This window comes from Humulus lupulus, chromosome 4, assembly GCF_963169125.1.
Source record: "Humulus lupulus chromosome 4, drHumLupu1.1, whole genome shotgun sequence".
In the NCBI taxonomy this organism is placed as follows: domain Eukaryota; kingdom Viridiplantae; phylum Streptophyta; class Magnoliopsida; order Rosales; family Cannabaceae; genus Humulus; species Humulus lupulus.
This window is the reverse complement of record NC_084796.1, coordinates 184,261,121-184,333,209: the sequence shown is the minus strand read 5'-3', so window position 1 is coordinate 184,333,209 and position 72,089 is coordinate 184,261,121. Positions and strand designations below refer to the sequence as shown.

Sequence of the window (72,089 nt, the reverse complement as noted above, 5' to 3'; positions counted from 1 at the left end):
CCTGGACATAAACACAACCCTCCTCTAGTGCGTGGACCGTTTGGTGGTACGCTTTGAACACAGCTACCCCAAAGGCACCATCATAGTTGACAACACTCTCCATTTTAGGTCCACCATTTTTTAGGAGTATGGGAAAAACCCTAGGACTTGGCCTTCCCTTTGTCAGGTTGTATATGCCCCTGGTTTTAGGCAGTGCGCAGATGAGTCCAGCCCTGAGGAAGGACCTGAACCCCTTAGGAACCAGGAGGTCATAATTTTAGATTCTCCCCCACCTCCATTAATCCAAGAGTTAAAGGTTGTGCCCAGCCCGATTGATAACCCTGAGCTGATTATAATAGATTCCTCCCCTAGCCCGAAGGGTAGGGTTCTTGATATTTCTCTTGTTTTTATAATACTTTGAATAATTTTTTCTTGAATCTGAATCCTCTATTCGCTCTATTTCAGGTGAAGAGATGGAGCTGCCAGAAGCCCCAAATTTGAGGGGTGTTTTTAAGGTTGGTGGGACTAGAGCTAGTTCTGTGGTGAAGAGGCCCAAGGTGACAAAGAAAACAGCTCCGAGGACTAGGGGTACCACCGAGTCTCCAGCTAAAGAAAAAGGTGTTAGCTCCACTCGGGAGCAACCACAAAAGAAACTTCCCCCAGCTCTAGTTACAATAGTCACGGTTCAACAAGCTCCTCCTCCTCCTCATCCTCGATACGTACCTCCCTCAAATCCTTAAGTGATCTAAGGCACGACTCCCAATGTCTAGATCCTGGTAAAGCCACTCGACCTGGACAAGATCCCCAAGGCTTTTTGGGGTATTGTGTAGAGACGGCAAATCACATGGTCGGTCACGCCTACAGAGCCAACGCCAGAGACTTAAGGGCTATAGAGGAGCGCATATCTGAGGACGTCCTCGAATTTTCCATGGGGATGAACATCACTGTGAGTCCTTTACACTCTCCTAACTTTTTCTTTCTCTTTATTTTTTTTATAAACTATTATTGACATGCTTCATTCTTTTGCAGTCTGTCCTAGCTCAATTTTGAGGAACTGCTCGTGTTAAAGCTAGGGACTAGGAGCTCAGATTTTCCTTGAGCACTGCTAAAGTGGGCGAACAGACAGCCAAAGCGTCCCTGTTTTCTTCCCAGGAGGGCGAGTGGTCTGCAAAATCCGCCCTGTCTGCCTCCAAAGATTAGGTCGTGGAGGTGTCATCACGTGGACCAATGTAACGACCCAAACTCGCTAATAAGGCTTAAGGGCCTTGATTAGTGTGCCAGGAGGGTACTACTGGAATAATTGTGATTTAATGAGTAATTATATGTTTAATAATGCTTATGTGATAATTGAATATATTATGTGGTAATATGATATGTGTTATATGTGTAAGAACCACATTATTATGTGGACAGGTTCGTTGAGCACGACTAGAGACGATTCTAGGGCCAGGTAGTGGGAAAAGTCACAATGAGGGTTTAAGATATGACTTTGGAGAAGTTGGGGATACTTTTAGATAGCGGATAGTGATTTGGGTTATCAGGACATGAAAATAAATAAATGGAGAGATATTTGAGGTTAGGATGTCTAGGCAGGAATATTGGGGGATTTTACCATTTTGGCCTCGGGGACGGTTCCGGCACCCCGAGCCTTGGGATTGACTTAATAGATAAGTTAGACTTAAGGAAGCCTTTAGAAAAAACACAAACCGACTAAGCTTTTTGTCCCAGCTCATCTACACGTTTAAGGGAAAACCAAAGGAAGAAAAACACAGAAAACTAAAGGGGAAACTAGCTGGAAATTCTGGGATTTGTATTGAGGAATTGAAGGTCTAGCTCAGGGATTTATAAAGCATCAAAACAGGGTTAAGGTAAGCTCTTAACTTTCTTCTCTGTGGTTAGAATTCTGGACTTTGATTAAGTGGTGAAACAAGTGTAGTCTTGGTGTTTAGGGCAGAATTAAAGAAGGGAACTTGGGGACTTAGCTTGGCTACAGCTTGGTGAAGTGATTCTACAACAAAAGTGAGTTCTAACTCCAAGTTTAGAGGTTCTAGATTGTGTTTGAGTGGCTGGTTTGGGTGTTTGTAGCACTTGGGTTTCAGAAGTGGAAAGGAGGAGATTAGAGTGTGTTAGACTGTGTTTTCTTAGGAATTATGTTGCTTAGATCATGTTAAAGAAGTTGGGAGTTAATTGGTTAAGAGTTGGGAAGTTTGGGGATGGTTTAAGGTAAGGTTTTGATCTTTGAAATGGTGTAAAATCTGGGTTCGCAGGGGAGGGTCGCGACTCTATTCTAGAGCGCCGCAGCCCTAGCATGCAAAGAAGACAAGGAGGTTCGGCCAAGGGGGCGCGCCGCGGCGCCCAAGGCAAGGGTCGCGGCGCGTGTGTGGTTCAGTGAGGGAGTAGGCTCTATTTTGGGGAAGGGCCACAGCTAGGCTTTGAGGGCCGCAGCCCTTGGTTGCATACTTGGGATTTTGAGGGTTTTAAGCATGGGGGAGTGGTCTTGGGTGCTCGGGTTTGGTTTCACCATCGAGCTTGGTGGAATTTGATATCTTGGGAGTTAGTTCTATAACTAGAACCTATATTTGAGTATTTATGAAACCTTATATTGTTGTTGTGGTTAGGTAATAAAGGCTTAGGCTCGGGAACGAATCGTGCTTGACGGGCGTTGCTCGTAATCCTATAACCGCACAGACTAAAGGTAAGAAAACTGCACCTGGTTGAATATATGTGACGGGACTAAGGGCTCCCTATTGTAAAAGCTTGAAAAGATGGTATTATGCCATGCAAGCCATTTAGTGAACCAACGGCCTAAGGGTGCCAAGGGTCTCACTAGCGCATAGGGCGCGGCTCGGCCACTGGTAGCCGAGGATAGCTTATTATGCACTGAGCTTCGTTTAAGCGGGCCAGATTCAGTGGGTTAAACAGAGGGTGCGGCCTAAGTCGTCGACCCTGAGTATTATGTGATGTGAATATTATGTGTGATAGAATATACCTTGTATTGGATTGTATATGCTGATTATCTGTTGTGGATTATCTGATGGGTATACATGCTTACTGAGCTATTCGTCTGTTATTATTGTTTGAGTTATCTGTGATGTTTTCTTGCTGGGCCTTGGCTCACGGGTGCTACGTGGTGCAGGTAAAGGCAAGGGCAAGTTAGATCAGCCCTGATTGGAGAGCTCGGCGAGCAGAATGTACATAGCCAGGTGCTCGGCCACCATGATTGAGGTCTAGGCAAGGACATGGAACCTAAAGACTGTCCGTTTTGCTTAGTATGGCGAGTGGATACTCATGTACTTTTGGGAGTCTGTAAATCTATTTTAACTTAATTTTGTATGGGATCCCTTGTTTACTACAGTTTAAATATATGAAATGAGTCTTTTGAGACCAAAACCTTTTTAACCATAGATCTTACATGTTTAGTGACACGTTTTCAAATAATGACTTGATTAGCAAGTCCTGCACCTTTATAAGTACACAGTGTAACGGTCTTGGCTATCCAGGGCGTTACAACCAACTTCTGGCCAAAAATGAAAAACTCAAGAAAAAGCTGATCGAGGTCGAGGCCAAGGCCAAAGAGGATGCTACGGAGTCATCAACTCAAATGGAAGAGATGCTTTACCATTGCTGGGCTTTCAACTAAGACGAGAACTTCTCTTTTATGCAGCCCGAGCTGTGGGACCCATTTCTTGCTAGGTTCAAGATTTGGTTCTCACAGGAACCATCGGAGACCGCAGAAGCCTCTGGAGTTCTTTAGGGAGATGGCGAGGAGGTGACTTCTCTCAAGCGAGCTGACGAACCTCAATGATTTTTTATTCTCACTTTTATTTATTTTAGCTTTTGTAATTAAGTCCCTTGGGACCAAAAAAATTTCCTTCGGCCTTAGGTCGAGGTTTTTCCTCCTCAAGATGACAATATATTTTTGAATATACATCTAACTTGTGTTCTACTTATATTTCCTTTGGTCTATAATTTTCTCATGTTTATGAATCCTTAGATTCTTGTACATTTGAAATCTTAGGGTTTGACTTTTAGATCGAGATATATTTTATTGATATTTTAGTTGTATCCAAGATTTTGCTCGCTTATTTGCGCCATACCTGTTAAGAATCAAGCCTCGGACCTAGTTATGTCCAGGGTTTTTTTTTAATAAGCTTAATAGCATTGTACCTATTAGGAATCAGGCCTCGAACCTGGTTATATCCAGGGTTTTAATGAGCTTAATAGCATTGTATCTGTTAGGAATCAGGCCTCGGGCCTGATTATATCCAGGGTTTTAGTGATTTTTCAAACATAGTTCGTGTTTGGTTTTTTGAAAAATCGAGCTTTAAAAAGTCATTGAATAATCAATTTCTCCAAACTCGAAGTTTTTAATCCTTATCCAACTAAGTTGAACACTCTTAAAAACTATCCTCGGTTATGTGCCCCCCAACCAACTAGAACATATAAATGTTCTTGGCTGCTATTGCAAAGTGAGCTCGTGTTAACAAAATGGTAAAATTGTTTATTAAATAATCCAACTGTTATTAAACTGAAGTGGTTTTATAAATGAGCCTTACATAAACAATCACTCTAAAAACATCAAAGACAACAAAACCATTGATAATACTTTTTTAAGTGTAGGGCATTCCAAGTCCATGGGACTATTTCCCTACTTAGTCGAGCTAGCTTGAAACTACCTTTGCGCAAGACCTCTATGATTTGATACGGTCCTTCTCAATTCGGCCATAACACACCGTCTTTGGGATCTTTATTTTCCAAAAATACCTTTCGGAGAACCAGATCGCCTAATCCGAGTCTACGTCCCTTAACCTTTGAATTGAAATAATGAGTGATCTTCTGCTGATAATGGGCGAGTTGTAATTACAATTCCTTTTGTTTTTCTTTTATCAGATTGAGGGATGCACTAAGTAGCTTGTGGTTATGATCTTGATCAAATGTGTTTTTTCTGTGAGTCGTTACTATTTCCTCAATTGGTAGCATAGCCTCGGTTCCAAAGGTTAGGGAAAAAGGGGTATGTCCCGTGGAGGTTCTATGTGAGGTCCGATAGGCCCAGAGTACTTGTGGGAGCTACTCGGGCCACAATCCCTTGGCCACATATAGTCTTTTCTTCAAGCTTGCCTCAAGGTCTTATTTACAGCCTTGACCTTCCCATTGGCTACTGGGTATGCTACCGACGATAAACTCTTGGTTATGCCATATTTTTTCACAAAATTCTGTGAAGAGATCACTATCGAACTGAGTTGCGTTGTCTGACACGATCTTTTTAGGGAGCCCTAATCGACATATGATATTCTTCACAACAAAATCCAGGACTCTCTTCAAGGTGGGTTGCCAAAGGTTGAGCCTCTACCCACTTCATGAAATAATCGATTGCGACTACTACATAATGAACTCCTCCTTTTCCCCTTGGCAGGTGTTTAAGGCCCAAAATGTGACTACCACTAAGCGGTGGTTGTAGTAAGATCGGGCAGTCGATCCACAAGGAGGTAACCTAAAATCAAAAGATTAGTAGAAAATAACACAAAAAGTTGGTAACAAGAAGTAAATAAAATTGTAAATGGAAAGAGGTTTGAGATTTTGGTATTGTATTTTTGATAAAGTGATGAAATGAGATAAGTGAAATAAAGGTAAGATGTAATCAAGAGTTTGAGAAAATGAAAGGTTTCAAGAATCATCCATATGCTTGTTTAGTTACTTGGTTACTTGATTTAAAAAAATACACAATTAAATAGTTCACATCCCAACATTTACTTGGAAAATCTAACATTAAAGTCCATATTCTTTTCTAACAGATGTTGGCTTCATTTCTCCAAGAATGAGTTGTGAGTATACAGAATAGGGCATGAGATTGACACTCGCGCCAAGATCAAGTAAGGCTTGGCTGACTTCATGGGTTCCAATTTGGCAAGAAATGGTGGGACAACTGGGATCTTTGTATTTTGGTGGTTCCTTTTGTTCAATCACCGCACTCACTTGCTCGGTCAAGAAGGCAGTCTTCTTAACATGGTGCTTCCGTTTTGCAGTGCAAAGATCCTTGATGATTTTGGCATAAGCGGGCACTTGTTTAAGGATGTGAAGCAGAGGAAGATTAATCTTCACTTGTGTCAAGTGCTCAAGGAGTTCAGCTCGATTATCAGGAAGATTCCCAACAGGTTTCAAAGCCTGGGGAAATGGTATCTTTGGAGTGGCATTGAGTGGTGGATTTTCTAAAATGACTTTTGGAATACTGGGAGAGTTGGATTTTATGGGTGGGTCTGGCAAAGTTTTACCGCTTCTTGTCGTGATGGCATTCACTTCCTTGATGTTTTGATCATTTGAATTTGAAGATTGGGCCATGTGTTGGCCTTGCACATTGAATTTCGGTTGGGAAGGAAGTTTTCCTTTTTCCGGAATGGCCAAGGATTCAGTCAATTTTGAGAATTGACATTTCATTTCCTTGATTTCTTCCATCATTTGGCGATTCAGTTTGGATTGTTCCTCCATGAATGCATGAAGAGTATTCTCGAGAGAATTTCATTGTGGATGAGCATTGTATTGAGGTGCAGAATACGCCTTTGATGGTTGAACTTGTTGCTCATTTCTCCATTGGCCTCCAGACGATTGAGCTTGGTTGGAATCTCTCCAACTAAAATTTGGGTGGTTTCTCCAACCAGGGTTGTGCGTATGGGAGAATGGCTTGTTATATTCCCCTAAGGCATTGCATTGCTCCTCATAAACCCCCCTCATTTCATTCAAAGCTAAGCAGTCCTTTGCTAAGTGCTCCGTCCCCCCACAAACAAAGCAAGGTTCTTGTGGTTCTGCTTGAGCGATCATGTGCGATTTTTGGCTATTCTTCGTCATTAAGACCTCAAACTTCTTTTTCAAAGCTTTAAGTTGGGCCTTAACACTATCCTCTTCTCGAAGTTCATAAATCCCAGATGGTTTGTGTCAATTGGTGCCGTCAGTAGCACTTGGACCAGTCCAGGTGTGAGACTTTTTCGCAGTTTCTTCAAGATATTCAAGAGCATCGTCTGGCTCTTTTTCTAGGAATTCACCATTGCATAGCATTTCTACAAACTGGCGCTCACGACTCGTGAGGCCTTCATAGAAGTAACTGACCAAACGCCAGTTCTCATAGCCATGGTGCGGGCACTGATTCAACTGTTCTTTGAATCTTTCCCAGACTTGATAGAACGTTTCATTGTCTTTTTGGGAAAATGTGGAAATCTGTCGTTTGAGACTGTTGGTCTTATGGCTAGGGAAGTGTTTCAAAAAGAACGATTTGGTCATCTCCTCCCATGTTCCAATCGACCTAGGTCTCAAAGAGTATAACCAGCTTTTGGCTTTGTCCTTCGAGGAGAAAGGGAAGAACTTCAGTCGCACAGCATCGGCATTTTTGGCTCGATTATAGAACGTGGCTACTACCTCCTCGAATTCTCTGATATGCACGTATGGGCTTTCGTTTTCCATTCCATGAAATGTGGGGAAGAGTTGAATCATGCCAGGTTTAAAGTCTAATGCGGGCATATTAGGAGGAAAGATAATGCATGAAGGCATGGAAGTGCGAGTAGGATGGAGGTAGTCATTGAGAGTTCTTGGTTGAAATTCATCATTGCGATCCATTGCAAATGGGTTATTATCAGCGAAAGTTTGTGGAGAAGCAGGATTGGTGGAAGGAGTTCCGGTAGGAGTGGCAGATGAATTGGAAGAAGTGTCACTGGAAGTTTCGTGATGATTCATCTACCCTCAGAAATCCGAATTATATTTATTTTATGTCTTTTTTTATTTTTTTTTATTTTGTTAAACTTGTTCCCAGGTAGATTTGGAGGTTTTCGGGTGATCTCCAACGCCTTACTAGAACTCCCCGAGGTTACTGAGTAAGTATGGTGGATCACAAGTCAACCTTTTCGATGAAACAACCTTTAAGCAGAGTGAAATTGCTTATTTTGACAGAACAAGCTTGGTTTTCTTATAGTAATAAGTTCAAAAATGTAATAGTGCAAAGATAGATGCTCGAAATGTTCCCAGGCCGATTGGGAAGGTTGCCAAGGTACCGCTTTAGACCCACACTTGCCTAGACAGAACTCCCCGAGGTTCCCAAGTAAGTGTGGAGGGTAACGCTATCACAAACCTTATTTAACAACCAATCTTTCTAGACAGAACAATATCGGTTTCTACCATTTGTAATATTACACAATTGCTCCCAATACTAAGCATTTTATGATTGAAATTTTATGAACAATTTTATGTTATTTAAAAAAAAAATTAAAATCCTAAGGAAAACTAAGGTAAAGAAAGTAAAAGCCTAAACTAAGCAACAAAATAAACAACACAAAAATAAAATAAAGAAAAAAGAATTAAAGTGAAGATAGAATAACAAGCTTAATTTTTTTTTTAATATTTATTAAACTAAAAAAAAATATAATAGAAATTAAGAAAGAAAAATGGAGTAAGAATGAACTAAAAAGGGAAAAAAAAAGTGATTATATAAATATATATATGGTTTTTTTTTTTTTTAAACAAAAGAAATGAAATTTAAAAAGAAAGGAAATTTAAGATAAGAATAAATATATAAATGTTTTTTTGGATTTTTTTTTATAGTTATGTATATATATATATATTTATAATATAAATATGTTTTTTTTTACCGAAAAAAAAGAATAAAAAAAGAGAAAGAAAAGAAAAGATATATATATATAAATAAAGGAATTTTTTTTTATGATTGTTTTTTTTTAATTTTTTTTCTTTTTATTTTTGTTATAATAATAATAATAATTAATTAAAAATTAGTAAATAAAAAGAAACTATACTAACACAATATTTATTCCAACAAAAATATAAATAAAGTTACCAATATTTTTGTAAAAATTTTACTAAAATGTTTGAAAATTACCTCCCCAGCAACGGCGCCAAAATTTGTTTAATGCCCAAAATGTGACTACCACTAAGCGGTAGTTGTAGTAAGATCGGGCGGTCGACCACAAGGAGGTAACCTAAAATCAAAGTATTAGTAGAAAATAACACAAAAAGTTAGTAACAAGAAGTAAATAAAATTGTAAATGGAAAGAGGTTTGAGATTTTGGTATTGTATTTTTGATAAAGTGATGAAATGAGATAAGTGAAATAAAGGTAAGATGTAATCAAGAGTTTGAGAAAATGAAAGGTTTCAAGAATCATCCATATGCTTGTTTAGTTACTTGGTTACTTGATTTAAAAAAATACACAAGTAAATAGTTCATATCCTAACATTTACTTGGAAAATCTAACATTAAAGTTCATATTCTTTTCTAACAAAAGTTCATTTGAGCTATAAAGTTCTTTACTTTAAAATCACAATGTTAATCTTATGAAAAATCTAAAAATGACAAATTACCCAAGGGCAATAATACAATAGAAGATTAGACATAAAATTAGGTATCAATATTACTTTTACTAATTAGAAGTACATAGAAAGAGCATGACTAATCCTATATACTATTAGCATAAGTAAATAAAGATGGAGATGAAAGAACATAAATAACTCAAAAAATTTACATTAAGAACATAGTAAATCAAAGTAGCAAAACAACATCACTAGCATATAGAATCATCCCTAACCTTCCTAGGAAGATTAGGCCACTATGCTCATGATTCTCACAAAATTCTAAGAAGAAAATATGAGAAGAAAGTGAGTAAAAATTTTGCTATAGTTTCTTTACTCTCAAAATTACCTACATATTGTGAAGAAAAAGTCCCTATTTATAGAAGGGAAAAAAGGACTAAAAGGAAATTAAACAACAAAATGGGGTTTACAAAGTAAATCTAAAATATTAATAATAAAATATGATTTTGAAAAATCAAATATTATTATTAATATTACCCTAGCTATTTTGGTGTATGGTCAACATGCTCTTTTTCAAAAACACCAAAAAAATATGAGCTTTAACCTCAAAATGGGAGGTCCAAGGCCCAAAGAGCACACAAAATGGGCTGGTGGCAGCTGGTCCATTGACCCAGCCACAACCAATCAGAGGCGGACACATGGCATGGCTGGCTGGGCGGCTAACAGGCGGGTGGCTCGACAGCTCGGCTTGCGTGGCTTGAGCTGGCTACAGTGGCTGGGGAGGACAATGGGCCTGGGCCTAATTCCTCAAAATTGCCATTTTCTTCATTTTCTTTTTCAGTTTTAACCATTCTTTGTTCTCTCTTTTTATTAATGTCCAAATGCAATTTATTTCCTGAAAATTAAACACAAATTAAATTTAAAATTAATATTTTCAATTATAAAATATATTACAATAAATTTATGAAAATATTAATTAAAACTTAATTTATTTTACACTTTAAAACCAATGAATTTGCATTTTTGAGCACAAATCAGCAGGGAACCAATTAAGTCAAGTCCCCATGCTGCAAATGGCCAAGGGGATGAGATCATGGTTAGCTCAACTGGAGTAGCTCGGGTAACTATGGTGAAACGCTGGCATTTGTCACACTTTTGAACATACGAGATCGAGTCCTTTGCTAAAGTGGGTAAAAAATAGCCCTGTCTCAGTATCTTTAGAGCTAGGTTTCGCCCCCCAGCATGGTCAGCGCAGAACCCTTCATGTATTTCTTGCAAAATAGTATGTGCTTCTTCAGGCAGAACACATCGCAAGAGGGGCAACAAATGCCCTCGTCGATATGGGATCCCCTAAACAATAACATACCGTGGAGCTTGATATAGCATCTTTCATGCGCCCTTCCTGTCATCAGGTAGCCTTCTAGTCGTTGGGTACTCCACTATGGGAGTCATCCATATCAGTTTTATGTCAATCATTCCAACCTCCACTGTGTCTGCCGTTATACTTGGGCTTTCCAAGAACTCCATAGGAACTACATTCAATATATCTGCCTCTTTGGTGGTAGCAAGTCGAGCCAGAGCATCAGCGTTTGAATTCTTCTCGTGGGGTACTTGATCAAGAAAGCTAAACTCAAACTCAAACAACTTGCCTTGTACCTTAGCCAGATAGGCCGCCATCTTGATGCCTCGGGCTTGGTATTCCCCCAATATCTAATTGACCACGAGCTGAGAATCACTATAATATTAAATGGCTTATGCCTTAAGCTCTTCCGCCACCCTTAGCCCTGCCAATAAAGCCTTGATAGGTTGGTTTGTTAAGACGTGAATAGAATGTGACTGGAAGTATGGCCTGAGCTTCCTTGAAGCCAAAATGAGACAGAACACAAGATTTTCTATCAACGGGTACCGTGATTCAGCTCTGAGAAGCCTCTTGCTTACATAATATATGGGTTTTTGTGCCCAATTTTCTTCTCGAACTAACACGACACTGACTGCATTTTCTGTCATGGCCAAGTAAAGAAACAAACATTCTTCGAAAGTCGGTTTCGATATTACAGGTTGTTCAGCTAGGTGCGACTTCAGGTCGCGAAATGCATGTTCGCATTCTTCAGTCCATTCAAATTTCTTATTTCCTCTGAGCAAGTTGTATAATGGTAGACACTTGTCAGTGGATTTTGAAACGAAGCGGTTTAAGGCTGCCACATTTCCAGTTAGGATTTATACTTCCTTATGCGTCCTTGGCGAAGGCATTTCTAACAACAACCTGATTTTTTTCGGATTCGCCTCTATCCCCCTTGTGTTGACTATAAACCCCAGAAACTTTCCTAACGCGACTCTAAAAGTACACTTCTGGGGATTCAGGTTCATGTCGTACTTTCTCAATATGCCAAAACATTCTTCCAGGTCAGATACATGGTAATTGGCATTCTTTGATTTGACGAGCATATCATCGACATACACCTCCATGTTTCTCCCGATCTGGTTAGCGAACATTATGTTGATCAACCGTTGGTATGTGGCTCCCGTGTTTATCAGCCTAAATGGCATAACTTTGTAGCAATATACGTTATGCTCAGTCATGAAACTAGTATGCTCTTGGTCTGTAGGGTTCATCGCGATGTGGTTATATCCAGAACATGCTTCCATGAAATAAATGAGCTCGTGATCGTCCGTAGCGTCTACCAACGGATCAATTCTTGGAAGTGGGAAACAATCCTTGGGACAAGCCTTGTTGAGGTTAGAGAAATTGATGCAAGTTCTCCCCTTCCCGTTTGGCTTTGGGACCAGCACGGGGTTAGCAACCCAGATCGGGTATTTTGCTTCCCTGATAAATCCACATTTAAGTAGGTGAGCTACTTCTTCTTCTAACACTTTAGATCGTACTATCCCCAAAAGCCTTTATTTTTGGGACTTTGCAGGCACATTCTTGTCCATGTTTAGAGTATGGATTCTTATGCTTGGTATGATTCCCACCATATCCTCGTGGGACCAGGCAAAAACATCCAGATTCTTCCTTGGAAACTCGACCAACTCCTTCCTTTCGGCTTCAAGATTTTTTTCCAACTTTGACCACTCTTGAAGGTTCTTTTGGGTCGATGTTTATTTCTTCAAGCTCTTCTATTGCTTTAAGCTCAGATCTGTCTTTGCCTACCCATGGATCAATGTCATCCCGTCGGGCGATCTCATCGTTTCCTTCTCGAGGTTCTTCTGTCCTACGGGTAACTCCCATTTCCCTAGACTCCTCATCTCCTTCACCTATAACCATCGCCTACTGCCTGGGTTGTTATTTTCCCTTCATAGCAATGTTGTAGCATTCTCTGGTGGCGAACTGGTATCCTCTTACTGTGCATATTACCGAGGTTGAAGGGAACTTCATTTCTAGGTGTCGAATCGAGGTGATGGCTTCAAAAGCCATCTGTGCGGGTCATCCCAAAATCGCGTTATATGCGGTCAAGCAATCGATTACAATGAACTCAAGTATATTGGAAACAGTTCACCCCTCTTCTCTCAGTGTAACCACCAGTCCGATTGCCCTATGGCCGCCGTACCTTCACCAAAAAATTCGTACAGAGGCATTGAGGTCGCCTTCAAGTCAGCTATGAGCAACCCCATTTTTTCTAGGGTGGACCTGAAAAGCACATTTACGGAACTTCCATTATCCACCAGTATTCTCCATACCCTCCAATTAGCTAGATGTGCAATTACCACCAATGGGTCATTATGTGGGAATTGAACGTGGCTAGCATCCTCTTCCGTGAAAATGATTGGTTGTTTTTCCAACCGTTATTGTTTTGATAACCACTGCTCCTGGACAAACTCTACACCATTATTAGTTTTCAACTCATTAATATAGCTCTTTTAGGCCCCTGCTCATGCCCACCAAATGAGGTCCTTCGACAATAGTAGTTATATCTCCTCCTACTATTGAGGGAGGGTCGACCTGATTCATCTGAGCTCCAGGCTGACCTATCGTGGTTTCCTGAGCTGGCTAAGGATTCTCTCGGGCCTGTTGATTGAGAGCTACTTGATTTCGGGTGAACTGGGCTAATGAACCAGCCCAAATGAGAGTCTCAATCTCATCCTTCAACTGAGGCAGTCATTGGTGTTATGACCGATATCATTGTTGAATTGGAAAAACTTTGAGGGGTCTCTCTTCACCCTCTGATGCCTTAAAGGCTTTGGCTTCTTCCACGTGAGGCGATTAGAATTTTCCAAGAAGATATCTTCCCAGGAGTCTATTAGGTCGGTGTAGGTGGCATAAACAGGCTTGAATTTCTTCACAGACTTGTTTTTCTTCATGCCATTCTGGTCGCCCTCACCATCCCCTTCCTCTTATAGTTTCTCGCTTGGTTATTTTGGGTAACAGGTTGAGTTGTAGCTACAACATCTGCCACTACTCCAGCGGGTTGGATAGGGGTCTAGCTGGTTCCTGAGATAGCAGATCGCGCCTATTCCAAGTTTATCCATTCCTGAGCTCGAGCCAAAAATTTCTCTACACTTTTAACTCCTTTTCATTGGAGTTCTTGCCATAGATCACCTCCCACCAGGTTACCTGTCCTCATCACCATGAGATTGGAGCTATCATCAGCATCCCTAGCTCGTGTTGCAACATTAGCGAATTCGCTCAAGTATGCCTTCAGTGCCTCACCAGGTTGTTGTTTTACGTTGGCCAATTAGTCGGCCTCTACACGAGCTTCCTGTGAAGCTCAAAATTCTCTCTTAAACTCGAAAGAAAATTTCTTCCATGAGCTTATCGAATGCTTCTTGTATTGTTTAAACCATTGTCTGGCAGGTCCTACCAGAGTCTCAGGGAACATAATACACCTTAGGTTGAGCCCGACATTGTGGGCCATCATCATTGTGTTGAACATCTCGAGGTGATCAGATGGATCTGTATTTCCATCAAATGTCGGCATGTTCAACATCATAAAGCCAATAGGATACGTAGCTGCGGCAATGTTTGGAGCAAAATGTTTGAGCTCTTCGTCTGAGTCGCAATCATCCGCCCCATTTTCGTATAAGAGCCTCTTCATCTGAAACTCCATCAAGGCCAGTCACTCAAGGGTTAGGTCCTTGGTCTCCAGGTTAGCAGGGGGCTGTTCAACAGCTCCCATCCTATTGTACGCGTTTGATGGGTTATTGTCCCTCCAATTCCGAGCTTAGTTAGGTGGGACATTCCCATTGTCGCGTACGATAGATGGACCTCCCTCATGTCGAGTATAACTGATATCCTCATTACGATACCTTCTTTATGAGTTCAAATGATCGCGCAGGTCGGGTTGTGGATCATACTACAGACTTTGTGCTGAGCTTAGATGATTCCTCAGGTCACTTTCAGACCTGCCTCCACGTTGGCTCCCCGTCCAGTAACTTCCATTTGCAAAACTTACAGCATGCGGTTGAGATCGAGGACCTGGATTCTCAGCACATGCCCGTGGGCGTAAGTTTCTACCGGCTGGGGAGGATTTCTCCTAGTGTTCCCACGAGTTGAAGCATCTCATTGTGGGCGAGGTGGTGTAGGATGTCTAACCGGTGATGGCAAATGCCTTATTGGGGAGGCTATCCTCATTCCATCAGGATGAACTATATTATCCCGCCTCGGCTCTACTCTAATGTCCCAAGTTCTCAGTGCCTGGGGTTCTGATCGTGGCATAAGAGGATTCGCTTGAGCATTTTTCCTCAGTGAACTTGTCCCAGCCCACCCTGGTGGGTTGTTGTGGGCACTTCTGGGAATCTGCGAAGAAGGCACGGAGGTGGGGGTTGCAGTTCTGACTGACCAACTGACATGTTGGTGATGACCCCTATGATGACTTGTGGGTTGAGCACTCCGGTGATTTCGCTCTAAAGGCACAGAACTTGGAGTGCCAGTTCTGACAAAACGACTAAGTTTAGACCGGCTATTCCTGTGGTACTTATGAGACCCACTTTTCCTCTTTCTGACATTAATGTAAGTTGCAAGAGGGGGTAACCGAGCCAAGACCTCCTCGAGTTTCATGTTTTCCCTAGTGAGATGGCTTCTTAACTGGGCATTTTCCATCTCGACGATAGTCAAATATCCTAGATTAGGATTTGGTGGGAGTGACGCTGAACTCCCAACGTCGTTCTGAGCCACGGGTTGTTTTCCAGGACATTGTTGAACATCTGGGCCCTTCTCAGCGGGAAGAGTAGTATGATGGGCCTCCTACCCACCAGGTTGCTCCATGTCATTTTCATGCACCAATCGAGTGAGCACCATGATGAATGTCGACTGAAACTTACGAAGCACTAATTTCCTCTCAATGAAAGCACCAATCTGTTGACGCAATTTTTTACCAACAATAGCTTAAGAAATCAAATAGGTAGATTAGTGAAAAATTATAAACTGTAATGAAATAATAAAAACCCTCTCGAACACACACAAATTTTTCGTAGTTCAATGGTTAAAATCCACCTAGTCCATGAGACAGTATTATTGTTTTTCTCTCAGAATTTTTGCAGAGTTTTGGTAATACAAAAAGGTCGTCCCCTTCCTTCTCCACTATCCCTGGTATTTATAGGGGAATTTCCTGGACAGATTTGGGTTATCGCGTGAATAAATAAGGTATTCATTTAATACAGATTATTCCCATTTACATTGGGATATGATTTGATAACAGAATTGAATATACTCTGCTGTCTCAGATAATAAATGATAAATATGCAATACAGCCTGGCATTAATGAGCGTATAAGGAGCCTTCGGATCTCTTGAGATCCTTCAGTATGCATTATTTCCAGGTTTCCACGAGCTGAATAACTCGCCCCGAGCTCGTGTTCAAAGACTATCTGAACCCTAGCTCGTAGTAAGCTCAGAGCGCCCAAATTTGAATCTGGTCAATATTAGTCTCGAACTCAATTGTTATCCTTAGAGACAGTCTTATAATAACCTGTGTATCGTGTTGTCAGGCCCCCAAACTCAAGCTATTCACATCATTGTTAGCCAGATACTCTACTTGGCTATTTTTCCACATATTCATCTGCCAGCTGTACCCGAGCTGAGTAATTGAACTCGTGATAATTTTAGGGTACAACAATATATATTAATTATAATCAAATGTATATTATATTAATTTTTATGCACTTAATTATACTCATAAAATGTAATAAATTACATTACATAAATAAAATTATGTAAATAGTATTTAAGCATAAAATTACAAATATGGAATATATATCATGCGTTTAATCCATAAAATCATACATATAATATTTCAAAATTAATTGTACTAATTATAAATATATCATGAATTAAAACATAAAAAAACATACAAATTACTACAATAATTTACATTTATATATATATATTATAAAAATAAATGCAATGATTTCACAAATAAATAAATGGCAGAATTCATTTAATAATTAATACTTAATAAGGTAATAAATCAATTTGGTAAATTAATAAATAAATATACTAAAGCTTAAATGTAAAACATTAATTGTAATTACATACTCAAATCTATACAATTATCATTATTGCATGCTCAATAAAAATAAATCATGCAATAAATATACTAAATAAAAAATATGCACATTTTAATTAATTTCCAAATAACATATAAATTACAAAAATTATATGCAAAATTAAAAGATTCAATTTATTGCCTAATTTAATTTAGAAATCAAGAAAAATATAAATTCCAAAAACATTTAAAAAAAAACTTTAGAATGTTGTATGACCCATCAAACGACGAATCATTTTGCTTCAGCTAGGACCGAAATGACGTGTCGTTTTGGTCGTCCCTATCCTTTATTCGGGTCGAAATGAACCGGTTTCCTGCTTGTGAGTCAAACAGACTCGGTTCCAAACCCGACTTTCCATGTCGTTTTTAATGTTGATATTTATGGTTTTTACACCCAGATCAATCCGAAAAAAATGTTCTTCATGATTTCTAATCTTAGTTTTCATAAACAACTAAAAATTAATCTTTAATTCAAAAGTGATTCTCAGCCATAAACAGGTGGGTTTTGACTTTTGAACTCTGTTCTTCATGGAATTGAAAGAGTATCAATGAAAAGCTAAACTAGACACTCACAAATGAAATACTTCTATAATTTTTTTTGCAAGAAAAACAATTGAAAAACAAACTATAAGTTTTAGAAAAAATCTCAGCCATGAACATGTGATGTCAAAAGTTGATTTTTTTGAGTTTATAACAAGTTTCCCATTCTTAAAATCATTAGAAAATATTAAATGTGTTGGGAATATATGGCTTTAATCTTTTCAAATCAACAATAAATTATGATAATAATGTTGTTGATCAAGATTCAAATTCAAAGTATGAAGGCACTTCTTGATAATCAAATAAACATGTTCATGATAATAATGATAATCTTGAATATAATGAACTAAATGATTAAATGATGATAATATGAATTTAGATACATTAATTCATTAATACTAACAATGAATGACATGATAGAAGTACAAAATACAAGATTAGGGTTTGAGAGATACAACCTTTGTGAGCAACTTGAATCTTCAACTTGGGGAACTTCTAAGGCTTATACACAATATGAATATTGTTGTCCAAAATCTCTATTTCAAACCTACCCAATTGCTTGAAGCTTCAATTAAGTAGAATAAGATTTGAGATTGAACAAGCCTTGAAACTCATGTGTAACTCCCGGATACCCCAAGACCGTTACGGTGAACCGTGAATTTAACTCGCTACCCGAGTTCTTTGGTTAAAAATGTGCTTCTAGGTGTTATTAATAGGTTAAGGTGGAAAACCAATCAAAAGGAAATGATATATTTTATTTAAAACATAAAACTGTTCATGGGCCCATAAAAACATTCACAAGTTATTTACAACTCAAAATGGTCATTGCAGTTTCAAATATACAAACCCGCCGACCTAAGCGACAAAAATAGGGTAAACCCCCTAGTTCCTCTGAGAACTCTTTGGTCGTGGTGGTCAAGCGGCTGCATATGTACACAACACCACCTAAGCTCTCCACTCAAGGTTGGGTGAGCTTTTCTTTCCCTTTACCTGCACCACATAGCACCCATGAGCCAAGGCCTAGCAAGAAAACACAATATTGCATGAATATAATATCAACAATGATCATAATAATCATTCAGGACTCTCAGTCCAAAATAAAGGAGTGACAGTTGAAAAGTCACTAAGGTGGGTTCCATTCCCTTTAGCCATGTGACGATAGGGTCATCTGGGCTTTTCAAATAAGTGATCCTTTCACTAGCTTATCATGATAGGTGTTCGATGAACTAGTCACCAATATAACCTACCACATGACCATAGAGTCACAACCATGGGATTCCGCTCCCTAGCCATGTGACAACCGTCACCTAGGCCTTTGACCCTGGCTCTGAGTAACTAGTCCTAGACTAGTCAAGCACTTATAAGTTTCATCGACCTTAGGGTCGGTCCAGCATTAATGCTCATAGAGTCATCCAACGCTGATATCGATTAGATATAATCTTTAATCGACCCTATGTTCAGGACGCTTATGCTGTTTCTGACTCTTAGGTTAGTAATACGCGACCAATGCCGACCCTGACTAGTCAGTGCCACACACAAGTAAGTAGGAGTTGCTAAGCATTTAATATGCAATCAATGTCCATATTTAATAACCAACATTCCTCAACAACAGTCATGCATGTCATATACACAAGGTGCAGTTTTCTTACCTCTGATTCGAGCGAGAGTTAATATAAGAACGACCCTTGAGAACGATCAACCTTTAAGTTCCTTAGCGTTCACCTAGTCATAGCCAAATATGGGACACCATCAATAAAATGAATAACAAAGGTCCCCGAACCAAGACCTAGCCTCTGGGACATCGAATCCCACTAATCCGGGTAGTAGGAGCGATCCCAAGGCCTAAAACTGAGTTCCCATGATCAAAACACCTTATTTGCCTCAAAACCATACCTGAGCCGCAGCCCAAGAAGCTTGAGCCGCAGCCCCCAGCCACACCAGGAGAAAAGGCCGCAACGCCACTACTCAGTGCCGCAGCGCCCAGCACGGCCAAACTCCACCACCTGCTTCTTCGAGCTTAGGCCGCGGCCCCCACCCAGGAACTAACCATAACTCTGATTTTCTTCATTTAAAACCTTCCAAAAACATACCTAAACACTTCCAAATCAAAAAATCAAAGTTCCCAAACATCCCAATGATCCAAAATTATCAAATCCCGAGGCTCAAACGAACCAAAAACTCAACGATTCACAAAATCCAATTCAAAGCTTAGAAACTCTAAAAACTGAAAACTTAAAGCTTAAATTACCTTTGATTGGGTTGTTTCTCGTTAAATCCTTCGGTCAAGAAGCTTCTAATCTTTCCTAGGATCGCTATGCCTCAATCCTCGCTTGATTCCGACTCCTAGAACTCAAGATTTCTTCGAAATTGCCACTAACGTCACAAAGGTTAACGGGAGAGAGAAAAAGGTGTTTTATACGTACAGTTTTATCTGACAAACTACTTCAGGCTTAAGTAACCTCAAATAAAACCTAATGCTCGGGGTCACAAAAACACCCCCGGGGACATAATAGTCAAAACTCCAAGAATTTACTCCTGGTCTCAATAACTCCCAATTTATCATCAAATAAACATTTTCATTATCCAATATCCCAATAAATTACCCCGTTATGACAAAATCGCTATTTTGCAAAATAAGACTATCTCATGCTGAATAGCTCGAATATATCCCCATAATAATGGGATCTCATTTATAAATCACGATACGCACCAAAATACACAAATATGCCCTCAACGGGCCAGATTACCAAAACACCCTAACAATCAAATGTGGACCCACATGCATGCATTTAACATCATATTATAATATAATTCACATAAACATGTATATAATCATTTAATGGCATAATTAAACAATTATGGACCTCCCAGCCTACTAATCCAGCCATTAAACCACATTAGGGATTTCAGGGCAATACAACTATCCCCTCCTTACATAAATTTTGTCATCGAAATTTACCTAAAAAGCTCGGGATACTGACTCTGCATATCCGACTCCAGCTCCCTAGTCCCTTCCTCGACCTTGCTGTTCCTCCACAATACCTTAACCAAAGGTATCGTCTTATTCCTGAGGACCTTATCCTTTCTGTCAAGTATCTGGACTGGCTGCTCCTCAAAGGAAGATCTGCCTCAAGCTCCAGATCTTCATAACTCAAAAAATTATTCACATCAGATACATACCTCCGAAGAGCTGAAACATGAAACACATTATGCACAGCTGACAACGTCGGTGGCAAGACCAACCTATAAGCCACCTAATCAATCCTCTCCAGGATCTCAAATGGACCTACAAACCTAGGGCTCAGCTTGCCCTTCTTCCCAAACCTTCTCACCCGTTTCCATGGTGAGACTCTAAGGAAAACATAGCCTCCCACTTGGAACTCCATGTTCCTGTACTTGGGATCTGCATAGCTCTTCTGTCTACTCTGAGAAGCGAGCATCCGAGCTCTAATCTTCTCAATGGCCTCACTGGTCCTCTGAACTGCCCCAGGACCTAAGTATCTCCTTTCACCTGTCTCATCCCAATGAATGGGAGATCTACACTTTCTACCATACAACATCTCATAAGGTGCAACTCTAATGGTAGACTGATAACTCTTGCTGTAGGAAAATTCTATCAAAGGTAGATACTTACTCCAAGACCCACCAAAGTCCAGCACACATGCTCGCAGCATGTCTGCTAATATCTGGATCGTCCTCTCAGATTGCCCATCTGTCTGAGGATGATAAGCAATACTAAACTTCAACTGTGTACCCATGGCCTTCTGTAAACTCCCCCAGAACTTGGAAGTAAAAGTGAGGTCCCGATCTGACACGATCGACCTCGGTGCTCCATGGAGGCGCACGATCTCTCTCACATAGAGATCTGCATACTAATCAACTATATAAGTAGTCCTCACTGGCAAGAAGTGAGCTGACTTGGTATAGCGATCCACTATAACCCAAATAGAATCATGCTGACCAACAGTTCTGGGTAAGCCCACCACGAAATCCATCGTGATGTCCTCCCACTTCCACTCTGGGATATCCAGAGGCTGCAATAACCCTGCCGACCTCTGATGCTCAGCCTTGACCTGTTGACATGTCAAGCACTTAACCACATATTCCACTACATCCCTCTTCATCCCCGACCACCAATACAACGATCTCACATCCTGATACATCTTCGTGGTGCCTGGATGCAAAGAGTAAGGTGTAGTATGAGATTCATCCATAATCTCTCGCCTCAAAGCATTGTCTAACGGAACACATATCTGCCCCTTGTATCTCAACAAGCCTAACTTAGAAACTGTATAATCTCTGGATGCTCCAGCCAAAACATCCTCTCTGATTTTGATCAGCTATGGATCACTCAACTGACCCTCATTGATTCTCTCCAACAATGTAGACTGTAGCGTAATATTAGCCAACTAGCACACTAGCAACTCTATACCAGCTCTAGTCATATCATCTGCTAACTCTCTGGCTATCATCCTTGCACCATAAACCTGCCCCGGACCTTTCCGGCTTAAAGCATCAGCTACCACGTTGGCTTTTCCTGGATGATACAAAATCTCGCAATCATAATCTTTTACTAACTTCAGCCAACGCCTTTGTCTCATATTCAAGTCTTTCTGGGTGAAGAAGTATTTTAGGCTCTTGTGGTCTGTATAAATCTCACACTTCTATCCATAAAGATAATGCCTCCATATCTTTCAAGCAAAGACCACAACCGCCAACTCCAAATCATGAGTAGGATATCTCTTTTCATACTCCTTCAACTGACGAGAGGCATACGCAATTACCTTCTCTGACTGCATCAGAACACAGCCCAAACCCTGAAGAGAAGCATCGAAATAAACCACAAACTTCTCCTGATCTGTTGGAAGACTAAGAATCAGAGTTGTAATCAATCTCTGCTTCAGTTCCTGGAAGCTGTTCTCACATTTATCTGACCACACAAATTTCTGACTCTTGCATGTCAGCTCAGTCAATGTTGTAGCAATCTTTGAGAACCCTTCCATGAAATGCCTATAATAACCTGTCAACCCAAGGAAACTTCTAACTTTAGAAGCATTCTTTGGCCTTGGCCAATCTCTGACCGCCTCAATCTTTGCTGGATCTACCTTAATCCCCTCCTTATTGACAATGTGCCCAAGAAAGGATACCTGAGATAAGCAGAACTCACATATCTTGAACTTTGCAAACAATCTATGTTCCCTCAGTCTCTGTAGAACCAACCTCAGATGTTGTTCATGGTCTGACTCAGACTGAGAATATACCAGGATATCATCGATGAAGATGATCACAAATTGATCCAGATAATCCTTAAACACTATGTTCATCAGATCCATAAAAGCAGTAGGGACATTAGTCAATCCAAAAGACATGACTAAGAACTCATAATGCCCATACCTGGTATGAAAAGCAGTCTTCGGTATATTTCCCTCCTTGGCCCTCAACTGATGATAACCAGAACGAAGGTCGATCTTTTAGAATACTATCTTACCTTGCAACTGATCAAACAAATCATCTATCCTTGGCAAAGGATACTTGTTCTTGATTGTTAACTTATTCAGTTCTCTATAATCAATGCACATCCTCAGAGAACCATCCTTCTTTTTCACAAACAAAACTGGCGCACCCCAAGGTGAGAAACTAGGTCTGATAAAACCCAAATCCAACAGTTCTTGCAACTGTACCTTCAATTCTTTCAACTCAACTGGGGCCATTCTGTAAGGTGCTCTAGACACTGGTTCTGTCCTTGGTGCCAGTTCTATCATGAACTTTATCTCTCTGTGCAGTGGAAACCCTGGAAAATCTTCTGGAAACACATCCAGGAATTCACAAACAAGTCTGGTATCTTCTGGTCTCACTGGCATGACCTAAGTGGTATCAACCACACTGGCCAAGAATCCAATGCAACCTTCTTGCAATAGATCCCTAGCCCTCAAAATAGAAATCATAGGTATGCGAGGTCCATGCACAATACCAACAAACACAAAAGGATCCTCACCTTCAGGCTCAAAGGTGACCATTTTCCTTTTGCAATCAATGGTTGCCCCATACTTTACAAACCAATCCATACCCAGTATCTTATCGAAGTCAGTCATAACCAACTCTATCAAATCCATTGATAACTCTCTGCCTTCCACTATCATTGGCAAAGATCTGACCCATCTCCTGGATACCACTAACTCTCCAGTGGGTAACAAAGTTCCAAACCCCACAGCATAAAAATCACAAGGTCTACACAGTCTATCAATAATACTACTAGCAACAAAAGAATGTGTAGCACCAGAATCAATCAAAACATTATAAGGGGTTCCAGCACTAAGAATCTGACATGTAACAACTGAGGGAGAAGCCTCAGCTTCTGCTTGTGTCAATGCGAACACTCGAGCTGGGGGCGAGCTGTCCGCTTTTCTGGGTTCTTCCTTTCTTGCCTTAGGGCAATCCTTCTTAAAATGACCTACTGCTCCACACAAGTCGCAAGCCTTATCCCTACACTCTCCCAAATGACGCCTCTTGCATCTAGGGCATTCAGGATAAAACTTCCAGCCCTCATTACCACCTGGACGACCCATTGAAACACCATGGGGTCACCTATCAGGAACCTAGAACTGGGAAGGTGTTAGGAATCTTCCTCTTCTGATCACTGAGGCCTCCACCCCTACTTGAACCCACAAATGGAGGACCTGTCCTCCTGAACTCCTTTCTTGCTGCACTGTCTCGCCAGATCTTGTTCTCTGTACTCTCAGTTGTGAGTGCCTTCTCAACCACCTGCGCATAGGTAGTAACTCCAGCCACAGTGGTAATACGAACATCACGAGCTAATCTGGGTTGTAGCCTCTGAAGAAATCTCTCCCTCCTGTTCCCATCAGTGGGCACCAGCTCGATGGAAAACTTTGCCAAACGATCAAACTTCAGGGCATACTCATGTACTGACAAACTTCCCTGAAGCAATCTGATGAACTCCTCAGCCTTTGCCGCCCTGATAGCATCATTATAATATTTCTCGTTGAACAGAGTCTGAAACTATTCCCAACTCAGGGCATTAACATTTCTGGTCTGAGTAATAACCTCCCACCAAATTCGGGCATCCTCTCGAAACATATAAGTGGCACAGGCCACCCTCTCATTACTAGTCACACTCATGAAGTCCAGGATGGTGGTAATCATACTCATCCATTGCTCTGCCTTAGCAGGATCTGCACTGCCTTCAAAAACTAGAGGTTGTTGCTTCCTGAACCTTTCATAGAGAGGCTCCCATTTATTACCAACCTCAGGCAGTTGCTCAGCTACTGGCACCAACACAGGAGGTTCCTCTGATACACTGGCCACAACAGGTACTTGCTGCTGTCTCAGGAGACGAAGTTCCTCTCCCTGTCTAAACATTGTAGCCTGCAGATCGCTAATTAATTGCTGCCAGTTTGTAGGAGCTGGCTGTGGAATCTGTCCTTGGTCATTCTCTTGACCCTGATTATTATTATTCTAGCCTTGATCACTCTGGCCAGTTGACATATCTGTCTGCCCTGGATTCATTCTTACTAGCTTATACCTTGCTGAAACAATAGTCAATACGGCCAGTCAGGTAGTGATAACTAAACCTCTTGCCGCCTTACGACTTAAGAACAAGCAGATAATTATCATATTCCACAGTCATACAATTATACAAATAGATACATGATTATAGCATTTATCACTTAGCATGTACCACATAACAATTCACAATGAACAATACTAATAAGTATGTTCCAGGAATTTCAGTACTATTTAGCACACGATTGCTGAAGATGCAATATTCAGGGCACAGGTTTAACATGGTGTCTCATGTATACAGGTAAAGCATATATACTATATTTAAGCAGTTATACATATAACTACATAAATAGTTACAAAACCATGAGTCGAGCTTGACTTCAGTGATGAGTGTACATACCCAGCCAGTCTACAGGAACCCTAACCTTGGCACACTCTGATACCAAGTTGCAATGCCCTGGATACCCCAAGACCATTACGGTGAACCATGAATTTAACTCGCTACCCAAGTTCTTTGGTTAAAAACGTGCTTCTAGGTGTTATTAATAGGTTAAGGTGGAAAACCAATCAAAAGGAAATGATATATTTTATTTAAAACATAAAACTATTCATGGGCCCATAAAAACGTTCACAAGTTATTTACAACTCAAAATGATCATTACAGTTTCAAATATACTAACCCGCCGACCTAAGCGGAAAAAATAGGGTAAACCCCCTAGTTCCTCTGAGAACTCCTTGGCCGTGGTGGTCAAGCGGCCGCATATGTACACAACACCACCTAAGCTCTCCACTCAAGGCTGGATGAGCTTTTCTTTCCCTTTACCAGCACCACATAGCACCCATGAGCCAAGGCCCAGAAAGAAAACACAATATTGCATGGATATAATATCAACAATGATCATCATAATCATTCAGGACTCTCAGTCCAAAATAAAGGAGTGACAGTTGAAAAGTCACTAAGGTGGGCTCCATTCCCTTTAGCCATGTGATGATAGGGTCACCTAGGCTTTTCAAATAAGTGATCCTTTCACTAGCTTATCAAGATAGGTGTTCGATGAACTAGTCACCAATATAACCTACCACATGACCATAGATTCACAACCATGGGATTCCGCTCCCTAGCCACGTGACAACCGTCACCTAGGCCTTTGATATTAGCTCTGAGTAACTAGTCCTAGACTAGTCAAGCACTTATAAGTTTCATCGACCTTAGGTTCGGTCCAGCATTAATGCTCATAGAGTCATCCAACGCTGATATCGATTAGATCTAATCTTTAATCAGCCCTACGTTCAGGATGCTTATGCTGTTTCTGACTCTTAGGTCAGTAATACGCGACCAATGTCGACCCTGACTAGTCAGTGCCATACACAAGTAAGTAGGAGTTGCTAAGCATTTAATATGCAATCAATTTCCACATTTAATAACCAACATGCCTCAACAACAGTCATGCATGTCATATACACAGGGTGCAGTTTTCTTACCTCTGATTCGAGCGAGAGTTAATATTAGAACGACCCTTGAGAACGATCAACCTTTAAGTTCCTTAGCAGTTACCTAGTCATAACCAAATATGGGACACAATCAATAAAATGAATAACAAAGGTCCCTAAACCAAGACCTAGCCTCCGAGACATCGAATCCCACTAATTCGGGTAGTAGGAGCGATCCCGAGGCCTAAAACTGAGTTCCCAAGATCAAAACACCCGATTGGCCTCAAAACCCTACCTGAGCCGCGACCCTAGAAGCTTAAGCTACGGCCCCCAGCCACACCAGGAGCAAGGGCCGCGGCGCCCAAGAACAGGGTCGCGGCCCCCACTTAGGAACCAGCCATAACACCGATTTTCTTCTTTTAAAACCTTCCAAAAACATACCTAAACACTTCCAAATCAAAAAATCAAAGCTTCCAAACATCCCAATGATCCAAAATCATCAAATCCCAATGCTCAAACGAACCAAAAACTCTACGATTCACAAAATCCAATTCAAAGCTTAGAAACTCTAAAATCTCAAAACTTAAAGCTTAGATTACCTTTGATTGGGTTGTTTTTTGTTAAATCCTTCAGTCAAGAAGCTTCTAATCTTTCCCATGATCACTATGCCTCGATCCTCGCTTGATTCCGACTCCTAGAACTCAAGATTTCTTCGAAATTTCCACGAACGTCGCAAAGGTTAACGGGAGAGAGAAAATGGTGTTTTAAACGTACGATTCTATCTGACAAACTACTTTAGGCTTAAGTAACCTCAAATAAAACCTAATGCTCGGGGTCCCAAAAACACCCCCGGGGACATAATAGTCAAAACTCCCAGAATTTCCTCCTGATCTCAATTACTCTCAATTTATCATCAAATAAACATTCTCCTTATCCAATATCCCAATAAAGGACCCCCATTATGACAAAACCGCTAATTTGCAAAATAAGACCGTCTCATGCCGAATAGCTTGAATATATCCCCATAATAATGGGATCTCATGCATAAATCACAATACGCACCAAAATACACAAATATGCCCTGAATGGGTCAGATTACCAAAACATCCTAACAATCAAATGTGGACCCACATGCATGCATTTAACATCATATTATAATATAATTCACATAGACATGCATATAATCATTTAATGGCATAATTAAACAATTATGGCCCTCCCGGCCTACTAATCCAGCCATTAAACCGCATTAGGGATTTCAGGGCATTACAACTATTATATTTAACCAATCTCAACAAAATGTAATTTGAAGAATTTCTAATGAATACTGAAAAACAAATTTTAAGGCAATATGTAAACTTCACAATCACTCATGAACATGTATATCAAATGGTTTTCCCAAAAAAAAAATCGTCATTGAGTTTCATATGGTTTTTCATGCACTAAACAATTAGAAAATTAAACTAAATTATTTCTAATGTTATTAATATGAAAAAACCAATAAACTCAAAATTTTGAATATACAATATGAATTATATATATAATCATACACCAATAATATATGTGTAAAAATTCATGGAAAAATATATATCGAGGCAGAAGTAAGCATGACTCTTCATATCAAATGTAAGATAATTAATTTAGATGCATAACAATCCTACTATGCAGAATAGACTGAAAAGGATTGTCACAATAATAAAGATGATCGTTAGAGTATACCTCTAGCCATTGATTTTGATGATGTCGATCTAACAACTTTAGATTTGCAAAAAGAAAAGAAAAGAGTATTAGTAAGTGTAAAGACTTCCAAGCTCTCACTAGCTCTTTGGATGGAGTATGAGAATGAACATTGAGCTTGGGGACCAAAACCCTATATTTATATAGGTGAGACCTTCCATCAAGATCTCTGCCACAATTGATGTCGAAATATATGACAATCAATAGGATATGAAATATTGGGTAACTCAATATTGAGTAACTACCTTAAATGTTGACCATATTAAAAATATCTGTCAATTAATCCAAATATTGACTTTAATCATAACTTATTAGAATTATGGTTTTTGGTAACTCTAATTAATTTAATAAAATATTCTGACAAAAAGAATAATGTTGACTTAAAAGTCTATTGAAAGTAAATAAAGTTTCTTTGTCTTTTATATATATAAAGAGTTCTCGTAGTGAATAGTTAATTAAGAATACAAGTGAGACCCGTGTGAGATTCGCGCATGCAAACACATTTAGTGTTACATTTTTAAGTAATTTTTACTAATAAAATGTTTTGATCTCTAACATGTCTCATCTATTATAAAAGGAAAAAAATCATCTGTTTCATTATTATTTTTATTATAATCAGTAATTTAAAAAAATATTTATATATTAATATAAGTAGAATAATATGCCACAAAGAGTAATGATATGTACACCAAAAATATGTATTGACATTATACATAGTGGTGTGACAGTTGAAAAGATTTGTATATCCTGGTAAAAAGAAGGAAAGAGAGAAGGAAGAAAAGGGTCAAAAATATTGAAACCGAGAGTTGTATTGAATATTTCTTTATTGTTTCTCAAACTCAATGAGTACAAAAGAATGACTTATATATGTACAACTAATAAAAGAATAAAACCTAGCTACGTGACACTTATACAATAGTCAAAGAATGAACACAATTAACATAAATATTAATACTGAACTAATAGGAAAATACATTCTAATTACTCAGTCTTGCATCCCACCTCAAACACACAGGACGAGTGGGTAAGCACTGTGAGTTTGCTGCATTGTTGTTGAAACCGGCTGGGAGGTAGGGCTTAGTGAGATAATTAGCCAATTGATCTTCAGATGGAGTAAATCGAACCTGAAGAGTTTGCTAGCCACCATTCACAAACGAAGTGAAAGTCAATTTCCACTTGCTTAGTACAAGCATGAAAAACTAGATTAGCAGAAAGATAGGTAACACTCAAGTTAAAATAATTTTAGGAGCTAAAGGCTTGATATGAAGTTCAAAGAATAAACTCTCAAGCTAAAGAATTTCAAAAGCATCATTATCTAAGGCACGATATTTGGACTCTGTACTTGAACGTGAAACAACCTTCTGTTTGGAGGAAGACCAAGAAACTAGATTGCTCCCTAAAAAAAATACAATATGCATTCATGCTCCCGCGATCATTTGGGCATGAAGCCCAATACACATTAGTGTAACAGCTAAGATTATATTTAGGAGAGGCTTGAAGATGGATACCAAAGTGGGAAGTATCTTTTGATACCTTAAAATATATTTGACTACCTGCCAATATACCTTTGTTGGTGAATGCATAAATTGGCACAATTTATTCACTGCAAAAGCAATGTCAGACCGAATAAGTGTACAATATTGAAGGGCACCAACAACACTTTGATAAGTAGTGGCGTCAGGTAACAAAGCATGATCATGAACAGAAGAAGAGACCCCGAAGCCTTAGGGTTTTGATATGGTTTGGAGTGAAGCATATCAACACGAGTGACCAAACATGTGATATATTTAGTTTTGGCTCAAGTGTAAACCAAAGGTAGTAGAATAGACTTGGATCCCCAAAAAATAATGCAAGCAACTAAGATCTTTAATAGCAAAGGTGGAACTTAGGAATTGAATTAAAGTGGTGATGGTAGAGGAGTCATTCTCAGCAACAATAATGTTGTCCACATAAACAAGAAGCGCAATAAAAGTAGTGGATGTTTAAAGAACAAACATGGAAGCATCGACCTTGGAATTAGTAAAATCCTGCTATAATAAAACAATGCTCAATTTGGTGTACCAGGCATGTGAGGACTACTTAAGTCCATTAAGTGCTTTCTCCAATTTACAAGCAAAGTCAGGATGATGGCAATCAACATATCCCTCATGTTTTTTCATAAAAACATCTTCGGATAAGTCCCTATGAAGAGAAGCATTTTGAACATCAAGTTGTTTTAAAGGCCACCGCTGAGACAAAGATAGAGTAAGTACCACACAGATAGTAGTGGGCTTCGCCATCGGACTAAAGGACTCAAAGTAATCAATGCAAGTTCTTTGATGAAATTATTTATCCACAAGGCACACTTTATAGTGATCAATGGTACCATCAGCCTTAAGTGTTAGCTTAGACACCTATTTACATCCAATAACTTTGCCATGAGATGAGGCTGGTACAAGATTTCAAGTTTTGTTAAGCTCCAAAGCATTGAATTCGGTGTCCATGGTAGCAATAATGAGGATTTTTAACAACCTACTTATAAGTATTAGGCTCAACTTGATCACTACCTGAAAAAGAACTCCAAAACAATTTAGGTTTATATATACCAACCTTCTAATGAGTCACCATAGGGTGATCATTAACAATTTATGGAATGGCATTCTCACAATTATTATGCAAATCTACAAGCGAAGGGAAATGAAGAAGGGAGGACACTGAAGAAGAGGCTAAGGGAATAGCAGTATGCATTAAAGAAATAGAAGAATCTAAGGAAGAAGATAGAAGTTTAAGAGATGATGGAGAGGAAACTAGCATCAATTGAGAATGAGTTGATGGGGATGACAAAGATGGAGTTAAGAGAGAGGTAGAGGAACAAGGAGCACGCGAAGAAGGTAAAGAAGAAAATGAAACAGGGAGCAAAGAATGAAAAATTGGAACAATAGGGGGAGAAAATGATGGAGAAGAAATCGAAGAATAAGAAGAGGTAGAAAGTAAGGGAAACTGAAACTCATCAAAAATGACGTGATGGGAAACAAAAATAAAACCCAAAGAATTATCAAGACACAAGTATCCTTTGTGTTGGGAGCTATACCAAAAAAAAAATAGTCACGAGATCTGAATTGTAACTTGTGTTTATTGTAAGCACGTAAGCATGGGAAGCAAGCACAACCAAAGGTGCGTAAAAACTCATAAGAGGGTTGTTTAGAGTAGAGAAGAAAGAATGGAGAGTGATTATGAAGAATACCAATACGAGATGGAAAGAGTTTAATGAGGTACATAGTTGTATGAAAAGCATGTAGCCAAAAGGATTGAGGAACACCAGAATGGGCAAGAAGGGTGAGACCAACTTCGACAACATGACAGTTTTTCTGTTCAACATGCCCATTTTGCTTGGGTGTATGTATAGTCCAAGAACTTTACTTAGCTAAGTTAAATAGTAGTATAATAGTAATAATAGTATTATCTTTATGACTGTGGATTTTGGTTCAGACTGGGATTTATTTGGACACTCATAGTAGTACTTGTAGATTTTCTAAGTTTAACCTATAGTTTAGGAATATTAATTTTAACCTAAGGTTTGATTAACATGACTGATATTGAGGATAATATTTAATATACTATAAGGTTTAGATAAGAACCAATTAGATAATAGCACATGTTATGTATGGGTTTATTTATGATTAAGTATTTTGAGGATTAAATTTATTAAGGTAAAAGATTTGAATACCCTAAGGTCAGTCAGCAGCTTTGAAAACGTTAGAGGGCTTAGTCAAGGTTGTTTACTCAATTTAAATTAAGCTAAAAATATGTAATTTCGTGTTTAAATAATCAGCGTATGCCGATATATCGCAGCTATATGGGGCGATATATCGCAGCACGAAGATACGAAAAACACGAAACGTTGCACGATTGCCTCGGGCATACTGGCCCAGGCGATATATCGCCTACAGGGGGCGATATATCACCCCTCTCAGCATATTTTGAAAGTTTTCAAAAACGTTCTCCATTCAAACCTTCAACCTCTTGATGAATCCAGCATCTGTTTGAACGAGTCTTCAGCCTCTGCTGAACGATAATTCAAATTATTTTCACTTAAAAGCCATTATTTTTATTCAAGTTAAATGAAGATCTTTTCATTCCTAAACTCTATAAATAGGACCTAGTACCCAGCCATTTATTCATCTATTACTCTAAGTTCAGAGGCTGTAAGTTGCTAGGTGAGTGTGAGAGTGTAAACACTTGGGTTGGCAATTATAAGCTTGGCCATTATAAGCTTATCAAACACTTGGGGAAGTAAGGTTTATTCACATTTCGGTTCAAGGTTTACATTGGTCATATAAGTCTTCAAGGTATTTCCAAACTCTAGTCCATTTCTGTATTATGTTCTTTAAAAATTCTCATAGTCTTCTACTCATTCTAACCTTATTCTTATTCTTGGTTAGGAAATCCAAGTTCTTAAGCACAAGGTTTTTGGTAAGTATATTTTGATAGCATAGTCCCTTTTTCACTTTCATCCCTTTTCTTCAATATACTCACCATATTATAAATGGTTTTTAGGAGTGTTCCAAGGTCCCAAATCAGTTCTCATATCCCGGTTATTTTGGTAAGGAAAATAGGATAGGATTTATGTGTTATATGCTCTTATATGTTATCTTATGATTTTATGTTATGTAATATGTTATGTTAAGTATGATTGTAGACTTGGGCATATGACCTGTATGACTAACAAGCCCCAAATAGATTATGGGCATATGACTTGCTTAGCTAGCAAGACCCCACTAATCTAATGGGCATATGACTTGCTTAGTTTATGGGACCCCAAGTAATAATGGCCATTATAGTATGTATGTGACATAAGTGTTATAGTATGTTTTATGTTGCATTATGAATTTTTATGTATATGGCTATATGTTAGATTTTCCTTGCTGGGCATTAGGCTCATTCCTTTTATGTTTATATGTGCAGGAAAATAGCTATAGTGGCGGGAAAGGTTCATGGATGCTTGGGGAATGTGTATCGGTGATGAATGGATTCAAGGAGTCGAGAGTTTCGATTTCGAGGATGTAGTCTTTATTTATGGTTTATGTGTATTTTCCGCACCTATTTATGTAATCTCTTTTCATTTCAATTAAGTTATGTTTTCTTTTTAAAACAATGGGATCCCATATCCTGCTTTGAGTTTATGTAAGTTTAACAATTTGTTTTTACAAGTCTTTAATAAAGTATGATCTTTTTCACTTGTAAGTTTTATTAAAGATTAGGGTCTATGTATAGTTTTCGTTAATGGTCCAAAGTTTAGAGCAGTTGGTTCATTACAGTGTAGAAGGAAAAGACACATGGTGTAGAATCCCATAAGATGAGAAAAAAGAAGAAAGAGCCTAAAATTCACCCCCCCCCCCCCCCTCAAATCGGATTGGACAACTTTGATTGTGCCATTAAATTGAGTGTGAACCATTGCTTTAAACTTAAGAAACATAGCAAAAAATTCATCCTTAGTTTTTAAATGATACAACCATGTAAAGCGACAAAAATCATTAATAAACAAGAGAAAATAACGAACACCAGTTTTTGATTGCATAGAGGAAGGACCTCAAATATTTGTGTGTACAAGATCAAAAGGGTGAAAATTATGTGAAGATGATATAAAAACAAGTTTATGGCTCTTGGCCATTTGACAAGGCTTACAAACATAAAAACTAGACAAGTTGTTCGGATGAACATTACATAAAGAGAAAGCAGACTTCATGCTAGCAAGTGAGGAATGACCAAGGCATTGATGCCAGACATGAACATCTTGAGAATGAGCAAGAAAATGCTTGGGAAACGAGGAAGATGAATTGGGTGAAGAAGTTGGAGAATTGAATTTGCAAAGGCCATGTTCAAGACGACTCGTGAGGAGAATGTGTTTGGAGACCTGATCCTTGAAAAATAAATGAGAGGGATATAATTCAACAAAGCGTGATTATCTTGATATATTTTAGAGACACTAATAAGGTTGTTAGTAATAAAGGGAGTATGATAAATATGAAGCAATTTAAGTGAACAAGAAGAATGAAGAGATTGTAGAGGTGCATAACAAATATGAGAAATAGGTAAGGACTTACCCTCACCAACCATGACCTAATCTAATCCAAAGTATCAAAGGTAGGTGTAAAGTGGTATGTCACCCCTGAATCTAAATACCAAGAAGCATCAGGGGAATGAGTAGTAGTCACTAAGTGAGCCTTAATCAAAGAACCAGATGCAACAAGAGAGGGCTCGAATGGAGACAATTGAGAGGTGTTGAAATTTTTGGAAGGTAGAGGGTGATAATTGAGGTTGGTGTGATGATAGCACACATTAGACGTATGTCTAGGCTTCCCACAAATTTGGCAGTGAGGTCGGGAATGGTGATTGATGAGAGGACTAATTGGGCGCCCATGGAGCGGGAGATTTACCCAAAAAAAAACCAGGCTAGGTAGCTGGGACAAAATGAGGTCATGGGGAGGTAGGAAAAGTGTTGGTAGAAATCAGAGAGGGAAAAGTGGACCGAGATTTAGAGGGAGGGAAATTCATCTTGGAAAGATTGGCTTGAAGGGAGTTCAATGTATCAACAACATTGTTTTGTTCCAAACGAGAATCATAGCTAAGCAAGAGATTGTAAAGTTCCTCCATATGAGGGCGGTTAACTTGATTGTTGAGAGAAGTAACAAAAGCATTATAGTCACGACCTAGTCCACCAAGAAAATACACCAATTGATCCTTGTAAGAGACATTTTCACCCATAGCAACAAGTGTAATACGAAGATATTTAATCTTACGAATATATTATGTAGCAGTGAGCCCATCATTTTTTGGATTTTATAGTTTACCTCGTAGTTCAATAATCCTAGCATTGGAAGCAACATAATAGATATCAAGAAGTGAATCCCATATCTCCTTAGATCTATTATACCCTGCGATTTGGCCAAGCATATTTTCAGAAAGAGATGCATAAAACCAACTCATAATCAGCCAATTATACTTTTCCCAAGTAGAGAATTCAGGATTGATCAAGCTCTTGTTGAGTGGGATTGGAGAAGTGTGAGGACACACCCGAGTACCATTGAGAAAGTCATCTAGTCCATTGGCCATCACATATTTAGGAGCTAATTTTTCCATACTAAGAAATTGTTTTCGTCAAGTTTGACTATAAGAGGTTAAGACATGCATAGAGGGTAAGGTAGGACAAGGGGAGGAAGTAGCATTGGGTAGTAGAGGAGGAGAAGAGGAGCTGGGAAGCAGACTGGAAGTGGGAGGGATTGAAATGATTTGTATATCATGGTAAAAAGAAGGAAATAGAGAAAGAAGAAGAAGGGTTAAAAATATTGGGACCCGAAATGAATACAGCTAATAAAAGAATAAAACTTAGCTACGTGTCATTTATACAATAGTCAAAGAATGAATACAATTAGCAGAAATATTAATACTAAACTAATAGGAAAATACACTTGAATAAAACTAATAGCTACGTGTGTTCTGCACATATCATTATTCAATTAATAATTATAATTTTTCTTAAGCAATTCTGAAAAAATGTAATCACTACTACAAAAATGAGATTTCCCGAAAGTTTTTAACTGTCGCCATTGAGCAACGACGACAGTCGAATAATTGCCGTATTTGCCTATGATGGCATAGGGTAGCTACGCCAACAGTTAAAAACGGTTGCTGTTGCGGGCAACATCGACAATTATTAAATGTCGTTGTTGTTGGCAACACCAAAAGTTATTAGGTGTCACTATTGCTGGCAAAGCCGACAGTTAAAAACTGTCGCAGTTGTGGGGCAACACCGACAATTATTATGTGTCGTTGTTGCTGGTGCCGACAGTTATTAGGTGTCGCCGTTGCTTGCAAAAAAAATTAATTTTTAAACAAATTATTTATTTTTATTTCAAATTAAAAATTATGATTTAAATGAAACATTTATATACAAACCTAAAAAATTATAGATTAACATAACAAAACTTATACAAAGTATTTACAAACCTAATCAAACAAATTTTGTAACAAATATAACACTACTACTTGACTCAAAAATCATATAGTCTTGTCTATAAACATAATCGGCTTGACCTTAAAAAATATATAACTAGATTTACAAAGTAAATAATTAACCACTCAAAAAAGAATCATTTACTCTAATAAATATTACAAATAAAATAAAATACTAAATTCATTTTCAAACCACATATCTTTGAAACCAAATTAACACCTTCTGGAATGAAACCAAGTTTAACAAAGTCTTTGACAATGGCTCCATAATCACGATGTATAAGATGAGCAATTGCTTCAATCATTCCATACTTCTGATCGTCCATTAATTTTGTGACAAGTCCTATTATAGGCAAATCAAATATATCATAAATAAGTCTTCTGAATAGAATAAAGCATTAAACAACTCGATATAACATTCTTTGATCATAAAAAGAAGAATACATCAAGCACTCAACAAGAGTTATCAGAGACACATTTTTCAGTCTTGTATATTTGCAACTAAGTTTTTTTTTTTTTTTTTTTTTACAGTTGAGACAAACTTTTGATAATGCATTGAAGCAGAATAGAATTGTACTCTATCAAATCTGAAAATAGATATTAAGATATTAAAGACATTAAACCATTGCTGCATTATAAAGCACAATGTTAATGGGTTATGAGTGTCTTGTAGTAAAGAATGCATGCCTTTTGCTAGTTTTCTAACATTTATAATCATTATAAAGAAGTGGGTGCCTAATGTCTTGTTTTCATAGACTCAAGCTGTTTAAAGTTTTCAGATGCGCTCAGAAAAACTAAAAAGGGCTTACAAAATAGCATGGATGAAAAGGAAAGAAAGAATTGTTTTTACAACAATTCTCTGTTATCATTGACTTTTAAATAGATAAATATAAACTACGGATACATTCTACATTTCTTTTAAGAATAAATAAAATAAAAGTCTATCATTAGTAAACATGTCTTATTCATCAAATTATTATCAGCGCCTATTTTTCAGAAAATTAAACTTTCACATAACTAAACATTTGTTCAGCACGCTAGAAGTTAGCTCCTGGTGAAATGTAGTTTGATAATCATAGCATCAAACAAAACTTACAGCTTCAGAATAAACAAGAATTCAGGTACAAAAAAGGAAAGGTTATCAAAGTCACATGTGGAAGGTCCTTTTTCATCATTTCAGCAAAACACGTTCCATTTTCACCCTCATTAACATAATCTAGCTCCTCAAAGAAACAGGCTGCCCAATCATCAACTAGTCCAACAACATCTAAAGAGATCTCAAATGAATTAACAGAAAGAATGGAGATTGGGAGGAAATAATCTTTTATTAACACTATGTTCACCCCTTTGAAAGCAAATATTTGAAGGAGCAGATTAATACTAACCATTACATGAGAAAACTACGTGGGGAAACTTGCGAAGAACCAGTCCCAAATTTCGTATGACGAATAAATCAACTGTTACTGTCTTAAGAACAAAGGGCCTTCGCACTGTAACAGCAACCAAATCACCATTTTCTTTCAAATATCATTGTTGATGCGGTTCTTCGCCAACAGATAATTAAAAGAATAAAGAGTGAGATTAGTGCTCAGTGATGAACCGTAACAGATGAATGATCTTACAATAAAATGGTGACACGAATACTTTTTTTAGGTGGTTCAAAGGTTAAAATCCTTCTAGTCCACCAGCTAATATTATTGCTATCTTTCTGATATTCTTTACAGGGTATTTCTTTACATAATCGAATCCAACCCCTTGCAACTCCCAGGGTCTCCATATTTATAGGGAGAGGGCACCTGGGGGTTTGTAAGGGGGGTCATCCCGTGACCTTCTCACCCATCATGTCACTTCTGTGACATTCATGATTAATTCCTAAAACCTGACAATGAAGTGTGGTCTAGTCAATAGGTAAGGGGGATAATGGGCCGCACGGCCCAACCCAGTCGTGGGTGCCTGAACACGCACGTTTATGCTGCATGTCCGAAAATTTAGGGATATATCAGACACGTGATGTCTGATATATACACGTTTACATTGCGTGGTTGACTTTATAAAGGGGTCAGAGGTGCCACCTCGAGCTGGATGTCTTCTTAGCCCGCGGTGTCCATACTTCTGACTCGACTCCTTAGTAACCTTAGTAAGCCTTTGGTTACCTCGAGCTAAAGAGGTGGGACCTAGTAACAGCAGCTCCGGATACGTGGCATCCCCGTGGCTGAGATAATTATGCCATTTCTCAGCTCGCTAATAGCCCGTGGATAATTAGGGCGTACATTTTCCCCCCAAGCCTCTGCTCGTGGCACATGACGTCACCTGGGGCCACAGTGAGGGCTTTTAGGCTTCTTTACGGACTCTTCACATTCCGCCCATTATGCAGGCATCGAGTATGTGGAGCCTCGTGGTTGGTGACGGTACGTCTTTCGAGAACCGCATTAAATGGCCTAGCCTATACCCGGCCGTCGTTTCGCCTTTTGAGTAGTGATCCTCGTATCCTACATCAAGGCAATCCAACGGCCCTCCTCATTTGGCCTCTTACGTATATAAAAGGGGTGGGCACCCTTCGCATGGGCCACCCGTTTATTTGAAAGTTTTCTCATTTCTTCATCTTCTCAGTCTCAAAAAACCCTCTCTTTCTTCCAGTTACTGTTCCCATCGTTCCAGAAGTTCAGGCACGAGAGCTCCTTTGAGGCTTTGGCACCAGCAATTTCAGCAGGACTCCAACCCAGACGACCCTTTCAGCCTCATCACAGCAAAACATTCTGTAAGTCCTCCGCTTGTGCATGCTTTAAATTTCTTCTTCACTGTTGCTTAGGTAAATTGTTTCTGTAGCTGCATGCAGTATTTTGCTGGTTTTTTTTGGGTATGATAGGCATAGGTTTTTATTCTAGTGCATCGACCGTAGAAAAAACCATTTAGGAGTACGACTCAAAGGGTACACTTTCTGGGGAAATTTTCTGGGTAGAATTTTTGTATGCCTGTTTGAAATAACCAGCTTTTAGGATGCAAAACCAGGTAGCTTAGGGGACACGCTTCACAGGCAGTTTTGTACTATTTGCCTACTGAAACTTTCCTTCCAATGAAAACTTTTACCCTGACCCTCCTGACACACGGATTCCGAGTAATCAGGGATCCATTGGGAGCACAGGAACGTGTTCATAGAACCGCATGGTCTCACTCTCCACGGGCTGAGATTACTTCAGCTCGTGTAAAGTAAACACTTCGCGTTAGATTCTTTCTTATGCTCAGGTCGCCCTTTCTAAATTTTCTTCTTTTGTTCGTTAAGCGACCAGATGGGACCAAAGAACAACGCCCCCAGGAAGACTGCTGGCAGCTCATCTTCTCAGCAAGCCAAAGGAAAGGAGGTGGTCACAAACTCTCCAATCCCCATTTTCGGTCCAGCCATGGAGCAGGAGCTCGAGGTGGGGCCCGACGCCTTCTTCAAGGCCTAGAGGATCGTCTCGAAGGTCAACGCCCAGGGGAAAGTGAATAAGATATTCCTTTCCCACAACATCGAGATTGGGAGGGGCGCCCTAGACGCCCGACCTCCCCTTGAAGGTGAGCGGAGCTGTGCGCCGCTCGATGAGGAGTATGCCGCTTGGAGCGACGAGCACCTCAAGGCTGGGGCCTTCCTTCCGTTGGACCAGTACTTCGCGGATTTTCTTAATTACGTGAAGCTGGCTCCTTTTCAACATCTCCCTAACTCATATCGCTTGTTAGCAGGGCTGAAATACCTATTCTTGAAGCAGGAATGGGAGGTCCCCACACTGGCGGACATCCTCTACTTCTTTTGCCTCAAGGCCAGCCCGGAGTAGCGGGGGCGAGGCGAGGGATTCTACTATCTGACCCGTTTTCCAAACACAGCTGCGGTCATTGAGCTACCTTGCCACCCCAACAACTTTAAAGACTAGTTCTTTAGGTCCAAGGGGTTTCGCAACTGCGAACACCACTATTTCAACCGCCCTCGTAAGTATCTTTTACCCTTAGCTCGTAAGTTGATTACTGATTAGCTTCTTTTATTAGTTCCTGACTTAGAAACCATCATGCAGCCATTTTCGCGAGGACAGCCAAGTCCGTGACCCTCGGGGATCAATACGAGACATTGGCGGGGCTGCCCCAAGCGAAAAGGACTATCGCCAGCTCGTGTCCGACGAGACGATGCTGGTGTGCAAGCTAATCTCTCCAGGCCAGACTTTGGCCTTGAGGAGACCACGGGGTCTCACTCCAGCTCGTGAAATGGCGCCCATCCCTGAGGAGGAGGCCGTGGGAGAGGAAGAGGATTAGGTGCCCCTCGTGTGGCGTAAGCAGGCGTTGGAGGTCACCTAAGAAGCAAATGTGGAGAGGGCCCAGTCCGGGGCAGCAGCCGGCCCCTCCGTCCAAGGTAATCCTTATCTGTTTAGGGATTTAGATAGGGTCACCACAGACCTTCGGCTACCTAGGTTCAATCCCAGCCAGCTCGTTCATCGCCATCGAAATGACCCAGACTGTGATATAACCTTACTCCAATGCGTCGACCAGCTCGTGCTGGGGTATGACATGAGCCGCCCTAGGGGTACTGTAGTCGTAGATAATACCCTAGCTTTTAGGTCGGCTTTTTTTGAGGAGTACGGGACCAACCTTTGGTTGTGGCCTTCCCTCTGGGAGGGTGTAGTAGCTCCGGGTCTTAGGCAGTAAGTAGAAGAGTCTAGTCCCGAGCCAGATTCGGACCCAGAGCCTCTTCCAGCCCACGAAGTCGTTATCTTAGACTCCCCTGCTGCAGCTCCGGGGCCAGTGGTCGTGACTATAGATTCCTCCTCTAGCTCAGAGGGTAGGATCCCTTCCAATACATACTTGAGCTTTGTTTTTCCCTTTTATTTTTGTTGTTTTGCATAAATATTTCTACATGTATATTAATGTTGTCTTTGCTTCTACAGAGGAGATGTCTCAACCCAGGAGCAATGATTTGCGAGCTATGTTCCCTGGAGGGAACCCTTCCTCCGGGGCCTCCAGACCCATGGTGAAAAATCTCAGGCTGGCGAAGAAAGCCATCGAGACAACCTCCAAGTCCCCTGCAAAGGGGAAAAACCAAACCCCGGCTGCTCAGGAAAAAGTGCCTTTACCCCCTCCTGCATTGGAGAAGATGCCCCCACCTCCTCCGCGAGCTCCTGCCTCTGTTCGGGAAATGGAGGTGCCCCCCGGGACCTTGTCGACCACAACTCCCGAGGTACGCGTCCCGGTGAATCCCCGGGCCTTGGAGAAGATCCCCGACGTCTTTCGGGGGACGGTCTATGAGACGGCGAGCTACACCGTGGACCACTATTACAATGTCGCCGAGAGGGACCTGTGGGCGATCGAGACAAGGAGCCCGGAGAACGTGATGGAGTCTTCCCTGGGGATGGCTCTCACGGTAATTTGGCCTTGCCATTTGTATTCCTTGCTCGTATGCATCGCATGTTTGTTGTTTTTTTTAAGGCAGTTGCCTTATTATCTTTTGGTCTTGCAAGGTGCCTTGGCTCTCCACCAGAGCATATCCCGATCTAGGGCTAGGCTCGAGGACATGAGGGGCGAGCATCAGACTGCTTTGGCCGCCCTTAAGACTGCTCAAAAGCAGGAACAGGATGCCAAGGATGCCTTGGCAACCGTGCAGGCTGAGCTGGACACATCTCGACCTAAGCTGCAGGAGGCCGAGGCTACCAAGGCTGCCCTAGCCACTGCAAGGACTGAGCTCGAGGAGGCCAGGGCTGTTCGGGCCGCACGGGACGCTGTGAAAACTAAGGCCGAGGAGGCCAAGGCCGCCCTGGCGGCGGAGAGGGCAGCTTCCAGCTCCTCCATGGAGGCTATGCTGTACCACTGCTGGGTCTTCAACCCGGATGGTGACTTCTCCTTTCTGGGGTTGGACGCATGGGAGTCCTTCCTGGAGAAGTTCAAAGCTCGCCTTCAGCAAGAGGCGCCCTCCGAGACCGGGGGGACTTCCACAGCCGCCGAGCAGGAGGGCAAGGTGGTGACCTCATCGGAGCAGCCTGGCGGGGCCTAGGACTTCTCTTTTCTTTATACCATTCATACATTTTTTTTAACTTTGTATTATGAGGTTTTCTAACCTCGAGACAATTGGTTTTATCGACTTTATTCTTAATTGATTTACATCTTTTTGCCTCTATCTCATTTCTCTTTTAATACTCTTAGTTTTTGTTGGTGTTGTCATTGACTTTTTATGTTTTTCTAGGAGAAAACATGCTAATCAATTTTGAACCAAGTTCTAAGACAAGTGCTGGTTGTATCCTGGACATTAATTTAAAAACTTAGTTCGTGTTCATTTTTTATTAATATCTCGTGCTTTTTAAGAAAAACACCGATCAATCAATTTGAATTAACTTCTAAGTTTTAGGACCTGGTTACATCCAGGACGTTAATTTGAAAACTTAGTTCGCGTTAATTCTTTATTAATGTCTTGTGCTTTTAAGAAAAACACCGATAAATCAATTTGAATTAACTTCCAAGCTTTAGGACCTGGTTACATCCAGGACATTAATTTGAAAACTTAGTTCGCGTTAATCCTTTATCAATATCTCGTGCTTTTTAAGAAAAACATCGACCAATCGATTTGAATTAACTTCTAAGTCTTTAAGGTGACCTGGCTGTATCCAGGCACCATATGCCCCCCAAGTAATTAGGAAAGGGTCTTTCGTGGTTACTTGAGATTACATCCACAAATATACACAATAATGAAAAAGAATTAATTCTCATTGCTTAATAAACAAAAGATGGCCTTTCTGATTAAGCCTTACGAGGGTATCACTGATAATATTTCTTCAGATGGATTTATTTCCAAGTTCATGGGACTGCTTCTCCATTAATCTGAGATAACTTGTAGGTTCCTTCCTTTATGACCTCGATTATTTGATATGGCCCTTCCCATTTCGGTCCCAATACTCCGTCTTTGGGATCTTTACTGGCTAAGAAGACTCTCCTAAGGACCAGGTCGCCAATGCTAAAGGCACGTTTTCTGACCTTTGAGTTGAAATAACGAGTGATCTTTTACTGATAATGCGCGAGTTGGAGCTGTGAATCTTCTCGTCTTTCATCAATCAGGTCGAGGGACGCGCATAGCAATTTGTGATTGCGGTCCTTGTCATATGCCTGGACTCTATGCGAGGCTACCTTTACCTTGACAGGAAGGACTGCCTCACTCCCGAAAGCCAGGGAGAAAGGAGTATGACCTGTCGAAGTTCGATGCGAGGTCCGGTATGCCCACAGTACATGGGGGAGCTGTTCTGGCCAGACTCCCTTGGCTTCGTCCAGTTTCTTCTTAAGGCTCGCCTTTAGCGTCTTATTGACAGCCTCGACCTGCCCATTTGCCTGGGGATAGGCCACGGAGGAGAAGTTTTTAACAATGTCGTGCCTCTCACAGAATTCGGTGAAGAGGTCACTGTCGAACTGCATTCCATTCTCTGATACAATCTTCTTTGGCACCCCAACCGACAGATAATGCTTTTGACCATGAAGTCGATGACTCTCTTTGAAGTGATTGTTGCCAAGGGTTCTGCCTCTGCCCACTTGGTGAAGTAGTCGATAGCCACCACTGCATAATGAACCCCTCCCTTTCCAGTAGAGAGGGGGCCAACCAAGTCGATTCCCCAGACCGAGAATGGCCACGGGGACGAGATCATCTTCGGCTCGACTGGGGGAGCTCGGGTAACGATGGCGAATCGCTGCACTTGTCACATTTTTTTACGTAAGAGATCGAGTCCTTCGATAGAGTGGGCCAGTAATATCCTTGCCTTAAGACCTACAGGGCCAAGCTTTTCCCCCCAGTGTGGTCTCTGCAAAAACCCTCATGCACTTCTTGTAAGATGGTCTTCGCTTGGCCTAGCAGAACACATCCTAGGAGGGGTAGAGAGTGCCCACGCCGGTATAGCATCCCATCTACCACTGTATACCTTGGAGCTTGGTAAAGTACCCGCCTTGCGTCATTACGTTCTTCAAGTAACTTTCCTTCGGTGAGATATTCGAAGATGGGGGTCATCCAGGTCGGTCTGGCGTCGATCATCTCAACCTCCGCCCCGACTTCTTCTATGCTTGGTTTCTCCAAGAACTCTACCGGTACTAACCCCAAAGTCTCCATCTCCCCGGAGGTAGCGACCTTTGCGAGGGCGTCCGCATTGGCGTTCTGCTCCCGAGGTATCTGCTCGATTGAGCCCCATTCAAATGCAGACAGCTCGACTTTTACCTTAGTCAGGTAAGCAGCCATCTTGGTTCCCCGTGCTTGGTATTCACCTAGCACTTGGTTTACCACGAGCTGGGAATCGCTGAAACACTAAACGGCGCTGGCCTTCAGCTCCTGGACCACCCTTAGCCCGGCCAGTAAAGCTTCGTATTCAGCCTCGTTGTTGGATGCCTTGAATCTGAATCTCAACACCGAGTGGAATCTATGTCCTTCTGGGGATATCAAAATGATTCCGGCCCCTGAGCCGTTCTCGTTAGATGAGCCATCTACGAAGACCTTCCATGAGGCCTAGACTGAGGTGGCCTAGGGTGAACCTTCCACAGGATCTTCTCGGAATCCTGTGCATTCCGCCACAAAATTAGCCAGGGTTTGGGTTTTTCTTGCAGTTCGCGGAGTGTACAAAATCTTGAACTGGCTGAGCTCAATAACTCACTTCAACAGACGTCCCGATGCTTCAGGTTTTTGCAAAACCTGCCTTAAAGGTTGATCGGTTACGACATGTATTGAGTGGGACTGGAAATACAGTCTGAGCTTTCGGGAGGCCGTGATGAGACAGAAATCCATCTTTTCCATCAACGGATATCAGGACTCAGCTCCGAGAAGCCTCCCGCTAGTGTAATAGACTGGTTTTTGAACCCGGTCTTCTTCTCGAACCAATACGACACTAGCTGCATCTTCTGTGACAGCTAGGTAAAGGAAAAAAGGCTATCCTACTGTTGGTTTGGACAATATGGGCAGCTCGGCTAGATGTGCTTTCAGGTCGAGGAAGGCACGTTCGCACTCCTCTATCCATTCGATCTTCTTATTCCCCCGGAGCAGGTTGTTGAATGGCAGGCACTTGTCGGTGGATTTAGAAATAAACTGATTGAGGGCTGCCACCCTTCCTGTCAGGCCTTGAAAGTCCTTTCGCGACCGAGGTGAGGGCAGCTTGAGCAACAACCTGATCTTATTGGGGTTCACCTCGATTCCTCTAGTGTTGACAATGAAACCCAGGAATTTTCCAGATGCGACCCCGAAAGTGCACTTCTGCGGGTTAAGCCTCATGCCATATTCTCTCAGTATCTTGAAGCATTCTCTCAGGTCGGAAACATGGTTATCGACAGTTTTCGACTTGACCAGCATGTCGTCAACGTACACTTCCATGTTCTTCCCGATCTGGTTGGCAAACATCCTGTTTACCAATCTCTGGTATGTAGCCCCGGCCTTCTTCAGCCCGAACGGCATGACCTTGTAACAATAGACGTTAGTTGGGGTCATGAAGCTAGTGTGTTCCTGGTCAGCTGGATTCACGGCGATCTGATTATAGCTCGAGTACGCATCCATAAAGGACATGAGCTCGTGCCCCGCTGTGGCGTCTACCAATTGGTTGATCCTCGGCAAGGGGAAACAGTCTTTGGGGCAAGCTTTGTTCAAATCGGAGAAGTCGATGCAGGTCCGCCATTTCCCGTTGGGCTTCGGGACCAACACAGGATTGGCGACCCAAACCAGGAACTTAGCTTCGCGGATAAAGCCGTACTTTTTGAGCCGGGCTACTTCCTCTTCTAGGGCTTCAGCTCAGGTTGTTCCCAGGCGCCTCTGTTTCTGGGACTTTGTAGGCACGCTCTTATCCAAATGGAGGGTGTGCATGATGACACTCGAACTGATTCCCACCATGTCCTCATGAGACCATGCGAACACGTCCAGGCTCTCCTGCAAGAACTTAATCAGCTCTGCCTTCCTCTCGCCACATAGGTTTTTCCCGAGCTTTACCATCCGTGACGGATTCTGTGGATCGATATTTACCTCCTCGAGCTCTTCGATAGCTTGGAGCTCGAATTTATCCTCGCCTATTCTGGGGTCAATATCATCACTTAAGACGATATTTTCCCCTTCGGCACTTTGAGGTTTTTCAATCTCAGGATTAGGCAAAGGTTCCTGAGATTCCTCCTTTTCATCTTGGACAGTCATCATTAACTGCCCGGGTTTTAACTTTCCCTTCATGGAAATGTTGTAGCATTCCCTGGCAGCAAGTTGATCGCCACGGACCGTGCATATCCCCGTTGAAGAGGGGAATTTTAGCGCGAGGTGGCAGATGGAGGTAACGGCTTCAAACGCTATAAGTATAGGTCGACCCAAAATAGCATTATATGCGGCGGGACAATCGATGACCAGAAACTCGAGGAGTTTCAAGACTGTCCGAGGTCCCTCTCCCAAGGTGATCACTAGCTCGATCGTTCCTATTGCCGCCGATCCTTCTCCAGAGAATTCGTAAAGCATCATGGAGGTTGCTTTCAACTCAGTGACAGACAAACCCATCTTCTCCAACGTTGACCGGAACAGTAAGTTTACCGAGCTCCCATTATCGACCAGCACTCTCCTAACCCTCCGATTAGCGAGCTGTACTGCTATGACTAGAGGGTCGTTATGAGAGAACTGGACGTGGCTGGCATCTTCTTCAGTAAATATGATTGGTTGCCTCTCCAATCGTTACTGCTTTGGAAGATGCTGCTCAGGGACTAACTCCACTCCATTATTAGTCTTAAGTTCGTTGACGTACCTCTTTTGGGCACCTCTGCTCGTGCCAGCCAGATGGGGACATCCAGAGATCGTGGAGATCTCTCCTCCTATCACGGGAGGAGGGACGTCCTGGTCTACCCGAGACCCAGGCTGACTGACCGGGACTTCTGGAGCTGGATGTCCTGCGGGAACTCTATTCTGCGCATACTGAGCCAAGGGTCCGGCTCTGATGGGAGTTTCGATCTCATCCTTCAGGTGTCTACAGTCATCGGTATTGTGCCCAATGTCGTTATGGAACCGAAAAAACTTGGACGGGTCTCGCTTACCTTCTGGTGCTTTAGCGGCTCCGGCTTCTTCCAGGGGAGGCGAGCAGAATTTGCTAGGAAGATGCTCTCCCTAGAGTGGGTGAGCTCGGTATAAGTCGCGTGTACCGACCTAAATTTTTCTGCGGACTTGTTCTTCTTTGGGCCGTGCTGGTTGCCCTCGCCGCTCCCCTTTCTCTTGCCTCCACCAAACTGGTTATTCTGTGTAACGGTCTCAGTCGCTGTCGCGACCTCCGTTCCCACTCCAGCGGGCTGTTCAAGGACCTGGCTGGTTCCTGCGGCTGAGGCTTGCGCCTCCTCCAGGTTAATCCATCCCTGGGCCCTATTTAGGAATTCATTTACTGTGCTGACTCCCTTCCTTTGTATCTCCTTTCAGAGTCCCCCTCCGACAAGGATCCCAGTTCTCAAAGCCATGAGCTTGGAGCAATCATCTGCGTCTCTGGCCCGAGCAGCAACGTTCACGAATCTGCTTAGGTAAGCCTTCAGAGGCTCGTTGGGTTGCTGCCTTACGTTTGCTAGGGTGTCAGCCTTGACGCGGGCAGCCTAGGAAGCTCGGAATGCTCTTTTGAAGTCAGTAGAGAAAGTTTTCCACGAGCTGATTGACTGTTTCTTACTCTGTTTGAACCATTGTCTAGCCGGCCCAGTCAAGGTGGATGGAAATATTAAACACCTCAGCTCGGGGCCAATGTTGGGGCCATCATCAGGGTATTAAACATAGCTAGATGATCTGACGGATCCCCGTCTCCGTTGAATTTGGACAAGTGCGACATACGGAAACCAGGTGGATACGCCGTTGCTGCTATGCTGGGGGCGAAGAGCTCGAGTTCGTCCCCTGAATCATATTCATCTTTTTCTTTTTCCGATAGGAGCTTCCTCATCAGCTCCTCCATTTGAGCCAGACATTCAAGGGTTTTGTCCTGATTTCCTTGGTTGTTCCGGGGCTGTTCTACAGCTCTGGATCCATTGTATGTGTTTGGCGGGTTATTGTCCCTCCTATCTTGAGATAGGTTATATGGGACGTTCCCACTGTACCTCGGATAGGTCTTCTTTTTGGCGAGCACGGCTGCCATTTCCCACCGGGTTTCCCCTTTGAGAGTTTAGACGATCTTGGAGGTCGTCCCTCGGGGTGGCTTGAGGACTTTGCACCGAGCTCAAGCGTTGGCGCAGGTCTTCGCCAAAGAGGTCACTTCGACGGCTTTCGGTCCAATAGCTCCCATTTGAGAAGCTCGGAGCCCGCCTCTGGGGATGAGGATCCGAGACTTCTCTAGGCGCCCGGCTACGATGGGAAGGTCTGACGGAAGGTGGATTTCTCCTACTGCTCCCATGAGTCAGAATATCTCGGACTGGCTGAGGAGGAGACGGGTATCTAATCGGTGAAGGAGGATGTCTAACCGGAGATGCAATTCTAGTCCTGTCAGGGCGGATCAGGTTAGGTCGGGGCTGCTCCACTCTACCCTCCGCCGGGTCTTGTGCTTGGCGGTCTGAGCGAGGCGCAGGACGGCTGGCCGGGGCGGGCTGTCGCTGTGAGCTCTCCCCAGATCTCCTTCGCGAACTCCCTCGAGCCCTCTTGGGCGCACTCGAGGGCGGAAGTGAGCTGGGAGTTGAGGTCCAGACCGATCGGCTATACTGTTGCTCGGCCTTGGGTGGTTCCTCAAAAGTGGTTTCCCAGTGGTGCGATGTAGGAATAGAGTTTGATGTCGGGGGTCTGAACGACCGGCTAGGCCTGGACCGGCTACCCCGGCGGGACTTATGAGTCTCGCCTTGCCTCTTTCTGACGTTAGCGTCGGTTGTAAAAAGGGGTAGTCGGGCCAACACTTCTTGAATCTGCTGGTTAGCTTTTGCCAACTGAATCCTCAGCTGTGCATTCTCCATTTCCACCACTGTGTAGAAATCTGGGTTTGGATTGGGTGGCCAGGGAGCCGAACTTCCAGTGTCATCTTGGCCTATTGGCTGCTTGCCCAGCCAGTGCTGAACCTCAGGGTTCTGATCATCGGAGATGGCGGCATGATGGGCCTCCTGCCCATCACGTGGGTCCGTCTCGTTACCATGTCTTGAGCGAGTGACCACCATGGTTGGGTATTTGCGATAGCACCAATCTAACAGGCTCTCAATGAAAGCACCAAACTATTGACGCGGTTCTTCGCCAACAGATAATTAAAAGAATAAAGAGTGAGATTAGTGCTCAATGATGAACCGTAACAGATGAATGATCTTACAATAAAATGGTGACACGAATACTTTTTTTAGGTGGTTCAAAGGTTAAAATCATTCTAGTCCACCAGCCAATATTATTGCTATCTTTATGATATTCTTTACAGGGTATTTCTTTACATAATCGAATCCAACCCCTTGCAACTCCCAGGGTCTCCATATTTATAGGGAGAGGGCACCTGGGGGTTTGTAAGGGGGGTTATCCCGTGACCTTCTCACCCATCATGTCACTTCTGTGACATTCATGATTAATTCCTAAAACCTGACAATGAAGTGTGGTCTAGTCAATAGGTAAGGGGGATAATGGGTTGCACGGCCCAACCCAGTCGTGGGTGCCTGAACACGCACGTTTATGTTGCGTGTCCGAGAATTCAGGGATATATCAGACACGTGATGTCTGATATATACACGTTTACATTGCGTGGTTGACTTTATAAAGGGGTCAGAGGTGCCACCTCAAGCTCGTTCCTCGAGCTAGATGTCTTCTTAGCCCGCGGTGTTCATACTTCTGACCCGACTCCTTAGTAACCTTAGTAAGCCTTTGGTTACCTCGAGCTAAAGAGGTGGGACCTGATAACAGCAGCTCCGGGTACGTGGCATCCCCGAGGCTGAGATAATTATGCCATTTCTCAGCTCGCTAATAGCTCGTGGATAATTAGGGCGTACAATCATCAAACAGAAAAATCAACTATAGAAATCAAATGGAGAAAATCATAAACATGAAGAACTTTTATCAGGTATTTGGTATGACTCAATAAATTAAAATAGTGGTGCCACGGAACCAATAAAAACCCGTCAATAGACATTGATCATTCGCTTTGGAAATTATGTAAGAGAAAAAAATAGAAGTTTTAGAATTAAATTTGTAGTGTTAGTTCAAAACAGAAAGACAAAAAAATTCAAATAACACTACCTTATCAGAGATTTTGAAGCTCAGTCATTGCACTTGGTGAAAGTATATCAGAACTAATGCTCAATACTTGGACAAGTTTGATATAAGCTGGACCCAAAGAGGTTACATTTGCTTGTCCACGAATACCTCTCATTAGTATCACCAGTTCTTCGTTTTCTTCCATTTGTGCCCTCACTCTTTTTATTTCCTTCGACACATCCCCAATCCTCTGCCATTTTCAAAGCCAATAAAGTATAAATACTAAATAAAACTGCATAAGCACAAAATCAACTTCTCAAATCATATATATGAGTTATAAGAAGACACATTGGTGATACTGTCAAAGCAAACTAATCAAAGAATGCATTAAAAAAAAGAAATTTGAAATGCTAACCTTCACCATTCCCAATCTCTGAACTCAATCTCTTAACCCAAGCAATCGATTTCCCAGCCTCTGAACCCGTGTGACCGCAAATGATGCCGAAATTTGAAATGGAAACCTTCACCATTTCGGTACCACTATCAAAAACGAGGGGTTGAGTGAACACCATCCCGACCTCGTGCACTATCGTTCACCGAACCTTGACCTCGCACATCGTCAGACCTGCAAAGACGAAAGCAGCGAGACAGATTGTCAAGCCATCGCGCTGTCGAGCCCCGTTGTCGTCTTCGTCGAGCTTTTGGTGCCAGACATCTGTAAGAGTAAAGGGTTAGATACCTAGAGAGAGACCTGAGAGGTTAGACATGTTTTGAGAGATTGATAAATGAAATAAAAAAAAAAACACAAATGTATGCATTGATTTCATATGGCGCCTATTATTTCATTTGCCACCTATAATTTTGTTTTGTTCCAAAATTTTGTCCATGTTTTTTTCTCACATATTTTAATTAACCATTATTAATGAGATTTGTTAAATTTTGTAATACTTTAATGTAATATTTAGTTAAAATTATTTTATTGTTTTGAAAGTTAATTAATACATATTTTTATAATATATATTTACATAATTTAGTTATTTTTTTAATTATGATTCTTGGTTTTTTTTTAATTTTACTTTGGCGATAGTTTATAATTGTCGATATTGGATTTTTATCAACTGTCGGCATTGCAGTCAATAGCGACATTTTATAGCTGTCGGCATTAGCCTTAAATTTACTGTCGCTGTTGGGGTTAATATCGACAATTTTTAACTGTCGGCATTGACATTAAATTAACTGTCGGCGTTGGAGTCAATATCGATAGCTTTATTTCAATATTAAATTACTTTTTTCCTAAATAATTGTTATTAGTTTAAAAAAAATTAATACTATAACATCATAATAAGTATCATTAATGAATTTTTATTTAAATTTTTTTATTATTAAATATATAATAACTAATTGAATTAATAATTAATCCAATAGTGTGCCGACATTATCTTATAAAAAAATTAATATTATTTTAAAGATACATATTTAAAAAAATTATTATTATTATTTTACAATATTTAACCAATCAATAAAACAACTTGTTTTTAACTAATACTAATTTTATAAATATGTTAATTTAACTATATTATTTTTATATCATAACTAATTTAAATTTTAATATAAAATTATTATAAATACAAAAGTTAATAATATGAAAAATTTAGAAACAAAAAAATCTAGTTTTAAAAGTTTTTTAATAAATACATAATTTTTATAAATATATATTTATATAATTGAGTTTGTTTTTAAAATTAAATTATTCATCAATTATATTTATAGATTTTTATTTGAACTTCGGCGACATTATATAAATGTCGGTATTTGACTTTTATTAACTGTCGGCGTTGAGGTCAATAGCGACAATTTTTAAGTGTCGACATTGGTCTCGAATTAACTGTCGGTGTTGGGGTCAACTACAACAGTTTTTAACTGTCGGCATTAGTCTCGAATTATCTGTCGATGTTGAGGACAATAGCGACAGTCAAAAGCAACTGTGACAGTTATTCACTATCGGCGTTGATTTCTATGCCTACAGTTTTTAAGTGTCAGCGTAGAGTTGCGCTAAGCAATTACAACATTTAACAGAGTTAACTGTCGTGGTTGGGTGTCGGAAAAGTCCAATTTTATAATCGTGAATACCTATATTTCAAGAATTTTAAATGATCTCCTTTCAAAAAACAAATGAATGAAACGATCTCTATCTCTATCCATTATTCTTTTAATAAGCCTCAATATTGATAAAGAAGTCTTGGCTGATCGATCAATTCAATCCATGGTTACTATATATATTAATGTGAACATAAAATGCTACAAGTTTTTGAAGATGAACTGATACTTCTATACATACACCAAATATATATTTTATATATATATATTATAGAATTTTAATATGATATGTCCCACCCAAAAACTAATTCCTTCCATGCATTAAATAAATTTTTTGTTTGTATAAAACTAATATTTATCAAATAACAACACAGTTTTCAAACAATGTCCTAGATTGAAATTTTTATTTATTGAGATCTCGGTCTCTAAATAAATAAAGGAAAATTATTTTTAAGGAGGATTCTAACATCAAGATTGATGAAACCCCTTCTTTTGGAGACGAAATGTAATATTACTAAGCACTGACAATCTTTAATCTTGTTTGATTAAGTTATTTTAAGCTGATTTTTAGCTTTTAGAATTAAAATAAAAATCTAATTTGAAAAGTTATTTTTTAAATTAAAATAATTATCATAATTCATAATTTACTCTGAAAAATTCTTTTCTTATTAATTATACGAACATATTAAAGATAAACTTTCATTAAATTTTTTATTATATATATTATAGTTATACAAAGCGGGTCTTATTGATTATTTATATACAGATGTAAATGATTGTGAGGAGCATGATTGAAATGAAGAAGTTAGTATGGCTGGTTCTGGTGCTGGTGCTGGTTCTGGCACATGCACTCATAGTCATGCCCCCTTTGGGATGATGGATGGTGCAGCAGACAGCAGAGTCTCACTCAGTCCATAGTTGGGACCCAAACCCAACCCCACACTCTGCTACTGCCATGGCCATGGCCCCCCTTTTCTCTTCTGTCCACAACTATATCACGGACGGTCCTATTGATTATCATGCCTCGGAAAGGTAACTTATTTAATTATACCTCTTTTTTTTATCATTACTTTTACTAACATTTTTTGTGTTATTAATTATGGTTTAATCATAGCCTATATATCTAATCTCATAAAGGCATCTGACTTTTCTCTAAAATCTGTTATCTAGTCTACACATATACTATAGAGCTAGCTTTTTTTTATGTATAATATTGGAGTTTGAGCTTTAAAAGTTACTTTCTGACAAACCCCAAGAAAGAAGAAAGAAATTTCTTAAAGCACTACTACTATACTAATATATACTGTTTCTCACAGAGACCATTTATATAAAGACTATGAGTGCTTCTTCTGAGATAGAAAGATAATAATTAAAGAAAGAAGAAGAAGAAAAAAGGTGGTGGCCCATCAAAATCTATGGCTGACCAACTTTGAGGATATGAACGACTCTAGCTAGTATAAAATAAAAGAAAAAAAACAATCATTTTCTCTACAAAAGAAAGAGAAGAAAATATTTATATATATGTAGATTATTCTCTGTCTTTGGCCATCAAACTGTTTTGGTTTTTTCCCATTTTCAAAATCCAAAACAAAACAAGCTAAGGCAAACAAAAAAACACACTTAGCCAGATCTCTCTTTCCACCACCCAAGAAGGTTATTAATAAGTATTTATATAAATATATATTTGGCTATGTATCTTGTGTTTAGACTAAAGAACCTTTTCGAGATTGAACTTTCTTCATTCTCTTACCTGTCGTTTTGGCTTAGAGTTTGAGATATATATTTGAGTGTGAAGAACTAGATACAAACACACACACACACATATTTATATATATACACTAAGCACTTATTATAACACAATATACCAAGAGCTATAGAGCTTTGTTTTCTTTCTCTTGTAGTACTACGTACGGTAAACTCTCTCTATTAGATGCGTATTATGGCTGGTACTGAAGGGTTTTCTTCCAATATTAATGGCTGGTTTGGCACTACTGCTCATCTTCCTCATCATCATAATCAAGAGCCAAACCGTAACCCTACTAGCCCAAAACCAAACCCAACTACTACTACAACTGCTGTTGCCAAGAAGAAGAGAAATCTCCCAGGAACACCAGGCAATAAAATACTCTCTTAATTTTCATTATATACTTAATGATCACATATGTATATATAGTATACTAACTATATATAGATATTCATTACAGATCCAGATGCGGAGGTTGTTGCATTATCTCCAAAGACCCTTATGGCCACACACAGATTCATGTGTGAAATATGCAACAAAGGGTTCCAGAGAGATCAGAACTTGCAGCTTCATAGACGAGGTCACAACCTTCCATGGAAGCTCCGGCAAAGGACTAACAAAGATCAGGTGAAGAAGAAGGTGTACATATGTCCTGAAAAGAGTTGTGTCCACCATGACCCTGGTCGAGCCCTGGGTGACCTTACTGGAATAAAGAAACACTTTAGTCGAAAACATGGTGAGAAGAAGTGGAAGTGTGAAAAGTGTTCGAAAAAATATGCAGTTCAATCTGACTGGAAAGCTCACTCCAAGACTTGTGGTACTAGAGAGTACAAGTGTGATTGTGGAACCCTCTTTTCCAGGTATCTATTTATCTATACATACATATAAATATATATATATTTACAAAATAATTTTGATATATTTTTTTCGCCACACCCTTTCGAGAATTCTCGACATCCTATAAAAATATTCTTAATAACCTATTAGAAATTTTCGACACCTAGAATACTATGGAAAGAAGTTTAAGTATTATTTTGCAAAATAGCATTAAAAGGGTCTGTTTTCAGAATTACGTGTATGTACAAAAATGTACTTATATTCGATTATTGTTTCTTATTATACCAGGAAAGATAGCTTCATTACACATAGAGCGTTTTGTGATGCCCTAGCAGAAGAGAGTGCTAGGCTTACTTCGGTTGTGTCCACCAATCTGAGCTTTGGTAATAGTAATAATAATAATGTTGATGATCACACTAATGCTATTACTACTAGTAGTACTAGTTCAAGTACAACTATAGTTAATATGGACCATTTAACACATGGACTCGGCATCATGAGTGGTCGTACTAGTAGTCATGGTTTTCAGCTTCATCAAGATCATTTCAATCATCATCTCAGCAAGTCAAGATTATCACTTTGGCTTAACCAAGCAAATTCATCATCACATAATAATAACCTTATTAATAATAATCCCATGGATTATATCTATAGTAGCAGTGTGCCAGAGATGATTCAAAATATGGGATCAACTACTAGTACTAGTAATACTACTCTCTTTGGCTCTTGTTCTACTTCTGTGTCAAGTTTGGTTGGATTAAAGGAAGAACCAAATCGAGTACTTAACAACTCTTCATCATCATCAGTATCATCCTCATCATCAAAGCCTATTATTGCTCCAATATCAGCCACAGCTCTTCTCCAAAAAGCAGCTCAAATGGGCTCAACCAGATCATCAAGCAACCCTTCATTTAGTACTACTACTACTACTACTAGCACATCATCACCAGGTGTAGTCATGATCATGAACTCATCTTCTTCATCTTTATTATCTTCTTCAGCTACTCCTAGTAATGTCAATGTGGCCACCAACATGGCTCATCATCATCATCATCATCATGGATACTTGGACGGTTCAAATTTGAGATCATTAGGGAATAACATGTCATTGTCATCATCAAATAATGGCATCGAAAATGGTCTGACCAGGGATTTTCTAGGCTCGGGATCAGGTGGAGAGGTGGAACAAAGGCAATTCTTGTCACATAATTCCTTTGGCTCATCAGCTATGGGATTGAGCCAATTCACTGGCAACCACTGATCGATGCTACTGTATTCATATATATATATATATAAATGTGTATGTGTGTGGAACATATCTAATGATGATGATGATCTTGCGAATGCATGTGAACTCAGTGGGATGAAAAGATCAATATCAGAAGAAGTGAAATGGGAAAAGAGATCTCAGGCTGTGGAAGTAGGCCGGGCCCCCCAAAGAAGCAACATTTGCATATGTCTGAAGTGACAGAACGAAGAGTGAACTACGAGTCATATATTTATATATATATTCATTATTTGTTTTCCTTTGTTGTTATTCTTCGTGTTGTTTAGTCTTTGTCTTTGAATCACTTATCCTTTTCCTCGACGGCATTTTTTTTCCCTCTCTTCTTTAAGTTCGGAAAACTACTTCATGATAACGATAACGTGAGCGTGACATATATTAATTTCAATAAATATATATATAGTTGACCATATGTCAAACTTATATTTTGGGCTACACCCTCCTCAACTTTGGCGGCATTTATGGGTTAAGTTTAATTAGACCATATAATCAAATTGTACTACATATATATATATAGTGCTTAAGACCTTCAACATTTGTAATAATTATTATAGATTAACTTTTACTATAGTTATGATTTCATATTATATGCATCATTGCCTAAATATATATATGTATATACTCTAAATTATGTGGAAGCTCATCATATGAAAATAAAAAGTCAAAAACAGCTCTCATTAATTTTCTTTTAAAAATAATAATGATTACATTGATAATCACACGTAATTAGTAAAAGAACATTATAAACGTGAAATTGAAGTAGGAATTTTTTTTTCATTGAAGTAGTGCTAATAGCTTGTCTCTTTTGCGTTTTGTTTTTATGTTTTTTGTCATTTTAATATTTAATTTACCACCCAACGCATAGTAGTTATTGCTTTATTTAGTATATAAAAATAAATTAACTAAACGCAGTTGATATTTGACTCGTCCCAATTCTCATTCATATATATTTGACAAAAGTAATTATTTCAGTAGGTTAATTATTTCCCAACAGCTCTTTTACTTAATTATTTAAAATAGATCACTAAAATCTCACTTTCTTAATTTTACATCAAAATTTTACATACACCAGCTTCTATATATTTCTTTACATTAAATATTATATTCTTAAATATTTTTATTAATTAAAATAATAAAAAAACTAATAAATTTAAAAAGAGAAAGAAAGAAAGAAAAGTGAACAAAAAAATAAAAAATAAATGTTTAAATGAGCTCTTAAAAATCTATAAATATAAAGAAGAATATAAATAATATAAAAAAAACTTCATTTTAGACAATTAGTTTAAAAGAGCTGCTAGAAGGTAATTTTAACAATTTTTTACTCAAAGTTTAAAGGCAAAGTAATTCAGATATGTATATAAAAATATGTTATTAAACAATATATAATCGAAGTACTTGCACTATACATTTACAATGTATATTAAACTCTAAATGAAATATTAAACTCTAGCGAAAATAATTGAAATATTGAACGTTTTTTAATTAGGAAACATTTATTTTTATTTATATATATAACTCACGACGAAAATGAGCTCTTGTTAACTTAGATATTTGTTAATATATATAAAAGATTAATGATATATGATTTTAACCAGTCAAATTTATTTAAAATAAAATTTATTATATTAAAATACTTATTTGCTGATGTGTAATGGTTTGTCTATGCTCAAATATTATCAATCATAGATAAGAATAAACTCGTTGAGTAATAATACGTCTACATAATATATATACCAAATATTGTACACAAACATGTTATTTAAAATAATGAGTTCTACTTTAAATAACAATGTCATGTTATTGCACTCTGTGCAATGTATTGTTACATATTTTGTATGTTGTGTACACATATCATCATTATTAATTTTTTTTTACTTATTAATTAATAACTCCAAATACAAAAATAAAGAAGAAATACGTAATATAAACAAATCAATTAAGAGAGAATGTCTTGGACTTTTAATTGAGACTTATAAATGGGGTTCATTGAAAGCTGCATTAGCGGTTGCGAGGGGTTGAAAAATATATAATATATATACTAATACCAATAGATTTTTATTTGGTCCCGTTGCTCGTCCTATGTGTTTTGCTAAATGATAAATTAGATTTTTTGTTTTACAAAATGGATTAAAATAATAACTTATAACAAATTTTGGTAAAAACAAACTCAAATATAATATTTCATTCTTAGCTTCTCGACCACTTTCTTCACTTTTCTGAACTCATCGCATCACTAACGAGCAAAGAATTGATCTTATAATTAAAAATATTTTAACCAAAATCTGATCTAGGGTACTCATTTGATCCATTTTGTAAAACACAGGGTCCGAATTATCATTTAACAGAATACAAAAGTCGATTGCGTATTCAGAAAAAACACAGGGCCAAAATGATATTTTCCCTTAAATCTACCAAGAAAAAATTAGTTTTTGACTTTTCCATGTTATATATGCTTATAAAGCCCTAATTTTAGGGAAGATGAAGTGGGTCTTTGAGAACCATATCGAAACTTTAACATTATCCTTGGATAAAGAAATTGCTTGGTCTATATATGGAGAATTGAAATCCATATACTAAAATAATATACACCATATATATGATATATCTATATCTCTCCTAGTCCTTTGAGAGGTTAAACCTAAGTTTATAATCTATATATATAAATATATATATTATATGAACTTTCTCGTGTAAATTTACACAACCATATATTTAAAGAGTTTAACATTTTTATTGGTACCTGTCACAACCAGCTTTTTGAGACTTGGGCACTTTGGACTTTGAACTATTATAGAATAGTTTATGATATCTTGATACTAAATCATACAATTCTAAAAGGAAATTTGAGAAATGATGCATTAAATGGGGTCCTTTAAAAAAATTATTCTAGCCTATGTGAACATAACTATTTTATGCTAGTATTTTCATTGTTTCCTAAAATGCCCCTAACATATGAAATAGGACCCTCACCCAAGTTTCCCCTTTCTCTTTCACGTCCAAGCTCACCCTCACCCAAGTTCTCCCTTCTTCTAATTCTAAGATCTAAATAAAAAATAAATAAATAAGGCAGCCACCAAGATTGAATTGATCTGGTCGATCTTTTGAGGTTGTGTTTTGGGGAAGTTTGAATCCTATCCAGGAAAAACAACACTGGTTTTCGGATCTAGAGACAAAAAAATTATGGGTAAGTATATTTTTTGTAAATGCAGTGATTAAACTTGTTTATTTACATTGCTTTAACTATTTCGAACAGATCTGTGTCTGCATTTTGGATTTTTTTTACTGTTTCACGGTTGGATTAGAACTGATTTTTTCTGGGGTTTTTTCGGAGTTCTTTGTCTGCCTCGATAAGTTTCGATGAAACTCGACATGCATCGATGATCCTCAATGTACCTCGACATGCCTCAATGTAGGTTAGGAATGGACTACCTTGATTAGTCTTGATTGTCCTCGATGGACCTCGATAGGGACCTGAAGTGTCCTATAGATGACCACCTCGATTAACCTCGATTGTAACGTCCCAAATTTGCTAATAAGGCTTAGCGCATTGATTAGCGTCCCGGGAGGGCATAAATGGATTTATATATGGAATTAATTGAATATATGTGTGACTATGTGAAATATATGAGTTATATTAAGATATAACTATTAATGCATGCTTATGTATATTAAATGTGATTGTGGGCCCGTTTTTGTGGAAAATGGCATTTTCGTAATCTTGACTTGTTAAGGGTATAATTGTAAATATATGTATTATGTGATTGAGACCACACTATTATGTGGATATATTCGCGATAACTAGCTTAGGTCGATCCATTAGAGAAATTTGGCAGAAAAGTTACAACGGGGACTTATACCCGGCTCAGGGTGAGCCAATGGGTATTTTGGAAATTAAAGGAATATGAGCTATATTTGGGGAAAATAATTATGAGTGGAAGACTAGCGAATTAAATTGAGACTTTGAGGTATAATTTGAGGTTTAGTGGCAAAATGACTGATTTTCCCTTGGGGGATGCTTTGAATAGGATTATAGAGTAAGGGTATTATGATCATTTGACCTATACACTAGAGCAATGGACAACAGCTCTTGGGAACACACTTGCACGTTTTTTTTTCCTTTTCTTTGGTTCTCTCTTGAAGTGCTTTAGGGTGTTAAGGAAGAAGTCTTGAGTTTGAGAAGAATTGTGGAGATTTTAGGAAGCTTGAAGAGAAATTGAGCACTAAGGAAGGGTTCGACAATAGCTAGGACCTGTTTCATTCATTGGAAATCACGGATTTCACCCCTAAGGTAAATTATGTTGCTGTTCTTCACTTATGTTCATGTATTCTTAAGTTAATTGGGGGTTTGGGTTTAATTTTAGGAAAATTAGGGTGCTAGGCTGTGTAAGTGTGTATATTGATGGTGGGAGTGTGTTTGTAACGTTGTGTAAGCTTCGAAATTGGGTTACAAACCAGGGTATTGGATTGAGTTGTTGGATTATGAGCTGAAAGTTTGAGTTTGAAACTCAAACCTATGAATTTTGATTTTAGATTGTGTTTAATGTTTTTAATGATGCTATGTTGGTGTTTTGATGTTGTAGTATTGGCTTGTGGGTTGTTTTGTGGCCAAAAACCTATTGGAGAGTCATTTTTGGGTCGATTTTATGGGTCAGGTATGCAGGGGATTGTGGTTTTTGGTTTTGGGGAAGAAAACTAAATTTCTGGGTAATTTTTGGGTTTCTAGTGACCTAGTGTGACCGCGCTAGGTTGTGGTGCGACCATGCTAGTGTCCCAGAAACCACAAAATTTTGGTTTGGGTTGGGGTACCGAGTCTAGGGGTGCGACCGCGGTGGGCTAAGATGCGACCGCGCCAGTACCCCAGAAAGCCCAAATTTTCTATAGGCGTAATCACGCCAGGGGTAGGTGCGACTGCGCCAGGTGCCCCAAAATATGGTTTTGCTGATTTTAGGATTAAGGTTTGGGAAGTTCGAGAATCCATTTGGTGCCCCACTTGGGGGCTCGAAGGACGTTTCTAACATCCCAGCAACTGGGAATAGTAAGCTTAAGAATAGGGTCTAGGGTGAGGCTTGGGATTTGAAGTTAATCCCGAATGAGAGTATGTTTATGTTATGACTAGATTATCGCAAGGCTAGGGATTAGGATTGTACTTGAGGTCGTATTTTCTATCTCACAGAACTCGAGGTAAGGAAATTGCACCCTAGTTGTGGTTAGGGCACATGTCCTGTTAATAAATGTGACTGACTGTATTTGCGATTATCTGGCTAGGCATGCTTGTATATGCTACATTTGATTGTATGTAATGCAATTTATATGCTTGATTATATCTAATCTGAACGCTCGACCTAAGGGCATCGAGGACGACAACAAGCATGCGGAACGCAGGCCATTGGGCTATGGCAACCTGGGAGTGCAATATGCACTTGGTTTGCCCGAACACCACTTAAATAATAAGAAATGTAGAATGCACTTGTCTAATTCATTGATTGTTAAATTGGATTATGTGTTTGTTTGAGTAGACCGTTATTGCTAAGTTTGTTATTTTTATTCTATTACTTATTGAATCTATTGATTTAAGTTTTCTTGCTCACCCTTGGCTCACAGGTGCTATGTGGTGTAGGTAAGGGAAAGGGAAAGCTAGACCAGCGTGTACATTTGCAGCTACCCCCCCTGGGTAGGGGGTCAGGCCGACTACTCCTAGGCCCTTGGGCCTGCTTAGGCCGACCACCCCTAGGGGTTTTAGGCTTGATTGAATTCCCTAGTCCTAGACCAATCTTTTTTGCCCGTCGGTCTTTCTCAATACTTTGTCGTTTTTCCCTGACTTGTGATGTCATGTGTCACATTCTCATTCGCCACGTCATCCTCGTATTTTTTAGGGATAGCATTTGCCTCCCAAGTTTATTGTAATGTACTCAACATTACGGTAAACTTGATCCAGGCCCGAGAAACATACTATAGCAGTACTTAGTCAAGTCCCTCGGGACATTACATAGTACTTTTTTTTTACTATCAATACTTTTCTCGGTACGAATTTTTCAGGGACAATTAGTAATTCCTAAAAATAATTAGGTTTTTCAAGGAAAATTAATTTCCTAAAAATCTAATATATTTTTTAAGGAGATCCTAAAAGTATAACATATTTTTCAAGGAGTTTTAAAGTCCTAAAAATATAATATATTTTTCAAGGATATTAATTCCTAAAAATAAAAAATATTTTTCAAGGAATTTTAATTCGTCAAAATATAAGATAGTTTTTTAAGGAATTTGATTTCCTAAAAATATAAATATTTTTCAAGGAATTTAATTTTAACCATATCAAATATTTTTCAAGGAAGTTTGAATTCCTAAAAATATCTTGTGTGCTTGAGAGGATATAAGTAGATCCTCTCTTCTCATTTTGCTCTATGTGCCACTTCCAAGTAAAATCCAAGCCTGATTTCTCCAGATCCTTCTCAAACTCAGATCTTTGGTAAGTACTTTCTTCTAATCCTCACATCATTTAATTTAAATGTGCTTATATTCATAAGAAACACTTTGTATTTTTGAGGAATTTTTGTCTGAATCTTCTTGCTTTGTTGTATCCTGATAAAAAATAATTGACCTACTTGAATCAATATTTCTCTGTAAAATTCCTTAGTTTGGGCGATTTCCATGGTTATAAACCCCAGACTGGACAATTTCCAGGGATGCAAGACCCTAGGCCGACCACTCAATAGTCCTGGCAATTTCTGGGACTCCAAACCTAGTGCCTGTGATTTCCAGGGATAGGCCCAGGTTTGGGCCGAGCACCTCCTTGGCACCCAATCATGGGTCGAGTACCTCCTGCTTCTCCTTGTGAAATTTCCAGGTATAGGAACAGGTTTGGGCCGATCACCTTCAAAGTTTCCAACCTTTGCCTTAGGCGATTTCCAGCCTTAGGAACAATGCTTGGGCCGAGTACCTCCAAGGCTCCTAATCCTTTCCTTAAGGCGATTTCTAGGCTTAGGTACAGTGTTTGGGCGGAGCACCTCCAGGGCTCCCCTTGTGCGATTTCCAGGTCTAGGAATAGGGTTAGGCCAACCACCCCTATAGCTTCATGGGTTGAGCACTTCCCTTCCCTTGCCTTAGGCGATTTCCAAACCTAGAATTAGGGCTAGGTCGACCACCCGTAGAGCTTCATAGGCCGAGTACTCCTTTTCCTTCCCTTAGGCGATTTCTGGGCCTATAATTAGGGCTAGGCTGACCATCTTAGGGGTTCATGGGCCAAGTACTCCCCCTTTCCTTCCTTTAGGCAATTTCAAGCCTAGAATTAGAGCTAGGCCAACCACCTTAGGGGTTCATGAACATGCCCCGAGATGTTGGCTTCATTATGCTCATTTACTAACTTTAATCTTTATTTTTCTTCTGTTGCAGATGTCCTACTCCTCTTCATCAGACAAGTCAGTCAGTGAGTATACTCCCCAAGAGTTCTTGGAAAGGTTGAAAAGGATTCTCCCTCATTCCGCTTTATACTTATTTAGTGAGGAAGATTTCTTAAAGAGGTATTGTCCAATGGCGAGAGTGAAACAGAAAACTCAACAACCTTCTGAAGATGATCCTCAGATTGCCAAGCATATCACTTAGGGCTCCTCGTCGGGCTCTTCTCAGCATAGTACACCCCACGACTCCCAAGGCACCCAAGGTACACCTCAGAAGGGTCATTCTTCTCACCGGGATAGGTCAGGTCAGCGAGAACCATTGTAACACCCTTCACACCGAGATACTAGTCGGGTTTCCCATCAATCTTCTTCTCGGCAAGATTATACCGAGGGCTCTCGTCGTCATACTACTTATCCTCAGGAGCATCCCATTCACAGATCCATCCTAAGGTGGTTCACCCTCCTTCCAAGAGCAAGATAGTCTCACTAGCTGAGCAGCAGAAGAAGAGACTACAAAAGGAGTTCCATTTATCAGATTCTGGGGCCACCTTCGCCAGTGAGATCATATGGAAATCGTTTGAGAAGCCTCGCCCTTCTGATTATGAGGTTTTTTGGTTCAAGGCGTCGGCCTCTGACATGACTGAAGAGAAGGTAAAAAACTTGAGGAACACCTTTGACCTCTCCAGCGTGTCCATCACTATCCCTAGTCCAGATGACAGAGCTGAGGACCCCACACTGCAAGAAAAAATGTTTTTAATAACACCGAAAATGTGTTATCAAAACATACCATAACACTTTTTGATGTGTTAAGACCGACTATGTTATCGTAGGTCTGGGTACTTTACATAACACTTTATCAATGTTATACAGATGTGTTATTATGCTGTCAACAATAACACACTTTCTGTGTTATTTTAATATATAGATAAGTGTTTAATTATGTTATTTATAGTCGATTATATAACACATTTCAATACTTATAAATTTGTGTTATACTACACTTTAGTATAACATTTTTTGTGTGTTATACTACACTTTAGTATAACACATTTTTTGTGTTATACTATAGTTTAGTATAACACATTTTTTTGTTATACTACACTTTAGTATAACACATTATTTGTATTATACTACACTTTAGTATAACACATGTGTTATATTAGCTTAGAGAAATATAATCTTTTTTTACTTACACAAAACTAGGAAAACAAATATGAAAGTTGAAGCCAAATAAGGTAACATAAATAGATTTTTATTAATTACTCAAATGTAATTATAATATTTAGTCTACTAGTCTAGGCTTAAGAAATCATATTACAACATAATTTATGCCCAATTCAGATTCCTTTATCACTAAATACAAAACAAGAAATGTATACAAAAATTAGTGAAATACATTCTTCCATTCTAAAGGTCTCAACTACAAATGTTGTCAAGAATTGCTCCAAAGAAATCATCTCAATATACCTGCACATTGTAAAAAAAAATTCCTTTTATTATTAAGAGCATAAGACTTAAGCTAGTTTCCACCTGTAAGCATATAAAGTTTAAATTAAATTTGTACTAACTCCAAAACTTAACAAAACAGCAAGGTATAGCAAGATGTACTACCATGCAAAACAATGACTGAAGCAACAAAACATGCAACTTAAAACAAGGCTTGTGAAATGTATCAAGATAACAAATATATCTATAAGAGCAACACAGACAAACATCAACATTTAGAAATGGTCAGAGAGAGAGAGAGAGAATGAAAAAAAGGACCTATAACAACTGTTATGCTTGCAGTGATCACTACTAAGATAACAAAATGAATTAAAAAAAATCTGAAGCTTGAGAAGATGAGATTTTCAGATAACCAATACTAGACTAGTTAGAATTTCACATCCATTACTGGAGGAAGAAACCTAAATAATTAAATAATTAACAAGAAACTAAGATATACCATAAACAACATCACACAGGCATTATTTGAAGAAAAAATTGCTCATGAAACATTACCCATGGCTGGCTATAACAACAGGCATATTCATATAACAACAGAAGAAAAAGAAATCCCAGACCAGATGCAATATTCATATATTTCATAAAATTATGCATAAAACAATATGAATCTACTTTCTCTAGTATAAGTATAGCTGTAATATCACAAAGATATCTTTCAAGTATAGCTGTAACAAATGACTCTGTACATGAATATTAATGCTTTCTTTAGTTTCTTCTTCTTTAGACTATAAGTATCTAACTTTAAAATGTTTCTATATCTTGGTTCCCATAGGTATCATGTCCAGCTAGTAGAGAGAAATGTTTGCTCTTCTAATGAGTTAGCCATTTACTAAAGATTATCTAAGTTAATTCTGTTTGATCATCCAGAAATAGTCTTGTACATTTTTGTGACAGTAGAGTATAAATGTTTTTTTGTTTTATTCAACCTTTTTCAGTTTGTTTAATGAGAAAGGACAATAGTTATTATTACAGCTTCTGGATAGTTAAAAGCCTCACCTTCTTTGGTACTAGTCAAGCACAAAATAATGACAGAGTAAAGAAATTTTTGAACTTTTCTATCCTAAAGTTTACAGTATATGAACTAGTTACCCATTGGAATAAAATTAGTGCAAGTAAAATATATCAGAGAGAACATAGTTACCAATGTCTCTTTTATTCCACAGCTAAACTCTCAACAGAAATTTAAAAGAATAAATGACAAACACGAGATCACTTCACATGAGTATATGTAGAAATCATAAGCTTAGATATGACCACGAACTATGACTTTAGATTATTAAGAAAACATGTAAACAAAACCAGAGAACTATATATATGATATTAGAATGTCAAACTAGGAATGCATAGCAAGAGAAGGGAAGCTTATAGATTACCCCTAACAATGTGACCAAGATACGAGCTCCACTACATCCTAATGGGTGTCCCAATGATACAGCCCCACCATGTACGTTAAGGCTTTCCTGAGATATTTGGAAATTAGAAGAGTAAAAAAATGTAGATAAGGATAGTGACAAAATAGAGCAAAGCTGAAATGCATTGTGGACAGATGAATAACTATACAAATTGCAGAAAATGGAAGAGTGATCACATTTAAAATAGCATACATTTCAGACTTAAGAGTAAATCAACTTGAAAGAAATCATCTAGTTTTCTCCAAACTCACAGGATTAAGACCAAGCAACTTTTGATTGGCTAGAGCTACAACCTAGAGAGAAGAAGGACAAATATAAATGAATGAAAAAAAATGCTTACTAAATCAGGAACAATATAGGGATTACAAGTACTAAAATCTTACAAAAAACGCTTCATTTATTTCATAGTAATCAATCTGAGAAGCATCTAAACCAGCATTTGAAATAGCTTTTGGTATCACAAGGGCTGGAGCAGTTGTAAAGAATTCAAGTGCCTGCAAAGATAATCTTCTTTGAGCTATGTTTCAGCAACAGTAAAATAGAACTAGGAAGCCAATTCATTGGAGTACCTCAGCTGCATCAGCATTGCCCTTAATCTTTGCTATTACTTGCAATCCAAGTTGAAGTGCCTTCTCTCCACTCACTTATATGTCCACAAAGACTAATCAACCACTATCAAAAAGAAATAACCACACGTATGCATGAGATAAGGCTAAGAATTCAAATCATCAGTTCCCAACTATAATCATGAATAATGTCATGTTATTATGAAGCAAATAAACTATTCCCTAAGTGAAAAGAATACATATTGTTTATGATTCAGCCATATAAGTCATCTTTTGCAAAATTACTTCTTGTGTAATGAAGCCAATAGATAGATGACACACCATCTCTCCCACAACGCCCACTTTCGTTGGAGTAGCATTCTAGACTCTTGGGAGACCATAGTGTAATGGTTGTCCAATGTCCGACATATCTATTCCTATACCAAAAGCAATAGTAATGACAATGAAATTTAGTTCATCTCTTATAATTAAAAAGAGATGAGGAAATGAAAAAATGGGAATAGTTATGTCAGATAAACATCATGGCAATCCTATGGTAATGAAAGAATAGAAGCATCCAATTCCCAACAAGTGTAATAATGAGATGAGAACAATGAAAGCTTGAAGGATGCTACACAAATATATATATATATATATATATATATATCAAAGGAAAGATGGAACCTATGGGACTCAGCACGAGCTATATTATTTCGTTTGTCCATGATAAATTTCAGCCTTAATGCCCACATCCTGAAATTTTAAGAATAAACATGGTGAATAGAAAGAACAAAACAAAGTTAATGATTTGAAAATACAATTAAGAACATCATAAATCTTACAAACAACCTTCAAAATTTTGAAGACAAATCATGATTAGCATATAGTAGTTTTGCCAATAAAAAAAGATACATACAACATGTGGCAGATGAAAAATCCTATCTCATAAAAAAGTAGAGGCATATATTTGATAAGCACTTTACAACCTCACCACCACACCAAAATAGCAGCTAGAAAGCCTTCACACACGCAAGCATATTACATTCACATATATGTACGTACATCTCCTGTACTCTCGTTACAAGAACTCTTTGCGTAGTCCCCATTTCTTGCTTTTTACCAGCACACCTCGGACACATAGGGAAACAAATATTGAAAACTGGTGTAACCATATAACCAAAAACAACCCAAAAAATGCTTGATTAATTGTGAAGATTTATAGCTAAGCTTACATTTTTTTTTCTTTCTCTGGCTTCTTCATACCTACTAAAGCTTTTATCCATTTTCCTTGAAGCACCCATTTCCCTGGAGCACCCATTTTTGCATAAAAAAACAACATCGTACTTCTAGTTTGAACATTAATACTCATAAAAATCAAAGCTTTTACTCTAAAATAATTAACCTACAAGAAAACAAAAGTTTTTAAAAATCAAAATATGTCAAAGAACAAAAAAGTTTAAAGAGAGAGAAAGAGGCGTAGGTATTGCCTTTATTCCATTGACTACAAATTTATAATGCTAATAATTTTTTTTTTAAATCTATGGGATAATGAATTTTATGGGACAAATAAGATTCAAGCAAAGAACAGTCTATTATATAATTTAGTGTGAAATACTTACATCTAATGGAAATGTTGAAGGGAGTAACAGAGGAGAAGAAATAATGGCTCCAAATGTCTCGACTGGTGTGACGACATTATATGGATAGACTTGATGGTGCATACATATCGACTAAAACAATAGGATGAGGATTTGCTTGGCTTTAGTCCCTATGTGGCCATCTCATGACCAATCCTGGAATCCCATTTCCTTAAAATGAGAAACCAATCTTTGCTGTGGAGTTGTGAGAGAGCAGAGGTATTAAGGAACCCTAAGGATTTAGACAGAGGCGAGGGATGTGAGAGAGAGAAAGAGAGAGAGAGAAAGAGGGAGAGTTAAGTGAAAAAAACACTAGGAAAAAGAGAGAAAAAATATAATTAAAAATGATGGCGGTAAAAAATTAAGTGGCACCCACTTAAATTTTTTATTTGAAACTATAATACTTTTTCAATAGTATTAGATTTTAGTGTTGTGGTAGGCCTCTTTTGTTGTAGTGCCACTCTAGGTATGTGCGCTTGGACACGTTCTGCCATTAGGTCTGGGGCCCTACTTCCTCTTCATCCGTACTTTTGAAGTATAGTAGACTATTTTGGTATTAGTCCTTCTCAATTGGCTCCTAATATGATCTTGGCCTTATCTGCATTGTACATTATCTATCACCGTAGAAAATGGGCTGCTCCATTGCCTTACGAGATCCTGAAGACAAACCCTTCTCAACGCAACTCGGGGTATTTCTACTTCCACCATTATATGAGCGAGGGTACCAACACCTTCTTGGAAGAGATCTCTGGAAATAGCAAGGCATTTAGATATGCCGACAACTATTTCTTTACTAAGGACGCAGAGGCCAACTACTCCAAGATTAAGCACGTTGGGCCCTTTTATGGACCACTTCTGACCCGTAATATGACAGTTAGGGCCAAGGCACTGATTTCCATGACCCTTGAGGAGAAGAATGTCAAGACCTACATTACTTCAGAGAACCTTAGGAAGGTGGGATTGTTTCCTCCTACCATATCAGATGTTTCGGATGACGATGGTTCCAAGCCCGTGATAGCCATAGACTCCCTGGGACCCATTCATGTCGAGGAGGCACCCTCTTCACCGGTGCTAGTTGGACATGAGGGTGATGAGATGGGTGCATCTACTGTGTACTCATCGCTTGCTTTAGACGACTTTGATGAGGCTACATTCAAACTCGAATCACATTCAGAAGGCTCGACACTTTATCACCTTTATTTTATGATTCATCTGTATTTAATATCCTTCTAACATTTGATCTTCTTTTGCAGGCTCAGACATGTTTGGTTTTGTCCATACTCAGTAGAGGTTGACTCCCACCAAGGCCAGTCCTTCTATTCGAGCGGCAAAAAGGGTCAGGGTTGAGGCTGAGTTAGTCATGGAGGTTCCTTTTGAGGTGTCTCCTCCGACTCCTTTGGCGTCTAGTCCAATTTTTTTGGCGTCTAGCCCTGTCGCAGAGGTAGAACCATCTTTGTCTACACCAGTTCCTCCCATTTTCACTGATGCGGGTGCTTCTTGTTCTGTGCCTGCTCCTTTATCTGAGCCACATCAGTCTGCTATACGGAACTTAAGCGCCCTCATGGACCGAGCATCGCATCTGGAGCAAACAACAACAGCCTTTAATGGGATCAAGAATGAGGACTTGAACACCATTCTCATGAAGTCACTCTTAGACATTCAGAGTGTGAGTCCTTTACAGTTCTCTTATTGTCTATTTAGATTGTGTTCTGTTTATCTGACACTTGTATGTTCTTTGCAGGCATTGATGCTAGTCTCTCATGTCCGTGATAGGTCTATAGAGTGTACTTCTATGCTCTCCAACCTTCGTTCTGAGCTTGAAGCTGTCCGCCTAGAGGTACTGAACCTTAGGTGCGTTCTAGGCTCTAGGGATGCTAACATTGCCTTAAAGGATGAGGAGATCAACACCCTCCTCAGTACCATGGAGCTCAAACAGAAGGATGTGACTGAGTTGACTCTCAGGATAACCGAGATGGAGGGGGAGCTTGCCGATCAGCTCCAACAGTCTAAAGCTGAGAAAGAGAAGCTGATTGCTGACATGGAACAATTACAGAAGGATTCTCTTGTCGAGAAGGAGCAAGAGGTCAAAGCTGCTCAGGACAAGGCTCGAGAGGAGTATTCAGAGATAGCCTTCTCTTGCTTCTACTTGATCTGGAAGTCCAACAAAGATCTGAACTTGGATTTCCTTCCCGAGAAGACGCGAACGAATGAGCTTAGGAAGTGTCTGGCTTGTGAGGCTGCCGAGGCTCAGGTAAGTCTTTCAGATGATACTCCTCATCATAGTTAGTCTTCTTGGTCCTTTATTATGTCTTTCCTCTCATGCCATTGGTGGGGCACCTTGTACTTAACAGTTTTGACATATGACATTTTATGCCTTTATGCTCTTTTGTTATGAGTACTCAGTGTATTGATTGAAATTTTTTTATTTCCAATGCTTACTAAGTATATCAACTCACAACCCTCATTGGTTCAGGTATCAGTATACTCTGAACACATGTATTTTACGTGCCATACTAACCTTACTTCTTTACGCTTTTCATGCTAACAACCATGGTAATGTGAGTAGTATGATACTTCACCAAGTACCATGAACAAAACGGTCAGGTCGACCACCCCATGGGTGATAGGCCGACCACCCCATAAGGGACATGGTTAGGAATCTCCCTACCAATGCCTTTTTTGTTTTTGTTTTTTTGCACTTTCGGAAAATATGTTGAACAAATGTCCTAGAAAAACTTGAGCTTTCTTAGTACTTAAGGTCAAGCCCTCATTGCTCGTGTAAACCTCGATCGGTATGTACTATATGCCCCCCAAGTGATCATGGGTTTAAAAGCCTTGGTCACTTGCTACTTGACCATGACTTGCTTTGAGCGTTAGACACATAGTACTATCCTTTTCACCCAATGATGCAAGCAGTAAATGCTTGTCTCTCATTGGTAGTCGAGTGATGGTTTCATACTCAGTAGTAATGATACCTATACACTGATGCAGATTGTGTAGGAAGTGTCGATCACAATCTACGTAATCTCTCGTGTACTTATTATAATGATTGTAGACAGAAATGTCTAAGTTGGACCAACTGGGTCTAGATGGGATAATCGAGCCTGTAACGAGTCTTAGATCAAATTATCGATTGGTCCCTCAAGGACCAGATTCGATTATGATCTGATAATGGTGATTGGTCCTTAGACGAGTCTCTTGTTTTTTGATTGTATGGGTCGATAGGTTCCTCAAGAACTACGATCGAACGTGATAAAATAAGTTGGCGACAAGGTCCTTGGACCAGTCTCTCATTTGGATCTTATGGGTCAATAGGCTCCTCAAGAACCAAGATCGAACATGATCAAATAGTTGGCGACTAGGACCTTGGCCCAGTCTCTCATTTGGATCTTATGGGTCGATAGGCTCCTCAAGAACCAAGGTCGAACATGATCCATTAATTTGGCGACAAGGTCCTCGGACCAGTCTCTTGTTTGGATCTTATGGGTCGATAGGCTCCTCAAGAACCAAGATCGAACATGATCCATATTTTGGTGACAAGGTCCTAGGACCT

At 39.4% G+C, this 72,089-nt stretch overlaps 1 protein-coding gene, 2 long non-coding RNA genes and 1 other non-coding gene across 10 annotated transcripts; 2 read left to right on the top strand and 2 right to left on the bottom strand.

Moving 5' to 3' along the window:
• Positions 1-7,093: 7,093 nt before the first annotated feature.
• On the top strand, positions 7,094-7,200 carry LOC133833475 (small nucleolar RNA R71). The gene has a single exon (XR_009892852.1). It is a non-coding gene; the product is annotated as a small nucleolar RNA R71 (small nucleolar RNA).
• A 28,814-nt stretch (positions 7,201-36,014) lies between these two features.
• LOC133831019 (uncharacterized) lies at positions 36,015-50,880 on the bottom strand. The gene is made up of 3 exons (XR_009892355.1): positions 50,495-50,880; positions 50,122-50,329; positions 36,015-36,324 (listed from the first exon to the last, which is right to left on the bottom strand). It is a non-coding gene; the product is annotated as an uncharacterized LOC133831019 (long non-coding RNA).
• Positions 50,881-53,575: 2,695 nt separating this feature from the next.
• On the top strand, positions 53,576-56,477 carry LOC133831018 (zinc finger protein BALDIBIS). The gene is made up of 3 exons (XM_062261176.1): positions 53,576-54,290; positions 54,381-54,780; positions 55,046-56,477. Exons 1-3 carry the CDS (start codon positions 54,107-54,109, stop codon positions 56,016-56,018), a joined length of 1,557 nt encoding a protein of 518 aa, XP_062117160.1. The 5' UTR covers positions 53,576-54,106; the 3' UTR covers positions 56,019-56,477.
• Positions 56,478-64,675: 8,198 nt separating this feature from the next.
• On the bottom strand, positions 64,676-68,825 carry LOC133831017 (uncharacterized). 7 transcript variants are annotated; one of them, XR_009892350.1, is made up of 9 exons: positions 68,519-68,825; positions 67,962-68,301; positions 67,584-67,652; positions 67,242-67,336; positions 66,924-67,026; positions 66,738-66,848; positions 66,606-66,647; positions 66,316-66,402; positions 64,676-64,903 (listed from the first exon to the last, which is right to left on the bottom strand). It is a non-coding gene; the product is annotated as an uncharacterized LOC133831017 (long non-coding RNA). The 7 variants fall into 7 exon arrangements; XR_009892349.1 differs by having other exon boundaries at positions 67,886-68,204; XR_009892351.1 differs by having other exon boundaries at positions 67,891-68,204.
• Between the last annotated feature and the right edge of the window lie 3,264 nt (positions 68,826-72,089).

Excerpts from the sequence above, each read along its gene's own strand:
- LOC133831018 (XM_062261176.1), top strand. The coding sequence starts at position 54,107 with ATGCGTATTATGGCTGGTACTGAAGGGTTTTCTTCCAATATTAATGGC. Across the intron at positions 54,291-54,380 it reads AAATCTCCCAGGAACACCAG|ATCCAGATGCGGAGGTTGTT; the intron begins GCAATAAAATAC and ends TATTCATTACAG. Across the intron at positions 54,781-55,045 it reads TGTGGAACCCTCTTTTCCAG|GAAAGATAGCTTCATTACAC; the intron begins GTATCTATTTAT and ends TTATTATACCAG.